The sequence below is a fragment of the Pogoniulus pusillus genome, chromosome Z, assembly GCF_015220805.1.
Source record: "Pogoniulus pusillus isolate bPogPus1 chromosome Z, bPogPus1.pri, whole genome shotgun sequence".
Classification (NCBI taxonomy): domain Eukaryota; kingdom Metazoa; phylum Chordata; class Aves; order Piciformes; family Lybiidae; genus Pogoniulus; species Pogoniulus pusillus.
In genome coordinates this window covers 41,076,139-41,138,676 of record NC_087309.1, presented here as the reverse complement: position 1 = coordinate 41,138,676, position 62,538 = coordinate 41,076,139, and the positions used below count along the sequence as shown (strand labels likewise).

The window sequence follows — 62,538 nt, the reverse complement described above, 5'->3', positions numbered from 1 at the left end:
CCTCAGCCTCATCAAAACATCTTTAGTTGCATAACAGCAGCTGGAGATGATCCAGCAGTGCCCAGGTGGCCAAGAAGGGCACCAGCATCCTGGCCTAGATCAGCAATGGTGTGGGCACTAGGAGCAGGGCAGGGATTGTGTCCCTGTGCTGGGCACTGCTGAAACCACTGCAGAATCTGGAAAGGCTTTCCTGAGCAAGACCATTCTGCGTCCCTGCCTCCTTGTTTCCCAGGCCAATTCCAGACACCAGTTCACTGATCTCTTCAAATCCATCCTCTGCCCAAACCTCCAGGGGCCTTTCCAGAAGCACATCTCATTTGATTCCTCATTGTTAGGTCTCCTCTGAAGGAGCAGGGCAGGGGAACCCTTCCAGCAGCAGCCAGCCCATCCCCTCCCAACAAATGGAGCCTTGTACCTGCCACCTGCCTGCTGCCCCCAGGCTCCAGCCATGTTAGACTCATCAAATCAACCAGGTTGGAAGAGACCTCCAAGATCATCCAGTCCAACCTAGCACCCAGCCCTAGCCAGTCAACCAGACCATGGCACTAAGTGCCTCATCCAGGCTTTGCTTGAACACCGCCAGGGACGGTGACTCCACCACCTCCCTGGGCAGCCCATTCCAATGCCAATCACTCTCTCTGGCAACAACTTCCTCCTAACATCCAGCCTAGACCTCCCCTGGCACAACTTGAGACTGTGTCCCCTTGTTCTATTGCTGGTTGCCTGGGAGAAGAGGCCACCCCCCACCTGGCTACCGGCTCCCTTCAGGTAGTTGTAGACAGCAATGAGGTCACCCCTGAGCCTCCTCTTCTCCAGGCTAAACACCCCCAGCTCCCTCAGCCTCTCCTCATAGGGTTTGTGTTCCAGGCCCTTCATCAGCTTTGTTGTCCTTCTCTGGACATGTTCCAGCACCTCAACATCTCTCTTGAATTGAGGGGCCCAGAACTGGACACAGCACTCAAGGTGTGGCCTGACCAGTGCTGAGTACAGGGGCAGAATAACCTCCCTTGTCCTACTGGCCACACTGTTCCTGATGCAGGCCAGGATGCCATTGGCTCTCTTGGCCACCTGGGCACACTGCTGGCTCATCTTCAGCTACTCTCTACCAGTACCCCCAGGTCCCTTTCTGCCTGGCTGCTCTCAGCCACTCAGTCCCAGCCTGTAGTGCTGCTTGGGGTTGTTGTGGCCAAAGTGTAGAACCCTGCACTTGGCCTTGTTAAATCTCATCCCATTGGCCTCTGCCCACCTATCCAGCCTGTTTAGGTACCTCTGCAGGGCTCTCCTACCCTAGTGGGCACACCACTAGTGACAGCTGCCAACTGGATGTGGCACCATTCACCACCACTCTCTGAGCTCTGCCATCCAGCCAGTGAATCTGTCCAAACCATGAGCTGCCAGCTTGGCTAGGAGCTTGTTGTGGCAGACAGTGTCAAAGGCTTTGCTGCAGTCCAGGTAGACTCCATCCACAGCCTGCCCCACATTCACCAGGCAGGTAACCTGATCATAAAAGGAGATCAGGTTGGTGAGGCAGGACCTGCCCTTCCTAAACCCATGCTGGCTGGGCCTGATCCCTTGGCCATCCTGTAGGTGCTTTGTGATGGCACCCAAGATGACCTGTTCCATCACCTTGCCTGGCACTGAGGTCAGGCTCACAGGTCTGTAGTTTTCTGGCTCCTCCTTAAGACTCTTCTTGTGAATGGGTATCACATTGGCCAGCTTCCAGTCTTCAGGGACCTCTCCAGTGAGCCAGGACTGTTGGTAAATGATGGAGAGTGGCTTGGTCAGCTCATCTGCCAGCTCTCTCAGCACCCTAGGATGGATCCCATCTGGTCCCATGGATTTGTGAGGATCCAAATGACGCAGCAGGTCCCTTACTGCTTCCTCATGGATTGGAGGGGGACTGTACTGGACCCTGACTCCATCCACCACTTCAGGAGTCCAGCTGTCCTGGAGACAACCTGTCCCACTATTGAAGATTGAGGCAAAGAAGGTGTTAAGCACCTCTGCCTTTTCCTCATCCTTTGTCACTATATTCCCCTCTCTATCTGATAAGGACTGGAGGTTGTCCTTGGCCCTTCTCTTGCCATTAATGTACTTACAGAAACATTTTTATTCTCCTTCACAGCAGTGGCAGCCTCAGCTCTAAATGGGCTTTTGCCTCTCATTTTTTTCCTACAAGACCTAGCAGCATCCTTGAACTCTTCCTGGGACACCTCCCCTCTTTTCCAAAGGTGATACACCATTGTTTTTTCCTTTAATCCCTTCAGAAGCTCCTTGCCCATCCAGTCTGGCTGCCTCCCTGCCTGTCCGGGACAACAGCAAAGCTGCTCCTATGCCTTCAGGACTTCTTTCTTGAAGTAGGTGGGAGAGGGGAGTGAGACTGGAGAGGAGAAGAAATCATTGAGAGTGAGGGTGGGGAGACACTGGCACAGGTTGCCCACAGGGAGCCTGCAGATTCCACATCTCTGGACCCATTCCAGGTCAGGCTGGATGTGTCCCTGGGCAGCCTGCTCTGGTTGAGAGTGTCCCTGCCCATGGCAGAGGGTTGGATCTTGATGACCTTTGGAGGGTCCGTCCCAATCAGCTGCATTATGTGGAAACCAGAAGGAAGAGGAAGCAATGGAGCTGGATTTGGCTGAAGCTGTGAGGACCTTCATTCCAAGCAGTGCCCAGGCACTTACATCTGCAGGTGGAGGTTTGGGGTTGGCTTGACCAGAGCCCAGCAGCAGTCAGTGAGACAAATTCCCAATGTTTTTGTGCATTCTTATAAACTTTATTGTTAGTGTGACAGGCTCTCAGCACAGGATACCAAGGGCAGTGCCAAGGCTCAATATCCCCATCTCAATTCCCTGGGCTCCATCCCTGCTCCATGATGCAGCCCCTTCTCCATGCTGTAGCCCCTGCTCAGAGGAGGCTGTGACACGGATGTGCTGCAGGCTGTGGAGGCAGGAGAGCACAGGGAGGCACTGGGCACAGCAGGTGGTGACAGCCCTGCCCTCAGCAGGCTCCTGTAAGGTGCCCACTCGTGCCTGCTCTGTTGCAGAGCAGGGAGGCAAGAAGCTGCCCCTGCCTGCCCAGGTTCTGGAGCATGGGGAGCAGAAGCAAGGACTAGCAACAGTGCGAAGTAAACCCCAAACCCAGGCCTGATGGCCTCTACTCAGGCACCTTCTGTGTCCTGCTCCGCCATGGCACTGCTGTCTCCCACACTGTGTTTGCCCTGTGCTCAGCCCAGGAGATGCCTGGCATCAGGAGAAAGCAGTGCAGACAGGATAGGAAATAGAAACCCAGCCCCAAAACCCCTGCAGGGCAGGGCTGGTTGTTCCACTACAGCTAAAGCAGCATACAAAACACCTCTTTTTTACCACTAGATCAAGCAGGTTTGTGGTTTTTTATCCCCAGTTTTTCACTCTTTAGCTGCCCACAGCCCACCTCTGGCTCCCTGCCAGCAACTGGTGAGGGAAACTCTGCTGGGTGGGGGCTGGGGGCAGCGAAAGTTGGTGGTAGTGGTATAGAGGTCAAAGGGTGCCAGCACATAGAGATCCCTCCGAGGCTGACAGGCACTACCTGGAGATGATGTGCAAAGGTTTGCAGTTTCCCTCTCTCTTTGGCATTGTTCTTTGTTTAGCAAAAGTATACTTCCTGGCAAATATAAAGCTTTCTGTCCTCTGAAAACTGAGTAAAGTGACCAAAAAGTCAGAGTTTATGAGTGGAATGAGGGCTGGGAGAAAGGAAAAAAAACACCCAACAAAACATCCTAAAGTCTGCTACAAGGAGGAGAGGAAGGAGGAAGGGAGTCCAGCAAGGGCCACTGTGCAGAAACCACTCAGAGCAACCACAGGGTTCGGGCATCAGCTTTGGTTCTTCAGTAGCAATTGTCCACCCACAGGAGAAGGCACTGGACCAAGACCCTAGGGAGGAAGAAGAGGGAAGCAAGTCAGGAGAGCTGGTCTGATGCAGCTGAGGAAGGCACAGAACCCACCTGGGAGGAGTCACCACAAGCCTAGGGCTGTGGGGACAGAAAGCATCAGACAAGGGTGGAATGGTTCTGCAGCCCAACCACTCCCTCACTCCAACAAGGCTGTGCCCATGGCCCTCAGCACCACATCTCTGCCTCCAGAAAATCCCTCCCTGGGCAGCCTGTGCCAGGCTTTGAGAACCTTTCCAGGGACAAGGTTTCTCCTGCTGCCCAACCTAAACCTCTCCTGGATTGAGGCCATTTCCTCTTTTCCAGAGTGCCACCAGAGATGGGGTGCTGCTGGGCACTGATGCTGCAGTGAAGGCAGCAGCCCACTGCAGAGAGGCAGCCACAACACATCTTTGTGCTGCCCATCTGAAGCCAGCTGGCAAATCCCAAAATCCAGCATGGTGGGGCTGGAAGGAACCTCTGGAGATCACCCAGTCCAACCCCCTGCTCCAGCAGGGCACCCACAGCAGCTTGCCCAAGAGCACAATGGCCAGTGAGGGGCTGGGAGCTCCGCAGACAAGGAGACTCGACTCCACAGCCTCTCTGGGCAGCCTGCTCCAGCCCTCCAGCACCCTCACAACGAACAAGTTGCTCCTCCTGCTCAGGTGGAACTTCCTGGGCTCCAGTTTGTGCCCCTTCTCCTGTCCCTGAGCACCACTGAGCAGAGCCTGGCCCCATCCTCCTGCTCCCCACAGCCCCTTTAGCTCCTGCTGAGCATTAATCAGTGTCCCAGGTTGGGAACTATAGGGCTGAAATTCCTCTAGGGACTAGAGAACTGTCATTCCATCCCATAATTCTGCTATCTCTATAAACTCAGGTGGAGGCCAGCTTGCTCTGCCTTCTCCTCCTCCAGCCCTGTGTCAGCTAGGAGCTGCTCTATCTGGACAAACATGTAAGGAGCAGGCCAGCAGTGTGCCCAGGTGGCCAAGAGAGCCAATGGCATCCTGGCCTGCACCAGGAACAGTGTGGCCAGTAGGACAAGGGAGGTTATTCTGCCCCTGTACTCAGCACTGGTCAGGCCACCCCTTGAGTGCTGTGTCCCATTCTGGGCTCCTCAATTCAAGAGAGATGTTGAGGTGCTGGAACATGTCCAGAGAAGGGTGACAAAGCTGGTGAGGGGCCTGGAGCACAAACCCTATGAGGAGAGGCTGAGGGAGCTGGGGGTGTTTAGCCTGGAGAAGAGGAGGCTCAGGGGTGACCTCATTGCTGTCTACAACTACCTGAAGGGAGGCTGTAGCCAGGTGGGGTTGGTCTCTTCTGCCAGGCAACCAGCAACAGAACAAGGGGACACAGTCTCAAGTTGTGCCAGGGGAGATCTAGAGTGGATGTTAGGAGGAAGTTGTTGCCAGAGAGAGTGATTGGCATTGGAATGGGCTGCCCAGGGAGGTGGTGGGGGCACCGTCCCTGGAGGTGTTCAAGAAAAGCCTGGATGAGGCACTTAGTGCCATGGTCTAGTTGATTGGATAGGGTTGGGTGCTAGGTTGGATTGGATGATCTTGGAGGTCTCTTCCAGCCTGGTTGATTCTATGATTCTTGGCCACCTGGGCACACTGCTGGCTCATGTTCAGCCACTATCCCCAATACCCCCACATTCGCCTGTTCCCTGTGCATATAAATTTTCAAATTGTGGCTTTTGAACCTTGTGATTAAGTTTCCTGGTGAGATTTAATGTTAATGAACAGTTCTCAGAGTTATTAACCACCTTTGCTTGGATATGGAAGTTAATGCAGATTATTACTTTTGCATAGTTCAGCACACCTGGACTCTGTCAAGTAATTTCCTATTTCTCTTGAGCTGGGGAGCCCAGAGCTGGATCACACAGCTGGATTCCTGCAGCTGATCCAAGACCAGAGCAGCTTCACACAGCAAAGCATGGAGCCACGAGTCCAGTGAGCTGCTGTCCCGCCCAGCAGGCCCCTCTGCACACCATGGAAGGACAGCAGATGGCTCAGTGTTTCTGATCTCCCCTTCCTGTTGGATCTTTGCATCAGATTGGGTTGGAAGGGACCTTTAGAGGTCACCTTACCTAACGTCCTCACCATAAGCAGGGACAGAGGGAGGGTGGAAGAGGGGCTTCAGGCTGCACCACCTTGCTTTCTTCTTTGCTTGGTGATAAAGCTAAGTGAGATCCATGCACTGCTGGCCAAGGAGGTGTCCACCCAATATAGAAGTGGTGCTGAGGGGCAGGGTCGAGTGCTGTGCTTGGCAGGCTTGGGTTGGGAGTTCACGGAATGGTTTGGGTTGGAAGGGACCTTACAGGGACACCTCTCAGTAGCCCAGGCTGCTAAAGGCCTCATCCAATCTGGCCTTGGTGGCCTGGGAGACCTTTCCCAAGTCAGCTTCCAATGCACCAGGAGACATCTCTCCCGTGTTGCTTCCCAGTGGTTTCTGAGTCATTCCCTGGACAAGGAGTATGAAAAACCAAAGCCTTTGGGACTGGAGCTCAAAGTCATCCCAAGTACTGCATCCCTCTGCACCCCCAACCATGCCTGGGTGCAGGCCAGAGCCGCTCAGCAGCATCCTGACCTGTCTTTGTGGTGGCTCAGAGAAGAGAGGAGAACTCACCCCATGGTGGTGTCAGTGCTTAGCTTTTTTTCTGCTTCTCAGGTTTGCTGCTGGAGGACTGTCCCCTGGCCTAGAGATGAAGAGAGGCAGGAGATGGTTAAAGAAAAAAGTTCATTCAACTCCAATCTGACATGAAGCAGGAAGAAGAACCCATCAGAAGTCAGGGTATGGACATGAAGAGCATCTGCACCTGGTACCTTCTGCTGCCCGTTTTGGTTTTCCACTGTCACTCACTTTGTTTTGGACAAGGGACAGCTCTCTATGGCCTGTTGTCACCAGGCTTGCACCTGGCACTGCTGGCCCAGCACATGAGAAAAGGCACCCCATGAAAAGGGATTACAAACCCTCCCCAGCTGTGCATGGGAAGGGTTAGAGAGCTGCAGGGGGTCCAGAAAGAGACTCTGGGAGTCCCCTGGCATCTCAGCTGTGCCTCTCAGGCCGGCAGAGGGAGGAGAGGCCTGTGGGGCATTCCTGTAAAAGACCTCACTCTGGAGCACTTCAGCCCATGGGCTATTTCCCAAGAGCTTTCCTCTCTCAACCTGCTTCTGAACACGGATCAAGTCCAGCCTGCTGATGTGAAGCTCTCACCAAAGTCTTCTCCACTTCGCATGAAACCAAACCCCCCTGGGCCACCCTGCAGGCTGGCAGGGCCTGGTGGCCACCACTGGCAGGTGGTGACAGGGCAGTCTGTACCTTTTTGGAATCTCTGGGCTTTTCCTTCTCCTTCGCCGTGGCCTTGGAGCTGGTGTCTTCTCTTCCACTGCTGTCCTACACTCCAGAGGAAGAAGGAGGATCACATTTACACAGCAGCAGAAGGGGTGGCTGCAGTGGCAGCTGCCATGGCATCTCACCTAGGGATGCTCATCTGGCAGGAGGTTCAAGGCAAGACACACACACAGGTGGCATTCACAGAGTCACACAGTGCATTGGGATCCTCCAAGAGCATCTTGTTCACCCTTCTGCAGGTAGCAGGGACACCTCCAGCCAGAACATGATGCACAGGGACACCTCCAGACTGACCTTCAATGTCTGCAGGAATGGAGCCTCCAACACCTTCCTGGCCAGCCTGTGCACAACTTCCTCCTGATGTCCAACCTAACTCTGCCCTGATCCACTTCCAAACCACTGCCCCTCAGCCTAGCCCCACAGGCCCTTCTCAGCAGTCCCTCCCCAGCCTGCCTGCAGCTCCCCTGCAGCTATTGAAATGCAGCTCTAAGCTCTCCCTGCAGCCTTCTCTTCTCCAGGCTGCACAGCCACAACTCTCCCAGCCTCTACCCACAGCAGAGGTTCTGCAGCCCTCTCAGCATCTCAATGGCCTCCTCCAGACCTGCTGTTGGTTACTTCAGAGCTGGCTCCAGCATTCCACGCTGCTGGGGCCTATCCCAGGGCAGGGTTGGCTCTGGCCTGGCAGCACTGGGTGCCTGCACTGCCAGGCGGTGCCACATAACTTAAGGTAGAGGTCTGACAGCTGCTTGCCAGATGTGTGTTAAGTGTGACAAAAACACCCTCTGGTCTGTTACTCCTTCATCTTTCTTCTCCCTGGCACCTCTAAGCCTCTTTTCTACCCTTACACTTCTTTCTGCAAAATCCTCCTGATCTCTTCACACAGTCACAGTGCCAGGTCAGAAGGGACCCCAGGTACCACCTGGTCCAACCTCCCCAGGTGCTGGTGCAGTGGAAATGAGCTGTCCCAGCACCCTGCCAAGCTGAGTCTTCACACTGCCCCATGGAGGGCACCCCACTGCTGCCCCTGGGAGGTGATTCCAGAGTCCTGCTGTGCTCACGGGGAACATTTTCTGCTGGACTCCAGTGGACAACTTGTCCTTACCACCCCCTGTCTGCTCCGTGGGACTCTTGTCAAAAGGGACTCTCCACCCTCCTGGTACCACCCATCCTGTCCTGGCCCATGCTGATAAGGCCTTCCCTGAGCCTTCTCCAGGCTGCACAACCCAGCTCTCTCAGCCTCTCCTCACATGGCAGAGGGCTTCCAGCTCTCTGAACATTCAGTGACCCTACCTTCTCCACAATCCCACTACTGGTGGGTACTGCATGCAAGCATGGAATTAAAATTCCTCTGCCCCTCCATGTGTCTTGGACACTCTGATCTGTGCAAAAAGTGTCATCACCACTGCTCTCTGCTCATCCTCCAAGCCTGTCCTGCCTCTCTAAAAATCTCTAAGTGCCACAAACAGAATAATGGAATTGTCTAGGTTGGAAAAGTTCTCTGAGATCATCAATCCAACCACCAACCCAACCCCACCATGGCCACTAAACCATGGTCCCAAGTGCCATACCCACACCTTTCTGGAGCACCTCCAGGCATGGGGACTCCACCACCTCCCTGGGCAGCCTGTGCCACCATCCTTCTTCCACATAGTTCCTACACAGCAAGACAGATTCAACTCCCACTGCAGCAGTAAGACCATCACAGATTCACAGAACCACAGGCTAGGTTGGGTTGGAAGGTACCTTCAGGGTCATGGAATCACAGAGTGGGGTGGGTTGGAAGGGACCTTCAAGACCACCCACTTCCAATCCCCTGCCATGGGCTGGGACTCCTCACTAGCCCAGGTTGCTCAAGGCCTCATCACTACACCTGGAGAGCACCTTCCAAAGAGGCTGAGCCACTGCAGGGTGAGGAACTCCACAGAGGTCTGAGGAAATGTTTGCAGGAGGAAATGTCCTACCTTTGAGGGCTGTGAGGTGGCAGCAGCCTCTGCACAGGTACCAAAGTCCCCTGCCAGGGTGTCGATTGCGGCATCAGCATCTGCAGCCTTCTGCAAGGTTGTTAGCTCCGAGTCACACCGGGTGCAGGGACCTCCCCTCACACACAGCCTGCAGCACTCTCTGCCCACCTCACTTAGCTGCTAGGCCACAGATGTCTTCCTGAGGTTTCATAGCATCTCAGCATGGCGATGGGGCTGGGACCTCTGGAGATCACCCAGTCCAATCCCATGCTCCAGCAGAGCAGCACCCACAGCAGCTTGCCCAGGAGCACAATGGCCAGAGGGATTTGGAAGCTCTCCAGACAAGGAGACACAATCTCTCTGGGCAGCCTGCTCCAGCCCTCCAGCACCCTCATACCAAACAAGTCATTCTCCCTGCTCAGCTGCAACCTCCTGGCCTCCAGCTTGTGCCCCTTGCCCCATCTCTGAGCACAACTGAGCAGAGCCTGGCCTCATCCTCTTGCCCCCTGCAGCCCCTTTAGCTCCTGCTGAGCACTGTTCAGATCCCCTCTGGGGCTGCTCTTCTCCAGGCTCTCAGCCCCAGGGCTCTCAGCCTTTGCTCTTCACAGAGCTCCTCCAGGACCCTCAGTAGCTTTGTGGCCTCCCCCAGACTCTCTCCAGCAGTTCCCTGGCTCTTTTGAACTGGGCAGCCCAGAGCTGGCTCCAGGACTCCAGCTGTGGCCTGACCAAGGCAGAGCAGTTACCTTTTTCCCTCTGCGCTTGCCACCTTCCTTTGCTGCTGGCTTTCCCGGCTTACCCTTGGAGAAGAAGAAAAGGCCACAAATTTCACATCCTCAGGTGCTCAGACAGGGTTTGAGACACATTCTAGGTACGACACTGGCTGCTTGCAGATCAGTTTCCTAGTGCTCAAAAGATCTTTCACAGCAGAATGAGGTTTTTAGGTGGATCACCAAGGTCTGTACCTGTTGTCCCCAGACCTGTATCAGGTTTGGGGACAACAGGTATAGACCTTGGTAATCTTGTAATGTGTGATTATTTGGCATCCTCTTACTGCCTTAATACACTAAGCCACTGCAACTACATCTCCAGGGTGCTTGAGTGCTGCTGGGTGACTTCAAGAGGTCTCTTCAGATTGCACAACTGAACAGAACTCCACAAACCCAAAGACCATTGTTACTTGCTTTTTGTTTACTTAGATGCATGCAAGGGTTCACAAAGTGCATTGGGCTGGAAGTCACTCCTCAAAGGCATCTTGTCCAAACCCCTGCAGGCAGCAGGGACACCTCCAGCCAGAGCAGGCTGCACAGGACACATCCAGCCTGACCTTCAATGTCTCCAGGGATGGAGCCTCCAACACCTCCCTGGGCAGCCTGGGCCAGGGTCTCCCCACTCTGCACAACTTCCTCCTGATGTCTAACCTAATTCTGCCCTGCTCCACTTCCCAACCACTGCTCCTTGGCCTATCCCACAGGCTCTTCTCAACAGTCCCTCCTCAGCCTGCCTGCAGGTCCTCTGCACCTACTGAAATGCAGCTCTAAGCTGCTTCCTTGCTGACCCTCATGAGGCTCTCCTGGGCCCAGAGCTGCCCCAAGCTCAGGATTTCTGCATGTTTACCTCTAATGCATTAATCTACTCAATTAATACATTACTCACTGTCATTACCTTACTCATTTAGCTGCCCAACTGCCCTCCTGGCTCTGAGAGGCCACCACAGGGCTGATCTGACTCAATTGCTGGTGTTGGGAGGTAAAAACTAACCAAAGAGTTTTCTTACCTGCTCACCTGGCCCCAGGAGTTTCCTGTAGTCAGGGGGCACAGTCTCTTCTCTTTCTCCAAGCTTCTCTTTCTGTTCAGATTTAGCCTTTTCCTGAAAATGTGTGATTTGGGGACAACTTTGTATCTCAGCAAATGCCAGCAAACAGTAAGCTAAGGGCTCATTAAACTATTTTTTTCCACTCCTCTACCTCAAGTACCCCAGCTTAGAGTCCACTGTTCCTGCTGCTGCCATGCAGAAATGAGCAGAGAGGTCTTTGTGGAATTACAAGAGGAAAGACTGGGTGAAGATAAAAGCAGAAGAAAAGAGCAGGGTGAGGAACGGATAGGATGGGATGGACAGGTCTGATGATGAGCTTGGCACTCTAGGGGTGAGAGAAGTCCAAGTTTGACAAAAGGAAGGACAGAAATTTTGGTTTAGAAACAGAGTCTGGAGAAGACAGCTGAAAAATTATTAAAACAGCAACAAAGGCCTTGAGGAACCTGCTCCAGTGGGAGGTGTCCCTGGCCATAGGTCTCTAAGGTGCTCTCCAACCTCAACTACTCTGTGACCAGAAGGCACTGAAATGAAATTACTGTAAATTTCCTGCAGCATTTCAACACTGGACTCTGAGGAGATGAAGTTCATTAACTAATTCGCTGGGTTTTGCCCCCAAAACCCCCCCAAACAATCCACCTGACTGAAGAGTGCTGGAGCTGCCTGCCTGTAGGATGAGACAAAATCATCTGTCTTTTGCTAATAACCCACTTCCAGACCTGGAGATCACCTGGCACACGCCCCTAGGAGCAAATCTAAAGCACTGCAGTACCCTGTGTAAAAAAAACTCCAACTCATCAGGGAAGTAAACATCTCAGATTTGAGTTGCTTTTTTGTCCTGTTCCAGCATGCAGATGTTTCTTACCTTAACTTTATCCACAACTGGTTTGCCCTCATCAGGGTCAGGTTCCCTCTGGCCCAAGGAGTCAGACAGCAGATCCAAGGCTTCATCCATCTCTTTTCCTCTCTGAGAAAGGATTAAACACCTCCATGAGAGCAGAGCTGCTGCAGGAGTCATTTAACTCGCCACACTAATTAAGAGCACCGACTAACCAACTGCCAGCTTCAGTCACCGATGAGCAATCAGCGCTCCCTTTGTTGATTAAGTTAGGATGTGGTGCAACAGCTGGGGGCGGGGAAGAAGGGAAGTTGAGAATATTTAGATCTATAGAGAGTAGGATTTTAAGAGAAAGTTATGAAATTTACTGCAATGGCTTCTTTTTTTAAGTTGTTTATTTTTGTTTTGGCGACTGCTATTTATTTTGCAACTGCTCTCAGTGCTGATGAGCATCAAGCTGAACTACAACCGACTGAGAGTTTAACCTTTGTAACTGATATTGCCATCTTCTCCTTCAAAACAGTTTTACTTAAACACCGGTTCAGGAAAACAAAAAAGCACTGAGAGCAGCTCAAACCCAGGTGGGAAGAGCTTTCACCGGGCAGGGAGCACTAGAGGGAGCTCCCTGTGCACAGATGGAGGTGCAGACAGCAGCCACCCAGCATCAGCAGTAAGGTTCTGGGCAAGCTGCAAAGCTCAGTGGGCACAAACTAAGTGAAGTTCAGCAAGGGTCCTGCATCTGGGGAAGAACCACACGGATCAGTGCAGGCTGGGAGCTGATACAGCTGGAGGACAGCTCTGGGGTAAATGATTTAGGGGTGCTGGGGTACCAGAAGTTCCAGACGAGCCAGCACTGTGTCCTTGTGGTCAAGAGGGCCAAAGGTCTCTTGGCGGGGCATGGAGAAGAGTGTGGCCAACGGGGCAAGGGAGGTTCTCCTGCCCCTCTGCTCTGCCCTGGAGAGGCCATTCATCAAGTCCTGGGCTGCCCAGTTCTAGAGGGACAGGGAACTGCTAGAGACCAGGGGAGGCTTTGAAGATGCTGAGGGTCCTGGAGCATCTCTGTGAGGAGCAAAGGCTGAGAGCCTGGAGAAGAGAAGGCCCAGGGGAGATCTGATCAATGCTCAGCAAGAGCTAAATAGTTTAGCAAGAGATAAATGGGCAGGAGAATAGGGCCAGGCTCTGTTCACTGGTGCCCAGTGACAGGACACGGGGCACAACTGAAGCATCAGCAGCTCCATCTGAACAGGAGGAGGAACTTCTGTAATGGAAGGGTGCTGGAGGTCTGGAGCAGGTTGCCCAGAGAGGTTATGGAGTCTCCTTGTCTGGAGAGCTTCTGATCCCAGCTGGGCTGTATTCCTGTGTGACCCTCTCCAGGTGACCCTTCCAGCCCCATCACCTTGTGACTTTGTTTAAGCACAAGGATGGGAAGCCTTCCTGGCACTAGAAGTTCCCCTGTTATTAAACACAGGTTATGGGGCTGCAGGTCCCTCTATTAACCTGGAGCTCCTCCTCTTGGAGGCTGAAGAGATGACTTTACAGTAGTGACTGAACTATTACTATTTTAAATGCTCTCATGACCTAACCAGGAAGAGAAAGATGTGACCCAAGCCACACAGAGTCACAGAAATAACCAGGCTGGAAAAGACCTCCAGGATCACTGAGTCCAACCTATCACCTAACCTTTCTAATTAACTAAACCATGGCACTAAGTTCCTCATCCAGCCTCCTTTTAAACACCTCCAGGGATGGGGACTCCACCACCTCCCCGGGCAGCCCATTCCAATGCAAATCACTCTTTCTGTGAAGAACTTCTTCCTCACGTCCAGTCTAAATCTGCCCTGACACAGTTTGATACTGTGTCCTCTTGTTCTGTCACTGGCTGCCTGGGAGAAGAGACCAACCCCCACCTGGCTACGACCTCCTTTCAGGTAGTTGTAGTGAGAATGAAGGTATCTGCAGAGGGATAACCATCTGCAGTGTCCCACAGCAAGGACATGATGCCATCCTCTGCCCTACTCAGCAGCTCTGCAGGATTCAGGATGGGACACTGCCACCTCCCAGCACAGCTCAGAGGGTTTCCAAGGTAGGCTGTCAGCAGCAGTGTGGCCAGCAGGAGCCAGGCAGGGACTGTGCCCCTGTGCCTGGCACTGGTGAGGCTGCACATGGAATCCTGGGTTCAGTTTTGGGCCACTCACTCCCAGGACATTAAGGGGCAGAAGCAGGTCCAGAGAAGGGCAACAAAGGTGGGGAAAGGTTTGGAGAAGAGGACTGGGGAGGAGCAGCTGAGGGTGTTTAGTGTGGAAAAGAGGAAGCTTAGGGGAGACTTCATTGCTCTCTGCAGCTCCCTGAGAAGAGGATGCAGTCAGGTGCGGATTGTGCTCTGCCTTCAGGTGATAGGAGAGGAAATGGCCTGAAACTGTGCTAGAGAAGGTCTAAGTTGGACATGAGGAACAATTTCTTTCCCCAGGAGAGTTCCCAAGGCCTGTCCCAGGCTGCCCGGGGCCTGGGAGGAGTCCCCATCCCTGGAGGGGTTTCCGAGCTGTGCAGCTGTGGTGCTGAGGACCGTGGTTTGGTGATGCCCTTGGCAGTGCTGGGCTAACAGCTGGACTCTGATCTTGGAGATCTTTCCCAAGCAGAGTACTCCTAGGATTCTATGAGCAGCCCTAGCAGCCAGCTGAGCATGAAGTGTCCATCAGCTCACAGCTTTCCTTCTTCTTCCCCATCAGCAGCACCACCAGTAACTGATCTCACCATGCACCACTCTGTACCAGTAGAATTGGGCAGACCATGGCCAGCTGGAGGCAAGCACTGAGAGAAGAGGCTGCTTACCGAGGTAGGAGCTGGAGGAGCTGCTGAGTGCACCGAAGGAGCTGCAGCAGCAGAGAGCACCTCCGAGGAACCCGCAGGCTTTGCTTCTCTCTTGGTTTTCTGCAAGAAGAGAGCAGTGTCAGGGACAGCTGCAAGACAGCAGCTACCGGCTTGGGCTCCTGGAAGCTCCAAGACTTCACCAGAGGCAGGCTCGGGGTGACCTCGGTGCAGTTAGCACCGCGCCAGCCCCACCCAAGCTCCCACAGGGCACTTGTAATTAGTTAGCACTTTAATTAATGCAAAGCAGTTCTGAGCAAGGGACTGCCACCAAGGAGGCAACTTCCCTATATGTCTGCTTGCATTAAAGCCTTCATTCATTCATTCATTCCTGGCTTATTATGTAGTGAAAGCATTAGTTCATCAGTATGTATCTTAATAAACTGAGCAGCAATGAATGTATCAATGAGTTAGCATTTCTCTTACATTAGTGAATACCTCTCTTCATAAACCATTCTTAAACCAGCATTCATCTTAATGAATTAATAAATCGATGTTAATATTGAGATCTGTATTAGTAAATGCTGATCTTAATACATCAATATTGATCTTAATACATACCTCAATAAATACATACCTTAATAAATTAATACATACCTTAACGGATTATTGTTTACCTTAAACATTTCATCTTAATGAAATATTTACCTCCAAAAATCAATCATTATTGATCAAAATAATACTTAATTGACTGATATTCATCTTAATAGATTTGTGTTTCTCTTAATATTCTCTTCAAGAAGTCGTTATTGATACTAAACCAGTCCTTATCTTAATTAATAAATTGATGTCTATCTTCATATTTATCACATATTTATCTTAATAAATCATTATTAATCTTAATAAACTAATACTGACCATCCATAATAAATAATAATTGATCTTAATAAACTAATCTTAATAAATCAATACTGATAGTTATCTTAATAAATGTATCTTAATGAATTAGTCAATTAGATGTTTATCTTCACACATATTCATATTAATATTTCTCTTCACATTTATCTTAATACAAGCATTTATATTTGTACACGATTACTGCTCTTAATAAAATAAAATGTATAGTCATAAATTAACACTGATGCTTCTCTGAATAAATTAGTAATTTAGAGTCACAGAATCAGTCAGGGTTGGAAGGGACTGCAAGGATCATCTAGTTCCAACCCCCCTGCCACAGGGAGGGACACCCTACCCTAAATCAGAGTAATAATACATATCTTATAATACACCCCACCTGGAGTACTGTGTACAGCTCTGGAGCCCCCAACACAAGAGGACATGGAACTGCTGAAGCCAGTCCAGAGAAGGGCCACGAAGATGATCAGAGGGCTGCAGCACCTCTGCTATGAGGACAGGCTACCAGAGTTGGGGCTCTTCAGTCTGGGGAAGAGAAGGCTTCAAGGAGATCTTATGATGGCCTTCCAGTACCTTAAAGAGGCCTACACTTAGGCTGAGGGAGGTGGGGTTGTTTAGCCTGGAGAAGAGGAGGCTCAGGGGTGATCTCATTGCTGTCTACGACTACCTGAAGGGAGGCTGTAGCCAGGTGGGGGTTGGTCTCTTCTCCCACACAACCAGCAACAGAACAAGGGGACACAGTCTCAAGTTGTGCTGGAGGAGGTCTAGGCTGGATGTTAGGTGGAAGCTGTTGGCAGAGAGAGTGATTGGCATTGGAATGGGCTGCCCAGGGAGGTGGTGGAGTCACCGTCCCTGGAGGTGTTCAAGAAAAGCCTGGATGAGGCACTTAGTGCCATGGTCTGGTTGACTGGATAGGGCTGGGTGCTAGGTTGGCCTGGATGATCCTGGAGGTCTCTTCCAGCCTGGTTAATTTTCTATGATTCTATTGACAAGGTCTTGTAATGACAGGACAAGGGGTAATGGGTTTAAACTGGCAGTGGGGAGATTCAAACTATGTGTTAGGAGGAAGTTCTTTACAGTGAGGGTGGTGAGACACTGGAATGGGTTGCCAAGAGAGGTTGTGGATGTTCCCTCCATGGAGGTGTTTAAGGCCAGGTTGGACGAGGCCTTGAGTCACCTGTTCTAATTGGAGGTGTCCCTGTCTATGGCAGGGGGTTGAAGCTGGATGATCCTTGAAGTCCCTTCCAACCTAGACCATTCTGTGATTCTTTATATTAATATGTATCTTAATATTCATCTTAATGAAGCATTACTTACATTAACAAGTTAAGACTTATGTAATAAACTGACAGATTAACATTTACCTTAAATTAATAATTGCCTTAAATTAATACTTACCTTAAGTTAATATTTACCTTAAGAATTTGGTGTTTATCTCAACAAATTAAGACTCAGTAAACTAAGAAGTAATAAATGGAGACCTTTAAGGCCTCCTAAACACTAAACAGAAGCTTCTTTGTCAAAAGGGTTTTGGTTTTCAGTTACTAAAAGCAATTTAAGGGAGGCAGAGGCCCATGGTGACAGAACTCAGCAGGTTTCCAGAGCTCACCTTTGGTGCAGGGGATGCTGCTGCAGGTGGAGAGCAGACAAATCCAGCTGTCAGGCCCTCCAGAAGATCATTTTCACTCAGGGGCTATCAGTAAAAACAAACAATAACAAACAAACAAACAAAATAAAGCTCTTCAGCTGCAGGCAGCTCCAGTTTGGAACTGCAGACTGGGGAAACCTTGATGACAGCAATAAGAAAATACAACTTTTAACTTAAATATTCACTTTTCTATTACCTGGGGCTTCTCTTCTGGCTTGGGCAAAAGAGGCTTTCCACCCTGATCCTGAAAAAGGAAAACCCACTAACATGAAACCAAGTAGCTGGAAGGGACCTCTGAATATCTTCTGGCAGGGTTTGGAAGGGACTCATCAAGTCTGACCCCCTGCTAACACAGCTGTGCTACAACAGGTCTCACAGGAAGGTATTCAGGTGAGTTCTGAAAGTTTGGCCTGGTGAGCCTGGAGAAGAAAAGACTGCAGAGAGATGTCATAGCAGTCTTATGGAGCCTGAAGGGGCTCCAGGAGACCTGGGGAGGGACTCTGGGCAAGGGCTGGGAGTGCCAGGATGAGGGACAATGGATTTGAGCTGGGAGAAAGGAGACTGAGACTGGAGAGGAGGAAGAAACCGTTGAGAGTGAGGGTGGGGAGACACTGGCACAGGTTGCCCAGGGAGGTTGTGGATGTCCCCTCCCTGGAGGTGTTGAAGGCCAGGCTGGATGAGGTCTTGAGAAACCTGAGATGGTGGGAGGTGTCCCTGCCCATGGCAGGGGAGGGGAACTGGATGATCTCTGAGGTCCCTTCTAACCCAACCCATTCCATCAATCCATGAATCTATGAACAGGGAAATGACCTAACACTGCTGCTACTCAAGCCTGAGCATAGCAAATTACTTACTTTTGCTGCTGTAAATCTGTACTCTGGAGGAATGGTTTCTTCATCTTCACCCAGTTTGCTGTGCTGCTCCTGTTTGGTTTTCTCCTGTGAAGGCACAAGTAAAAGCAGTGTTAAGAAAAGGAAGTAACAGAGAAGCATCCGAGTGTGCTGCCGAACTCTTCATTCCTCTGATTCCAATCAGTCTGCTTCAATCCAATCACCAGATAAAAAACCTGTGACAAAAGGAAGTTTTGTGCATCCCTCTCATTTAAGCAGCTCTGCATGCATCAGACCCTGTTTATGCTGCATCTGATCTGTCTGTTAGTCCTGCTTTGGGTCAGCAGCAGGACACCAACCAAAGGCAGCTCTCAGAAGCTGAGGGAAATCCTGCACTGAAATAGGCACTGCCTGTGTCGAAATGCTGCCAGAACTTCCCCAGCAGAAGACAGCTGTTGCCATAAGCACCTGGTGGCTTGCAGAACAGGGAGAATGTGATCTACAGGTTGTTTGTAAACTGAGAAAACCACAGATTCAGAGACTGGTTGGGTTGGAAGTGACCTCAAAGATCATCCAGTTCCAAGCCCCTGCATCTCCCACCAACCCAAGTTGCTCAAGGCCTCATCCAGCCTGGCCTTCAACATCTCCAGGGAGGGGACATTCACAATCTCCCTGGGCAACTTGTGCCAGTGTCTGCCCACCCTCACTCTCAACTATTTCTTCCTCATCTCCAGTCTCAAGCTCTCCTCTCTCATCTCAAAGCCATTGTCCCTTGTTCTGGCACTGCCAGCCCTTGTCCAAAGTCCCTCCCCAGCTCTCCTGAGGTACTGCAAGGCTGCTCTAAGCTCTCTCTGAAGCCTTCTCTTCTCCAGGCTGAAGCTCTCTCAGGCTGTCCCCACATGGGAAGTTCTCCAGCTCTCTCATCACTTTCATGGCCTCCTTTGGACTCTCTCCAGTAGCTCCAGGTCCTTCTTGGGCTAGGGGCCCCAGAACTGGAGGCAGTGCTGCAGGTGGGGTCTGAGCAGAGCAGAGGGGCAGAATCTCCTCCCTGTGCTGCTGCTCACAGTAACACTGAGGACAACTTCATTGGTAGTTTGGGGTTTTTTTGAGGACTGATTGTTCCTCTACCTTAACTTTGTCCACAACAGGTTTCTTTTCTTCAGGATCAGGCTCCCTCTTCCCCAGGCTGCTGGACAAGGCTTCCAGTGCTTCGTCTGCCATCTGACCAACCTGTAAGGGTAATGTCTTGGTTTGAGGGTTGTTTTTTACCCAGCTGGTGAAAACAGAGCCACATTTAGCAGTAAAAGCAGGAAAAAAACCCAATTTTTAATTGTCTTAGTCTGGAGCTCAGCTGCAGCAACATTTTCATGTACCACCACCTCCAACCACACATAACTGAGGTGAGAACTGAGCACAGATGTCAAAGACTCTCCCAATTCTCTTTTTCAGAGAGAGAGAGAGAGAGAGAGAGAGAGAGAGAGAGGTAACTCTGAGAGAGAATTCTCTCTCAAACTGCCTTCACATCTCTGCTGGGTCCAAGGCACAAGGGAACTCTGACTGAGGTTGCTCTGTGGACAGGTTTTCCCTCCCCAAGACTCACAGCTGCAGAGGGGTAGCTGGTTGGTTCAGCTTTTAACTAGACAGACCTCTTCTGGATGAATACCAGCTGTTAATGTGGCTTTGATGGCAGAACCATGATGTTTTTTTTTGGTAGAATTTGCCTTTTCCTGCTGTTCACAAACAGGATCCTCTTTGGAGCATTTAGGACCTGCCAGGACGAGTCCCTCTGTTGAGGTTTTTGCCTTCCCCATTCAGCTTGTGCTTGAGGATTTATTTTGCAAAACACCCCACAGGCTTTGTGGCTCACCTCTTAGGGAGCAAGAAGGCACAGAGCTGCAATCAGCACTTTGACAACATCCTGCAGCACTGCAGGTGCACAGCACTGAGCTCTGAAGCAGCTCCAGCCAAGGCTACTCACTGAAGACACAGCTGAGGGAGCTGAAGACTGCACGGTGCAAGCTGTGGCACGAGGAACTGCTGCATCCTCAGGGGGCTTTGCAGGCACAGCAGTTGAGGGCTTCTGCAATAGAACAAATCACAAAGTCACACAGTGCACTGGGTGGGAAGGGACCCACCAAGGACAACTTGTCCAACCTCTCTGCACTCAGAAGGGACACCTCCACTATAGGAGCTCGTTCAGAGCCTTGCCCAGCCTGACTTTGTCTCCTCCACCACCTCCCTGGGCAGCCTGGGCCAGGGTCTCTCCACCTAGTGTCTCACTGCACAACTTCCTCCTGATGTCCAACCTAACTCTGCCCTGTTCCACTTCCAAACCACTGCCCCTTGGCCTAGCCCCACAGGCTCTTCTCAACAGTCCCTCCCCAGCCTGCCTGCAGCTCCCCTGCAGCTATTGAAACGTAGCTCTAAGCTCTCCCTGCAGCCTTCTCCAGGATGCACAGCCCCATCTCTCCCAGGCTGTGCCCACAGCAGAGGTTCTGCAGCCTCTGACCATCTTGGTGGCCTTCTCTGGACCCTCCCCAGCAGCTCCAGGGCTCTCTTGTACTGGTGGCCTCACAGCTGGACACAGGCCTGCAGGTGAGGTCTCCCCAGAGCAGGATCCCCTCTCTCCATCTCTGGCCAGGCTGCTTTGGATGCAGCCCAGGCTGCCCTTGGCCTTCTGGGCTGCCAGTGCCCATTGCTGCCTCCTGTCCAGCTTCTCACCCCCAGCATCCCAAGTCCTTCTCTGCAGGGCTGCTCTCAGTGTCATCACCCCCAGCCGGATTGACATCCGGAGTTGGCCTAACCCAGCTGCAGGACCTTGCACTTGGCCTCACTGAATCTCATGAGGCTCTCCTCAGCCACCCCTGCAGCCTGCCCAGGTTTCTCTGGATGCCATCCTGTCCCTAAGCCACGTCAATCACACCACTCAGCTTGGTGTCACCTGCAGAGGGAGCCTCAGTCTTGATTCTGCAGCACTGCTGCCAGTGCAGACCCCTGAGAGACACCACTTGTGACACAGTTACACTGCAGGGCACCGAATCAGTTCAGAATCTCAAAATTAACCTGTTAAATGCCTTTTTTTTTTTATACAGCACAAAGCAAGAAGGGGCTAAATTAACAGGCAGAAGCCTCTCAGTCCAGGATTAAGTGCCTATACTGCATGTTCCACTCGATGAACAGGTTAAAAAAGGCAGGAACAGGAAGACTCTTCTTGAAAGGGCAGCAGCACCATTATCATTCTTATCACAATTACCAGTGCCAAGACATTCACAGGACTGAGAGAGACATACCTTGGATGTGCTGTTGGGCTTTGCTGGTCTGGTCTGTGCTGCAGGCTGTGCAGAGCAGGAGAAGTCCTTGGAAAATGCATCCACAAGATCAGATTCACTGACAGGCTGCAAAACAACAACACAAAACAGATAAAATGTGGCACAGGTGACTGATGGCCTGGTTCTGATTTGTTTCACCAAGTATTTCTGTTCCACCCTCTCAGAAAGGAGAACTTTGGCAGCCTAGACTGAAACAACCTTTCCCGTTTGTGTGCAACACAGCAGCACGGACCTGCAGCACACAGCACCAAAGAAGTCACTTTTCAGCATGAGTCAGGTGCTTTGTCACCAGAATTCACTGTCACACAGAGAGAACAGGGTGTGCAGAGCTGTTTACAGTGCTGGTGGGAAGGAAAGCACAGCCTGCTAACAAGAACTCATTAGAAATCACCTCCTAATTGGATGTCACCTCCTCATTAGAAAACAAAGAATGCCAACATTGCCTAGGTAACATTTACTACAACAGCATCATGCTGTCAGAATGCCTCAAGCACTGGAAAGCAGCAGATTCTGATTCTCCACTTGGAATTTTTCTCTTTCAGGCTTGGAGCCTCCACAGCTTCTCTGGGCAATCTGTTCTAGTGTCTCACCAACATCATGGGGAAGAATTTATTCCTCATGTCTCAGTCCAGTCCAGCTTCTTCCACTTTGAAGCCATCAGCCTTTGTCCTGTCACTCCAACCACAGAGTCACAGCATCTCTCCTCAGGCATTCCAGTCCCTTCATCATCCACAGAGCCTCCCCTTGACTCTCTCCGGCAGTTCCCTGTCCCTCTTGAACTGAGGAGCCCGTAACTGAATCCAGGAGTCCAGATGTGGTCTCACCAGGGCAGAGAAGAGTGGGAGAAGAACCTCACTTGACCTGCCTGCCACACTCTTCTTCATGCACCCCAGGAGACCACTGGGCCCTTCCTGTCCTCAAGGGCACAGTGCTGCCTCCTGGTTACCTTCACTCATATTTCCTAGAACCACAGACAGGTTTTGGTAGGAACGGACCTCAAAGATCACCCAATTCCAACACCCTGTCATGCACAGGGACACCTCTCACTAGCCCAGATTGCTCAAGGCCTCATCCAACATGGCCTGAACACCTCCAGGGAGGTGGCATCCACAGCCTCCCTGGGCAACCTGTGCCAGTATCTCCCCACCCTCACTATCAAAAACTTCTTCCTTCTCTCCAGTCTCACTCTCCCCTCTTCCAGCTTAAGCCATTGTCCAAAGTCCTTCCCCAGCTCTCCTGGAGCCCCTTCAGCTACTGGAAGGCTGCTCTGAGGTCTCCCTGTCAAAATTCCTCTCTATTGTCTCACATCTCCTGCAGGCTTCCTACAATTCAAAATGACTGAGGCAAGAGCAGATTTTCTGACAGGAGTGATGTCACTGGATGTGGTCAGGGGCACGCAGGGTGCAGAAGCCCTGGCTGAAACCACAAACATGAATCTGGAATTCATCAGGGATGAAGGAAGAACTGTGCAGTGTCTGAAGATTCTTCAGCTATTGGTGTGACTCTTGTTCATTTTGCTGGGTTTGGTCTCTCAGATCTGAGTTCCTGCTGACATCACCGAGATGCTGGAGAGCACATCTCATTCAAGATCACCTCCTTCCGAGGATAAGCACTGAGGAGGTGCTGAGGGCACAGAACTCTGATGCCCCTCCTGTGGTTCACTGTCAGGGTAACCATACTTAATAACCAGGTGACTGACAGGGTAACCAGATGCTTGAGTGAGAGAGGTGGAGGAGCATCTTCTGAAAACCACTTAATGCTTTTGGCATCAGACCTCACAATTCCAAGCTCAAGAGAGTCAGAGCTTCATAGACTTGTCTGGGTTGGAAGAGCCCTCTGAGACCATCCAGTGCAGCACCAACCCAACCCCACTATGGCCATCGAACCACAGGCCCAAGTGCCACAGCCACATCTTTCTGGAACACCTCAAGGGATGTGGACTCCAACAGCCTCTTCCAACCCCTCAGCGCTCTTGCACCACAGAAATTGTTCCTCATGGCCAACCTCAACCTCCCCTGGCACTATTTCAGGTAATTTCCTCTCCATCACCCGAGACTAGGCAGAAGAGCCCAACTCCCACCTGGCTGCAGCCTCCTCTCAGGAAGCTGTGGAGAGCAACGAGGTCTCCCTTCAGCCTCTTCTGAGGCTGAACACCTCCAAGTCCCTCAGCTGCTCCTTACACAGTCTGTTTTCAGGCAGTTTCAGAGGCCTCCTTTCTGTGCTGTCACCTCTGTCTTTGCTCTAGGCTTTAGCCAAACTCTGAGTCAAGCTCCCTTAGCTCCTGTCTCACTGCTCCTCAGGAGCTGCAAACTTTCCCTTGTGCTGTCAGCTCCTTCATGCTCCCTGTGGCACAGGAAGGTTTGCCTCCTGGTCTCCCACCATGACTGCCTGGCTCACAGCTGCTCTCCCTTCCTTTCCTTGTGACATGCTCAGCAGGCAAGGAAGTGACACCCCTTCCACTGCCATCTCCAGAGGCCTGCCTGAGACCTTACACACCAATTTTCAGAGGCATTAGGGGTTCTTCATCACTGCCTTTGTGCTGCTCCCTCTTCCAGGCTTGAGTTAACACAAATGGCTTCACATTTCTGCTAAAAAGTGCCATTCTCACTCGGAATGGCCCTGACCTTCACGCTCCAACAGGGCTTTCCTCTGCTTTTCCAGCTCACAGCACTTGGAAAGTGAAGCTCTCAGATTCCTCAGTGCCCAGTTTGTTGCTTTGCTGAATTTTGGCTTCTTCATGTGCGTTTTAAGTTAACAGTGGGAATTCACTCTTCCCATCTTTTCATTCCATCTTGCACATTCTAGGTTGCAATGGATACTTCATGCAAAGTCCAAGTTGTTCCTTGTGATGAGGATTATGTCCACAGAGAATTGTCCACAGAGTCACAGAGCACAAGGGACTCTCCAAGGTCTTCCACAGAATCCTTTACACTGACTCCCCAAACAACTTTTCCTGGTGCCAGCTCTCCTTTCTGCCACTCTCTCCTATCTGAGGAATCACAACTTGGCTCAGCTGGGAAGGGAACTCAGAGCTCATCTGCTCCAATCTCATAGAATCATAGAATCAACCAGGTTGGAAGAGACCTCCAAGATCACCGAGTCCAACCTATCACCCAGCCCCAGCCAGTCAACTAGACCATGGCACTAGTGGCCATATGCAGGGACATCTCTCAGCTAGACTCAGCTGCTCAAGGCCTCAACCAGCCTGGCCTTGAACACGCTCAGGCAGGAGGCATCCACAGCCTCTCTGGACAGCCTATTCCAGAGTCTCGCCATTCTCACACTGCAGAACTTCTTCCTCAGCTCCAGTCTGACCCTGCTCTGCCTCAGCTTCAAACCATTCCCCCTTGGCCTGTCTTGAGACACGCTCAGGAGAAGTCCCTCTGTAGCCTTCCTGCAGGATCCCTTCAGGCACTGGAAGGTAGTTCTGAGGTTCCTCTGGAGCCTTCTCTTCTTCAGGCTGAACATCCCCAGCTCTCTCAGCCTGTCCTCACAGCAGAGCCCTCTCTGTGGCCTCCTCCAGACTCTCTCCAGCAGCTCTGTGTCCTTCTTCTGCTGGGTGCACCAGCACTGGAGGCAAGATTGGAGGTGAGGTCTCAGCAGAGCAGAGACAAAGGGCAGAATCCTCCTTCTTGCCCTGCTGCCCACACTCCTCTGGGTGCAGTCCAGCATGCTGCTGCCTGCTGGGTTGCATGAGGGCACTGCTGGCTCATGGGGAGCTCCTCAGACACCAACACCCTCAGGTCTCTTTGTTCAGGGTTGCTCTGAACCAATCCTAACATTTCTCTTATTATGAGCTCTTCACAGCCAGTGAATTTCAACCAAACCTCTTTTCAGCTGACACCAGCTCAGCAGGTTTTGTACATGAAAGCAAACACAGCAGCAAATGAGAGACATATATAAGGGCACAGAGAGAGGTGATGACAGAGCAGGGGAGAACAGCGTTGGCTATACACACTCCTAGCACAGTCAGTTTCCTAACCTTAGGCTTTTCTTCAGGCTTTGGCAGTATTGGTTTCCCATCTTTATCCTAGAAGCAATAGAAGCGTTATTGACATTTTCCCACCAACACTGCAGCATCACAGTCAAATATCATGAAATAAATCACATGCACAAGACCAAAACAGTGACTCAGTGAGAGGAACTCCTCTCACAGAGTGAACTCTTACAGGGGTGGATTTAAAAAAGCACAGTGGAAGTGGTCCAGGAGACCAAGCACTGCTGACAGGGGGTTGCACTCGAAGATCTCCAGAGGTCCCTTCTGACACCTAACATCCTGTGATCCTGATTCCTATCAGGAATTAACTGAATGGGAAAACAGCAGGAATCCATCCAGGGGTAAAAACAAGGTGTGAGGGCTTAAATCCCAGGTCTGCAGTCAGGTAGCCTGTGCTAGTTTGAAGCAAGCTGGAATGTTTTGGTAACAGAACTAGATAACGGGCAGTGAAATGAAAACAATTGATGTCAACTTCTCTCACAGTCTCGCTGAGAACTCTGGGAAGAATAAAGACTTTTTCTCCATTTTGTTACTCTCTCTTGCTTTTGCCTTAGACCTGGTCACATCTCATTAACCCTGCTCCTACTAACCTTGCTCCCTAACCTCTTGGCTGCACCTCTTTAGCCTTCTTAAAAACTACATGAAGCAAGAAATAACCAATTTGATCTTTGATCCAGTTGTACACAAAAAACCAGAAAACAGGCCACACAGCAATCCCCACCAAGTACAATAGCTGCTTGATTAATATTTACAATATATACAGTTATATACAATTATATACAGAAATATACAAAGGATAAACAATACAAAAGCACAACTCCCCTCCCAGAAACCTGAGTCCCCAGGAGGGGCTCTCAAACCACCCCAACACCTCCCCTTGCCCTCTCAACCTTACCCCAGTTCTCAGGAAGAAAAGAGGTGCAGCCAAGAGGTTAGGGAGCAAGGTTAGTAGGAGCAGGGTTAATGAGATGTGACCAGGTCTAAGGCAAAAGCAAGAGTGAGTAACAAAATGGAGAAAAAGTCTTTCTTCTTCCCAGAGCTCTCAGCGAGACTGTGAGAGAAGTTGACATCAACTGTTTTCATTTCACTGCCTGTTATCTAGTTCTGTTACCAAAACATTCCAGCTTGCTTCAAACTAGCACATAGCCTTGACATCTCCAGAGAGGGCTGAAGCTGCTCCCTGCTGGACCGACATTCAGCTCCAGCAAGGCCAGCCTAAGGACCAGCCCTTCATGGGTGCTGTGCAGCACCAGGGACACCGGTGATTGCTGCAGGGGCTGCCATGCCTGAGCTGCAGAGCAAGCACAGATCAGCTTTAGTGTGGTGCTGCTGAACCTCGAGCAGTGGCAGCATGCTGAAATGGGTGCAGTTTTCGTCCCTGTTCCACAGGAGCGCTCTAAGGTTACATTAGGTTTGATCTCCATGAGCAGCCCTTCACAGGAATGGATCTCACAGCACTAAGTTTTCCCTGTTCTGGAGCAGGAATGTGTGACCTTGGAAGATCAGGTCTTTGCTTAGGACGCCTGAAAAACTCAGCCATGCCCACAAAGGGAGGGAAGAGATGGGGAAATCACCAGGAGGAGAAACACAGAATGGTCTGGTTTAGAAGGGACCTCCAAAGGTCATCCAGTCCTACCCTCACTGCAGTCAGTAGGGACATCCTCCACTACATCAGGTTGCTTAGAGCCCTGCCAGCCTCACCTTGAGCATCTCCAGGGGTGGGGCCTCAATCAACCCCCTGGGCAACCTGTTGCAGTGCTTCAGCACCCTCACAGTGCAGAACTTGTTCCTCACATCCAATCTCAGTCTGCTTTGCTCTAGTTTGAAGCCACAGCCCCTCAGCCTGTCCCTGCAGACCTTTAGGAACATTCCCTCTGCAGCCTGCTATTAGGTCTCCCTGGAGCCTTCTCTTCTCCAGGCTGAAAAAGCTAAGGTCCCTCAAGCCTGTCCTTGTAGCAGAGGTGCCCCAACCCCCTGATCATTTTCATGGCCCTCCTCTGGACCTGCTCCATCAGGTTCATGTCCTCGCTATATTGAGGGCTGCACACCTGGGCACAGTACTCCAGGTGAGGCCTCACCAGAGCAATGCGAAGTGACAGAATCTCTGGATCTGCTGGCAATGCTGCTTTGGATGCAGCCCAGGACATGATTTGCTTTCTGGGAGTAAGTGACTGCTGTTGACTCATGTCCACCTTCTCACTCACCAGCACCCTCAAGTCCTTTTCCTCAGGGATGCTTTCTATCACCTCCTCCCCCAGTCTGTATTGATAGCTCCAAGTGCTGGGTGCTGCACTTAGGCCACAACAACCCCATGCAGAGATACAGGCTGGGGTGGGAGTGGCTGGAGAGCAGCCAGACAGAGAGGGATCTGGGGGTGCTGATTGATACCTGCCTGAACATGAGCCAGCAGTGTGCCCAGGTGGCCAAGAGAGCCAGTGGCATCCTGGCCTGCATCAGGAATGGTGTGGTCAGCAGGAGCAGGGAGGTCATTCTGCCCCTGTACTCTGCACTGGTTAGACCACACCTTGAGTACTGTGTTCAGTTCTGGGCCCCCCAGTTTAGGAGGGACATTGAGATGCTTGAGCGTGTCCAGAGAAGGGCAACGAGGCTGGGGAGAGGCCTTGAGCACAGCCCTACGAGGAGAGGCTGAGGGAGCTGGGATTGTTTAGCCTGGGGAAGAGGAGGCTCAGGGGTGACCTTATTGCTGTCTACAACTACCTGAGGGGTGGTTGTGGCCAGGAGGAGGTTGCTCTCTTCTCTCAGGTGGCCAGCACCAGAACGAGAGGACACAGCCTCAGACTGTGCCAGGGGAGATTTAGGCTGGAGGTGAGGAGAAAGTTCTTCACTGAGAGAGTCATTGGACACTGGAATGGGCTGCCCGGGGAGGTGGTGGAGTCGCCGTCCCTGGAGCTGTTCAAGGCAGGATTGGACGTGGCACTTGGTGCCATGGTCTAGCCTTGAGCTCTGTGGTAAGGGTTGGACTTGATGATCAGTGAGGTCTCTTCCAAGCTTGGTGATACTGTGATAGTGAGGACTGCTCCGGCCCAGGTACAGAACCCTGCACTTGCCCTTGCTGAACCTTGTGAGGTAGTGGTGGTTATATCCTGCTTTTGCTTGCTGTCTTCACGTCCCTCCCCTCTGCATAAGCAAAGAGTCAGGCACAGCACCCAACAGACACAGCAATGAAGGGGTGCAAACTCACCAGCTCTGGCTTTAACCGGTGCTCTGGAGGAATGGTATCATCACGTTCCCCAAGCTTCTCCTCTTTCTTCTCTTTGGCTTTTGCCTACGAAAAATAACACCCTCAAATGAGAAATGTGAAGACCCAACGCAGGCTCAACTTCACTACTAAGACCCCTCTGTCTGAAAAGCATCAGATAAAATAATGCCACTCGGTGAGATGCTAAAATCCATCACTTTATTCCCATCAAAATTCTGAGGTAAAATCCTGATGGTTTGGGAATTGATGAGGAACAATCAATATGTGAAGCAATTTATCCCCATAGCTATCTACAAGCCCAGACTGACTATCTGGGCTGTTTTTTCAGTCAGCATTGATCCCCAGCATCAACTCTCAGCAATTAATCATTGTCTGCTTTTTCCTCCATACCTGAGCTGTAAGGGAAAAGGAGAAGGAGGGAATCCTGAGATGAGTGGGGTCTGCAAAGTTAAAAAGCCAAAGTTCAACCTGCAGACACAGGCCTGTTGCTCAGATCTACCCAGTGAAGAGAAATCAAACTCTTAGAAAACACAGCAAGACCTGAATGGGAAGGTTAATGGGATCTGATGGCCAAAAGGAGCACACGCAGCAAACCCCAAGAAGGTTAACTAAAAATCAAACAGCAAAGATGTGCAAAAGCTTGCTAGCAACTGTGCCCAGTTCTTGGGGCAAACACAGAGCAGCTACAGCTGACACAGGGGAAGGTGTGAGGATGGCCAAATAAAATGCTTAGCATTTCCAAGGCCATCTCACTGTGTCCTCCTCCACCTGTGTCCACATGAGATTGACTGTTTTTGTTGACCAGGTGAGACTCAGGCACTGCTCAGTCACTGTGTTGTTACTTTACACACCAGCAGAGTGCCTTTAACAGAGGGCACTTGGGACTGCACAGGAGAGACTGGAAGCTGACTGCAGAAAGGAGTAAGAGTGTACCTCTGACACCTCCACAACAGGGGTGAGATCTTGCTTGGGTTCAGGTTCAGGTCCACCAAGAGTATCAAGAAGAGCTTCCATTGCATTCTCTTTAACCTCCTGTATTGAAGGAGATAAGTCATAACTCAGTGACTTCTGTCACAGCCACAGGCTTCACCTCACTGACTTCTTACACCGTGTATGAAGCAAGCAGCCAGCCCCAGACTGCTCAGGGCCAGGGAGGTGGTTGGGACCCCATCCCTGGAGATACTCAAAATGAGGCTTGACAGGGCTCTGGGCAACCTGATCTAGTGGAGGATGTCCCTGCTGACTGCAGTGAGGTTGGAGTGGGTGACTTCTGGACGTCCTTTCCCACCCAAACCACTCTGTGATTCTATTTCTGTTTGCTTTACCTGACTTGTGTAGACACAGCAAAATAGGTGGTTAAGATTAGCACATTCCAACCACGACAAATCACCTCTTAAACAGAGGGGAAAAGGGAGAAAACCCCCAGAAAGCAAAACCAGAAAAGCAGAGTATCACAGACACAGCTGCCATGTGCTGTGACATGGCAAACTCAGCACGGTCAGATCACAGAGGAGACACAAGAGGATTGCAAAGCCTGAGGAAATGGCCTCAGCTGAGTGTGACTAGGAATCAGCTAGTTAAGGAGTGACTGTGCCTACCTCTTCTGCTTCTGCTGTCTTCTCCTTGGGAGGAGCTGAGGTCTTGACTGAAGGCGCGGCTTGTGCCTGCAGGATTTCTCCCTCCTTGCCTGGCTTCTATGAGAGATGCAGAGATTACAGGGAAATGAGCAAGAAGAAGGAAAATTGTCAAGATCAGTTTCAAGTGGAACTTTAAAACAATGCTGGCAATGCCTGGTTGCAGTAAAAGGCAGAGAATCACAGAACAGTTTGGGCTGTAATGGACCATCCAGTTCCAACACCCTGCCATGGGCAGGGACACCTCCCACCATTCCAGGTTGCTCGAGGCCTCATCCAACCTGGCCTTCAACACCTCCAGGGAGGGAGCATCTACAGCCTCCCTGGCACCCTCACTCACAACAATTTCTGCATCCTCTCCACTCTCCATCTCCCCTCTTCCACCTCAAAACCACTGTCTCTTGTCCTGGCACTCCCAGCCTTTGTCCAAAGTCCCTTCCCAGCTCTCCTGGTGCCCTTTCTGGTACTGGAAGGTTGCTCTAAGGTGTCCCTGAAGCCTTCTCTTCTCCAGGCTGAAGCTCTCACAGCCTGTCCCCGCAGCAGAGGTTCTCCTCTGATCCTCTTGGTGGTCTCCTCTGGACTCTCTGCTGCAGCTCCAAGTCTTTCTTGTGCTAGAAGGTCCAAAAGTGGAGGCAGTGCTGCAGGTGGAATCTGAGCCTCTGCAGAGCAGAGGCAGAATCCTGGTGGTCCTTTCCAACCATAGCGATTCGTAGTGATGAGATGTTGTGCTGAGGGATTTGTTTTAGTCAAGGACTTGTCAGTGTGAAACTAATGATTGGACTCAAACATCTTGAAGGTCTCTTCCAATCTAAGAAATTCTGTGATGCTGTGATTCCCTCCCTATGCTGCTGCTCTTCCTGCTCTGGCTGCAGCCAGCACACAGCTGCCTGCTGGGCTGCCAGTGACCATTGCTGGCTCCTGGGGAGTTTGTCATCAGCTGACACCCTCAAGGCCTTCCCCTCCAGGCTGCTCTCCAGCCACTGCTCACCCTGGGATCTGTGCTGGGATTGCCCTAATTTAGCTGCAGTTACCTTGCCCTTTGCCTTGTTGAACTTCATGAGGTTGGCTTGGGCCCAGCTTTGCAGCCTATCCAGGTGCCTCTGGATGGATCCCTTCCCTCCAGCCTGTTAGCCACACCAGAACGGCACAAAAGCTACCCAATACCTGTGTCAGAGCTGCCTCATTTCCTCCAGCAGAAGCAGCACTGCAGACGAAGCCAGACGACAGGGCCTCTGCAAGCTCATCCTCTGTCATGGGTTTCTGATCAAGAAATGGTTGTGATGGTTAGAAGCTCAAATGTCCATACTGCCAAACTGGGTCTAAGCTCTAGGCTCAACCTCACCATGCCCTCACCAGCTGCTGGCATGGGAAGAGCCAGAACAAGCTGTTTTACCCTCAGTGCTGAATTGCTCTTCAGACAAGCTCTTGATTCTGCATGTTATAAAGTGACACATCACAGAACTGAGAGGGCTCACAGAACTCCCTTGCCAAGCAACTCAAGTAGCCTTTGCTGAAGGCTTCCTGGAGGCACTTCTGCAAGCACAGCTACCTCTGCCCTGTGACATGCTGACACACAGAGGCTTCAAGAGCAGTCATTTGTCTTCTATCAGCTTCAGTGTCCTTGAAGTCCTCACTTCTTTATTAAAGAAGCTCTGTGTAGTGTTATCTAGGTTTTCTGGCAACCCACAACCCTCTCCCACCTCCTGAATTACAGCAGCACTTCTTTCCCTAGGAATTCAAGGGCAACTGGACTATTTCCACCTCCCAAGAGATACAGAGACAAAAAGCACAGGACTTACTTCATCTTGCTCATCTGCTTTTGGTGGGACTCCACCTTTGCCGTCCCCTTTGCTCTAGAAGAATAATTGTTTTTGTAGTGAATGGGAAGCATAAAAAAGGAGAAGAAGGATGAGGAGGTTTTGGATCCCACTCACCTTCAGCAGCCTCAGATAGTCTGGGGGCAGGCTGCCTTCCCGTTTGCCCAGCTCCTCCAAGTACCTTGAAGACACGTCCTCCTGTGAGGAGAATGCACAGAAGGGTGTCTGAGTCCCTCTGCTTTGTGCAAACCAATCTCTAGCAAAGAGCTGCCCACAGTGATTCCTCTGCAAGGACCATGTGAGGGCTGCCTGGGACAGGAGCTAATCCTGAAGGATCCTTCATAACCTAGTATCAAGCAGTTGCTTGTTGCCTGCCTTCACATGGTCTAGCACAGCTCTGCTCAGAACCATGGAACTGATTAGGTTGGAAGAGCCCTCCAAGCTCATTCAGTCCAACCATCAACCCAGCCCCACCATGGCCATGAAACCATGTCCCCAAGTGCCATGGCCACACCTTACTGAAACACCTCCAGGCATGGGGACTCCACCACCTCCCTGAGCAGCCTCTTCCAATCCCTGACCACTCTGGCAGCACAGAATTTCTTTCTCATGGCCAACCCCAACCTTTCCTGGCACAGCTCCTCTCCTATTGTCTGAGACTTGACAGCAGAGCCCAACATCTGCCTGGCTGCAGCTTCCTCTCAGGGAGCTGCAGAGAGCAATAAGGTCTCCCTCAGCCTTCTGTTCTCCACACTAACCGCTCCCAGCTCCCTCAGCTCTCTTCCCAGACCTCTTCTACAGACCTTTGTTGCCCTTCTCTGGACCTGCTCCAGCCTCTCAATGTCTTTCTGGGAGGGGCCCAGAACTGAACCCAGCACTCAAGCTGTGGCCTCAGCAGTGCCCAGCACAGGGGCTCAATCTCTGCCTTGCTCCTGCTGCTCACACCATTGCTGATGCAGCCTAGGATGCAGGTGCCCTTCTTGGCCACCTGGGCACTGCTGGCTCATCTCCAGCTGCTTTCACCCAGCACCCCCACGGCCTTTTCTGCTGGGCACTTTCCAGACACTCTGCCCCAGCCTAGAGCCTCCATGGGGTTGTTGTGACCCAAGGGCAGGACTTAGCACTTGGCCTTCTTCAACCTTCTCATCCCACTGACCTCAGCCCATGGATGCAGCCTGGCCAGGTCCCTCTGCAGAGCCTCTCTACCCTCCAACAGATCGACACTGACACCCAATTTGGTGCCATCTGCACTGGATCTCCACTGCCACACTCCTCCTGCAGTCAAAGCAGGCAGTTCAGTGTCTCAGAGCAGAGTGCTCTGTGCTGTGTCCACACTGGATGTTAAACACCTGCACATCCCAGTGTCCTTACCACAGCTGAGAGCTGCCCTTTAGCCACTGGGCTTAACCCTCCTTATGTCCTTCCCAGTCTCACCCAGGAAAGTTTGCATTCCCCACAGGCTCTCTGCTTTGCTCAAATAGAAATGCAATCTCCAAGGCTGTTGATGTTCTCTTCCACTTCCATCAATGAGTTATAGAGATGTACTGGAGGTCATGCTTGGAAGTCACTCCAGAAAGCACCTAACAGCAGTCCACAGCTCTGCCACTTCTGCATTGCTGAAGGCAGCTGTGCAGACTCTACTTTACCACTCAGCATATCAATGGGGCAGGTACTGGATCAATGGTTCAGAGAGCAATTGTAGAGATCAATAAACAGTAAAACAGTGAAGTACCAGAACTTGTGGGCCAGTGTAAACAGGACTAGCAGGCACATCTTCCTCAGGTCCAGACAAGGTGTCTATGAGGCTGTCCAGGGCTGACTCGTCCATCCCAGGCTGCAAAGCAAGCAGAGAATCAGAGATGTGACCACACTGTACAAAGCAAGAAGGGTTCTGTTCATCATCTGCTGAGTCTGCACAAAGCTGCTGCTAACCAACCCAAAACCTTCTTGCAGCAGGTCCTGCACTGACCAAGTCTGATGGAGGGAACTGCTCTTCAGCTCTTTCCTCACTGTCACTAGCAAGATCACAGAGCCACAGAGCACACTGGGTTGGAAGGGACCCCCAAAGGGCATTGTTCAGTCTCCCTGCAGAGACACAGGATCACAGGATGCTAGGTGTTGAAAGGGATCTCCAGAAATCATTAAGTCCAAAATCCCTGACAGAGCAGGGTCATAACCCATGCAGGTCACCTTCAGGTAGAGCAGACTGCACAGGGACACATTCAGACTGACCTTCAATATCTCCAGGGATGGAGCCTCCAACACCTCCCTGGCCAGCCTGAGCCAGGATCTCCCCACCCTCACTGCACAACTTCCTCTTGATGTCCAACCTAACTCTGCCCTGCTCCACTTCCAAACCACTGCCCCTCAGCCTAGCCCCACAGGCCCTTCTCAACAGTCCCTCCCCAGCCTGCCTGCAGCTCCCCTGCAGCTATTGAAATGCAGCTCTAAGCTCTCCCTGCAGCCTTCTCTTCTCCAGGCTGCACAGCCCCAACTCTCCCAGCCTGTGCCCACAGCAGAGGTTCTGCAGCCCTCTGAGCATCCTGGCCGCCTCCTCTGGACCCTTTCCAGGTCTCTCTTGTGCTAGTGGCCCCACATCTGGACACAGCCCTGCAGGTGATGTCTCCCCAAAGTGGAGGGGTGTTTGTATTTAAACAGCAGCATCACACAGCCACTCAGAGATGTAGAGGAGCCGCAATTCTGTGCTGGGTGAGCTAAAAGTGACTCTAGGTCAGTCCTATCTGACAAAAGACCAATGCCACACCACTGGTTTGGTCACTTTGCCTCAAGTAATCTTCACCATCATGACCAATCAGTTTCAGCAGTTACCATTTCCCTTTTTCTGATATCTTCCAGAGACATCTCTCCATGGGCAGCATTTGTTTGTGACTGTTTACCCACCTCGGCACTTGGCTTATCAGCTGCAGCAACCACATTGGAACTGGCTGTGCCTGCATCATCTGCTCTACCAGCTGTGGAGAGTTTTTCAGGCTTAGGCTGGAGAAAGAAGAGAAAAATCAAGGTCAAACAATAAATCCAACCCTTCCAAGAGGGGTTTGGGAGGTTAGAAATATTATGAAGATGATCAGAAGGCTGAAAGGTCCCAACTCTCCCAGCCTGTCGCCCATGGGGTTAGAATGGCAGAGTTGGGGCTGTTGAGCCTGGAGAAGAGAAGGCTCCAGGGAGACCTCAGAGTGATCTTCCAGTAGCAGAAGGGGCTCCAGGGGAGCTGGGGAAGGATTTTGGACAAGGGCTGGGAGTGCCAGGATGAGGGACAATGGTTCTGAGGCGGAAGAGGGGAGACTGAGAGTGGAGAGGATGCAGAAATTGTTGAGAGTGAGGGTGGGCAGACACTGACACAGGTTGCCCAGGGACGTTGTGGATGTCCCCTCTCTGGAGGTGTTGGAAGGCCAGGCTGGATGAGGCCATGAGCAACCTGGGCTGGTGGGAGGTTGGTCTGGATGGTCTTTGAGGTCACTTCCAACCCAACCCATTCTGTGATCCTACGCTTCCATGAATCCAGCCCTGAGGTCACAGATACTCTTCTCACCTGCAAGGTACCCAGCTGCTGGGGTAGGGGCAGCAACTACTCACTTGCAATGCTGTGCAGAGATGATGCTGCTGCCTGCACTGGGATTCTGATGTGCAAGACAAACTACTGTAAGTGTTCCACAGTGCAGAGACAGTGGGCCCCTTCCAAGCCTCCCTGGAAAGCTTTCATCCAGAACCACAGCACAGAAACACAGGATGGTCTCTGTTGGAAGGGATCTGTTGGAACTCATCCAGCCCAACACCCTGCAGCCAGCAGGGACATCTCCAGCCACAGCAGGTTGCTCACAGCCACAAACAACCTGACCTGCAATGGTGCCAGCCATGGGGAAGCTCCCACCTCTCTGGGCACTCTGGGCCAGGCTCTCCCCACTTCCAGTACCAAACCTTTCTCCCTTCTCTCCACTCTCAATCTCTCTCTTTGAGTCCAAACCATCCTCCCTTGGCCTGTCACAATAGGCCCCGCTCAGAAGTCTGTCCCCAGCTTTCTGCTGAGCCTCTTCAGGCACTGCAAGGCCACCAGAAAGTGTCCCTGGAGCCTTCTCCTCTTCAGGCTGAACACCCCCAACTCTCCCAGCCTGGCCTCACAGCAGAGGGCTTCCAGCCCTGCCAACACTGCTGTGGTCTTCTCTGGCCCTGCTCCAACAGGTTCCTGTCTGTGCTGAGGACTCCAGAGCTGCCCCAGCACTGCAGGGGAGGTCTCAGCAGAGCCCAGCTGAGGAGGAGAATCTCCTCCCTGCCCCTCCTGCCCATGCTGCTGGGGATCAGCCTAGGCCAGGGCTGGCTCTGGGCTAGCAGCGCTCACCACTGGCTCATCTCCACCTTTGTACTGCCTCAAATCCTTCTCAGGGCTGCTCTCCAGCCCTGCATCTCAATCTGGATTGATACCAGGGGCTGCCCAACCCAGGTGCAGGACCTGGTATGGACCTTGCTGAATCTCAGGGGCTTCTCCTGGGCCCACTTCTACAGGTTGCCTGGGTCTGCTGTTCCCGGCAGGCAGCTGCCACTGCAGCACTAACACCACAGTGAATGCTGCTCAGCTGGGTAAGGTGAAAACTGCTACAGGGAGATGAGCAGGATGGCAGCACCAACACCAAACATAGAACTCTGCACTCCTGGTGTCCTTCTCTACTGCCAAAAACTGGGGTGTAGGAGAGCTGCAGGAGTCCTGCACTGTACTCTGGCCTTTCACACACACGCCTGCAGCCCAGATCTATATCCTGACTCTACCACTTTGCTTCTGCTCACCACTTGCCCTTCTGAACTGACTGCCTCTCAGCCTCTCTCATCCTACTCTCTGCAGCACTGCAGGCTGCCTTCCTGGAAGCCTCCTGCATTTGGAGATGCTACAAAAGGGCCTGAAAGCACACAGGTGAAGGAGCTCCATGCTGGCAGTGCCCATTTCAGCAGAGCATTTGCCTGACTGACCAAGCAGTCCCCTCTGTTCCTCTTCTGCAGTAACGGGGCAAAGGAATCACAGACTGGGAGGGGTTGTAAAGGACCTCCAGAGATCATTGAGTCCAACCCCTGGCCAAAGCAGGATCACCCAGGGCAGGTCACAGAGAAACACATCAAGGTGGGTTTGGAAAGTCTGCAGAGGAGACCACTTCTGGGCAGCCTGCTCCAGCCCTCCAGCACCCTTATAACAAACAACTTTCTCCTCCTGCTCAGATGGAACCTCCTGGGTTCCCTCTATGCCCATTGTCCTGCTCCTGGGCACCACTGAGCAGAGCCTGGCCCCATCCTCTTGCCCCCCACAGCCCCTTTAACTCTTGCTGAGCATTGATCCGATCCTCTCTGGGGCTGCTCTTCTCCAGGCTCCACAGCCCCACCCAGGGCTCTCAGTCTTTCCTCATAGCAGAGATGTTCCAATTCCTTCATGATTCTCATGGCCTTCACTGGACTCTCTCCAGTAGTTCCCTGTTCCTCCTGAACTGGGGAGCCCAGAAATGGACTCAGGACACCAGAAGTGGCCTCACCAGGCCAGTGGGGAGGAGACTGATGAAGAAGGTTACACCCAGGTAGCAGCAAGGAGCTTGTACAAAGCTTCCATGAATGAAAGAGATGCTTCAAAGAGGCCACACAACTGTGATCATCTTCATGTCCCTTGCTTGGCAAACAGTCAGAGTGTGTGGGACAATAACAGATGGACAAAGAACACCACCAAAGGTGGGTGCAGATGAGGATGACCACACAACCAGCACAAACTACTCTCTGTCAGGGCAGCTGCCTGCAGCTGATGCTCATCAGGGGTCTCTGGCAGTGCTGGCACTTTAAGGATGCTGCTGAAGTAAGGCTGGAATTTCTGAGTGTCAGGCTTCAGAGCAGCACAAGCAGCTTTGCCACACTGCCCTTTGAACGCTGAGCCTTTCCACGTGGGGATTTTGTGGGCTCAGTCTCACCCGACAGTGTTCAGCACAAGAACCCGCCCTGACCTGGATGTCTGAGCCCCACAGGAAGAGAAGTCACAGAAACTGGGATGCTGTGTCACACCTGTGCTGTCCCTGTGGAGGTTGCTGGTGGAGGCAGCCCAGCTCCAGTTGTTGTCACTTCTCCTGCACTCTTGGGGTCAGAAGCTGCTGTCACGGGAGGGGAGCTTTGGCTTTTCTCATGTGTAGAGAAAAATTCATTGTGAGACAGGAAAATGATCCTGGGCTGCCTGTGCTGGGGATGGGATCCTGCTTTGCTTTTAATGTAAACAGGGGAGGGAAGGGGAGAGGAGAGTTAAGGGAAAAGGGAAGACAGAAAAGCAGGAAGGGGAAAGGGCAAAGGACAAAGAGGAAAGAGAAGGGAAAAGTAAAAGGAAGAAGAGAGAAAAGGAAAAACACAATGACAAGGAAAAGCAGGATAAGGACAAGGAAAGAGACAAGGTCAAGAACAAGGGAAAAAGAAAGTGAAAGGAAAAGCAGGATGACAAGGAAAAGGAGAAGGAAAAGGACAAGGGAAAGCCATAAAAATCCCACCTGTAATTTAAAAAACAGAGAGAAAATACCCAACTTACAGCAGTGGGTTCCTTCCTCCCCTCTTCAGACAGCTGCTTCTTCTGAGAGTCCTTTGGCTGCAGCACAACAGAGATGGAGAGGATTTAGCCAGGCCACCACCCAGCACAACCTGCTCTGGCTCCAGCAAGCACCAAGCAGGCTCAGGGACACTTCTCATGATGCTGTGACAGCTTCTCATGCTCCCTGACAGCTCCTCCCAGGCCCTGCACCCCTACAGGTGCCAGTTGCCTGTTCCCTGGCACACTGCTGTGTGCCCCAGCACAGCTCCCTGAGGCAGCTCTTTGCAGCAGCCAGGAGTTTCACCTCTTCTTTCTGAGGCAGCCCAAGTGCAAGGTCCAAGCTCTAGCAGCAAGTGACAGATCGGCATTTACCTTGGTGAGCTCTGTGTTCTTTCCAGGCTCCATCTGGGGTGCTGCTGCTGTGGGCTGAAATGTAAGTGAGATGTTTTCAGTCAGAGATGAAGGGGTGAGGGTCTGCAGAGAACACTGTCAGACAGGTTCACACCTAGATTCACAGAATCATGGAACTCCTTGGAGGGCTTTTCCAACCCATAATCACTCAATAGCCAACCCAATCCCACCATGGCCACCAAATCAAGGCCCCCAATGTCATGGCCTAACATTTCTGGAACACTGCCAGACACAGTAATTCCATGGCTCCAGGGCAGCCTGTGCCAATCCCTGACCACTCTGGCAGCACAGAAATTGTTCTTCGTGGCCAACCTACACCTCCTCTGGCACAACTTCAGGCCAGTTCCTCTTCTTCTGTCATTTGTTTCTTGGCAGAAGAACCCAACCTCCACCTGGCTGCAGCCTCCTCTTCTCCACACTAAACACTCCCAGCTCCCTCAGCTGCTCCTCCCCAGCCCTCTTCTCCAGACCCTTCCCCAACTTTGTTGCCCTTCTCTGGACCTGCTCCTGCCCCTCAAGGTCCTTCTGGGAGGGAGGCGCCCAGAACCGAACCCAGCACTCAAGCAGTGCCCAGCACAAGGGCACAATCCCTGCCCTGCTCCTGCTGCCCACACCATTGCTGATCCAGCCCAGGATGCTGGTGCCCTTCTTGGCCACCTGGGCACTGCTGGATCATTTCCAGCTGCTGTCATGCAGCACCCCCTGGGCCTTTTCTGCTGGGCACTTTCCAGACACTCCTCCCCAACCCTACTAGTAAACTGAAGAACAAGCACTCACAAACTACAGAACAGTTTTATCTGTTGAGAAGGAAGAAAAAAGGAAAAATCCAGGCTCCTCAGTTATTTTCTTACTATTTTTCCTTGCTCTTGTTGCCTCAGCTTTGCTGTGATTAGCACAGAATGGTCCAATGGTGTAAATTTTTAAAAAATGGGCTTTTTTTTTTCCCTGAGGCCTATTAAAATTCAGTGAAAGACCCAAAAAACAACCCCAGCCAAGCCCCAAAGTCCCATCAGGTGCTAATTTCAACATTTCCAGTGCTTTGTGATGTTTCAATTTCATCTGCCAAACACTAATTACCAGAGCAGAGAGCAGAGTACCACACAGGAGGAAGCCTCAACAGGTAAAATACTGATAGAGAGGGAGGGCAAACAGCTCCCAAACCCCAAACTCAAAGCAAACCAACAGAGATATTATTACAAAAAAAAAAAATCACTTAAGCTCTCAGAGCCTCCCTTTTGGATTGTCTCTGGATTCCTACCTTGACTAAACCACAATCTCAGACTCAGGCAGCTTTCAAGCACTCCCCTCCTTGGCACAGGACCACCACAGAGTTCACCCAAAGGCACCTACAACCATTTCTGCAGCTCTGCACCAAATCATCCTCTTTCTGGAGAAGATTATTCCCAGACTTTTACAGTCCTTAAGCTAAAAAGCATTGGATGAGCTTCAGTGGCCTATAGAGCAAAGGGTCAATCACAGAACCACAGCATGGTGGGGTTGCAAGGGACCTCTAGAGATCATCCAGTCCAAACTCCTGCCAGAGCAGGTTCACACAGGGGCAAGTCACATCCAGGTCTGGAATCTCTCCAGGGAAGGAGACTCCACAACCTCTCTGGAAAGCCTGCTTCAGCCCTCCAGCACCTCAACAACAAACAACTTTCACTTCCTGTTCAGCTGGAACCTCCTGGGTTCCAGTTTGTGCCCCTTGCCCCTTGTCCTATCCCTGGGCACCACTGAGCAGAGCCTGGCCCCATCCTCTTGCCCCCACAGCCCCTTTAGCTCCTGCTGAGCATTCATCAGATCCCCTCTGGGTCAGCTCCTCTCCAGGCTCTCAGCCTTTCTTCCTCACACAGATGTTCCAATCCCTTCATTATCCTTACACACACCACTGACACTCCCCACTATTTCCCTGTCCCTCTGGAACTGGGGAGCCAGAACAGGACATAGTGCTCCAGCTGTGCTCTCATCAGGGCAGAGTAAAGAGGGAAGAGAACCTCCCTTGTCCTGCTGCCCACACTCCTCTGCATGCCTCCCAGGATGGCATTGGCCTTCCTGGCCACAGGACACACTGCTGTCCCAGTTAGAACTTGCTGTCAACAGAATTCCAATTGGAGTTAACTCCACTCTGGAGTTGTCCATTGAGTTGCAGTGTACCCAAGGAAGAGCAGGTGGTCACACATGGAAACAGGTCTGTTCAGATCCACTTCCAGCACTAGCAAAATTCAAACCAAACAAAAAACTTTTATTTCCAGACAGGCCAGACCAAGCATACCAGCAGGAGGCCACACACCCAGCACAAAGGGCAAAAGCCTGCTCTCCAGCTTGGTCCTCCAACCCTCCACCCCAGCTCCAGGGCTCCATCTACACAACAAGAAGTTCCACATTCCTTCCTCTGCTGCAGGGACTGGAAGAGCCATGGAGTCACAGACTGGTTTCGCTTGGAAGGGAGCTCAAAGATCATACAGTTCCAGCCCCCTGCCATGGGCAGGGACACCTCCTACCAGCCCAGGTTGCTCAAGGCACTCATGGAATGAATTGGGTTGAAACAGACCTTGAAGATCATCCAGTTCCAAGCACCCTGCCATGGGCAAAGCCATGGGGTTGGAACTGGATGAGCTTCAACCTTTCACTATCCCAGGTTGCTCAAGGCCTCATCCAGCCTGGCCTTGAAGGTTAGTTTGAGAAAAAGCATTCACAGCCACAGCTCTTGAGAGCTAGAGAGGGGTCCATGACAGGCTGAAGAGCAGTGGTACAGCAGAGAGGCTCTGAGAAGGACAAGGCAGAGGTGGTTACAGCAGGCAGTTGCACAAGAGTTGTTAATGTGCAAGGCTGGAGATGAAGGTGACTCAGGGACTTCATCTCCACTGTCCAGATGCAGGTGAGTTGCCCAATGCAGCAGCAAGGAACCATTAACAAGAAACCATTAATTACCTCACCCAGGCACAGGCAGGGCTTTGTTTCCAAGGGATTTGTGCCCAGTAGCCTTACAGGGCTGGACTCTGCCTCTGCTCCTCTATTTCTGTCTGCTCATGCTCTGCACTTGCAAGCAGCTGATCAGAAGCTGGTGACATTCACCATATTCCTTTGAAAGCTGTTTCAACAATTCATGCAGGACCAAAGGACCATCACTATTTTTTAATATCCATCCAGGTTCAGCCACCTGGAGAACATTATCCTGACACAAATCAGCTTGCTCTCAAGTGCAATAGCAAGATGGAGCTGGGCCCTTGCAGGCGACTTCATTTATGAGGAATGGCCACCAAGAGGAGAAGGTTTAGCTATTGTCCAGCTCTCTGATACCACTGTGAGTCATCAAACCACTGAACCATGGAATGGTTTGGAAAAGGTCTTGAAGTTCATCCAGTCCAACATCAATCCAACTCCACCATGGCCCCTAAACCATGGCCCCAGGTGCCATGGCCACACCTTTCTGGAACACCTTCAGGCAAGGGGACTCCAACACCTCTCTGGGAACCTGTGCCACTCGCACAGCAGAGAAATTGTTCCTCATAGTCAACCTCAGCCTCCCCTGGCACCGTTTCAGGCCATTTCCTCTCCTTCTATCACCTGAGACTAGGCAGCAGGGCCCAACCCCCACCTGGCTGCAGCCTCCTCTCATGAAACTGCAGAGAGCAATGAAGTCTCCCTCAGCCTCCTCTCTGCCACACTAAATGCCCCCAACTCCTTCAGCTGCTCCTCCCCCAGTCCTTTTCTCCAGACCCTTCCCCACCTTTGTTGCCCTTCTCTGGACTTGCCCCAGACCTTCAATGCACTTCTGGGAAGGAGGGTCCCAGAACTGAACTCAGCACTCAAGCTGTGGCCTCAGCAGTGACCAGCACAGGGGCACAATCCCTGCCCAGCTCCTGCTGCCCACACCATTGCTGATCCAGGGCAGAGGTGTGCAAGGGTAGAAAGGTTTCTAGTGTGTGGGAGGTGTGTAAATGCTGACTTCAACACAGAGCAGACGGAGCTGGGCTGCCTGCAGAGACAAGTGGTAGCAAAGGACTCTCTGTTTCCAAAGAAGGAGAAAGATTATCACGATGAAGGTAATTATAGACAAGACCTGGACACCCAGAGACACCCTGCAATCCACATCTGGAAGTACTCCAAGCTTGTCCAGCCTGATCCACTTGCAGATCTGGATCTGCACGGACAGGGGACCTGCAGAGAGCTCTGCTGACCTCACCACTGTCAGTGCCAACATAACCACGCAGAATCAATGGAAGTTAGAGGAGAAGAGATGGAGACTGGAGAGGATGCAGAAATTCCTGGCAGTGAGGTTGGGGAGACACTGGCACAGGTTGCTCAGGGAGGCTGTGAATGTTCCATCCCTGGAGGTATTCAAGGCCAGGTTTGATGAGGCCTTGAGCAACATGGGCTGATGGGAAGTATCCCTGCCCATGGCAAGGGGTTGGAGCTGGATGGTCTTTGAGGTCTCTTCCAACATAGGAGCACATCTGAGCGGGTTTTGAATGTCTCCAGAGGAGACTGCACAACCTCTCTTGGCAGCCTGCTCCAGCCCTCCAGCACCCTCACAACAAACTTTTTTCCCCTGCTCAGGTGGAACCACCTGGGCTCCAGTTTGTGCCCCTTGCCCCTTGTCCTGTCCCTGGGCACCACTGAGCAGATCCTGACCCCATCCTCTTGCTCCCTACAGCGCCTCTTTAGCTCTTGCTGAGCATTGATCAGATCTCCTCTAGGGCTGCTCTTCTCCAGGCACTCAGCCCCAGGGCTCTCAGCCTTTGCTCCTTACAGAGATGCTCCAGGACCCTCAGCAAGTCTGAGGCCTTTGTGTCCCTTCCCTGCCACAAGCTGCACAAGTCCCTGATGTTCTCATTTGATGTTTCTGTTGGTTTCATTGTTGGGCTTGTGGAAAATGGAGGAGGGAGAGGAACATTAATCATTGTTCAAACAAGACGGGTGCATTCCTGAGGCAGCAGAGGCTTGAGGCAGGAGGATGACTCCTTGCTAACAAGAGCAGGGCATGACTGATGACACAGCTACCAACTACAGCAGCTCTGCTCATCAAACAAGACAGAACACGCATAAAGGACAAAGGCAAGGAAGCTGTCAGGCAGGCAAGAGGATGAGATTGATGCAACTGCACCAACACTAAAAGCTGAAACTTGTCCCAGATTCCTCGAGCAAGTGGAAGTTTGTCCTTAGGTAAACACAAAACCCTGTGATTGCACTGGGGGGAGCTGTGAGCCTGTCACAGAGTGTGGCTGAGATCAAAGCCACCATTTTAATTAACTCTCCTGGCTTATGACGCCAGAAAACACTCCCAGAGCTCTGTACAGCACTGGGACAGATCACACACACTCCTGGAGTCCTGGGGACAGCTCTGGACTCTCCAGTTCAAGAGAGACAGGGAACTGCTGGAGAGAGGCCATGGGAGGTCACAAAGCTGCTGAGGGGCCTGGAGCATCTCTGTGAGGAGCAAAGGCTGAGAGCCCTGGGGCTGAGAGCCTGGAGAACAGCAGCCCCAGAGGGGATCTGATCAATGCTCAGCATGAACTAAAGGGGCTGTAGGGGCAACAGGATAGGGCCAGACTCTGCTCAGTGGTGCCCAGGGACAGGACAAGGGGCAAGGGGCACAAACTGGAACCCAGAAGGTTCAAGCTGAACAGGAAGAGCAACTTGTTTGGTGTGAGGGTGTTTGAGTCTCCTTCTCTGGAGAGATTCCAAACCCCCTGACCACTGTGCTCCTGGGTAAGCTGCTGTGGGTGCCCCTGTTTTGGCAGGGGGTTGGACTGGGTGATCTCCAGAGGTGCCTTGCAACCCCTCCATGCTGGATTCTGGGATTTTCTAAGTTTTTCCAAGAGGAAACTAAACTGCAGACAGTAAATAAGCCAAATTAAGTTACTCGTTGTCAAAGTGTTAGAAAGGAGATTCTTTTGCAGCAGATTTTAGTGTCTGACTGCAAGCAGGAGGGCTTGGGGAATTCATACCTTTGTCTCAGATGGCTTCACCACCTGTGGTTTTAAAGCACTCTCAGAGGGGGACTGCTTCTATGGAGACAAAAAACAAACAGAACAAATTAATTACCTTTACCTTTCTCATCCACACTGCCAACAAGCAAGCAATAAGAAGCCTGAATCGTTTTAGGCACCCAGCTAAAAATTAAGCATTGTTACTAAAAGCAGGAGTTGGAATGCTGAGTTTCCAAGTGAAAACTGTCGCTTTGGATGGACTGGCTTGTCACAGAAATCATTTAACACTGAATTAGCAAACAAAAATAAGCTTGAGATAGAAAGGACTCATTAACCTTTCTGTTACCACACCAACAGAGGCTCTCAGAGAAGCTGGAAACATCAATGGCTGTCCTGCAGCCCCCAGTGATGATCACCTGAGAAGGGCAGGGTTTAGCTCTGCTGTCTCAAACCTCTCAGCCCAGTGATGCTCCAGTTTCCTCATCAATATTTTACACAGATGCAACCCAGCACCTCCTTCATCCTCCTCTGCTTCAAGCTGTGGCTCCCCCCTGGATCACAACCGCACAGAACAGTTCAACACTGACGTGAGCACCACAAATTGCTGATTTTCCTGGACTGTACCTGCACGTTTGCCACGGCACTGCCTGGACCAAGACACTGCACTGCCAGGACCACAGAAGCACTGAATGCCGCAGGCTGGAGGGCACCTCAGAGCTCATCTGCTCCAATCTGCCCACCATGGGCAGGGACACCTCTCAGTTAGACCCAGCTGCTCAAAGCCTTGAACACCCCCGCACAGGAGGCATCCACAGCCTCCCTGGGTAGCCTGTTCCAGTCTCACCACCCTCCTACTGAAGAACTTCTTCCTCAGCTCTAGTCTAACCCTGCCCTGCTTCATCTTCAAACCATTCTCCCTTGGTCTGTCTCTAGATACCCTCAGGAAAACTCCCTATGCAGCCTTCCTGCAGGATCCCTTCAGGCACTGGAAGGCAGCTCTAAGGTCCCCTTCACTTCTCCAGGCTGAACACACCCAGGTCCCTCAGCCTGTCCTCACAGCAGAGCTGCTCCAGCCCTTGCATCACCTTTGTGGCCTCCTCTGAACTCTCTCCAGCAGCTCTGTGTTCTTCTGCTGGGGACACCAGAACTGGAGGCAGGATTGGAGGTGAGGTCTCAGCAGAGCCCCCTCTCTTGCCCTGCTGCCCACCCTCCTCTGGGTGCAGCTCAGCACACAGCTGCCTGCTGGGCTACAGGAGGGCACTGCTGGCTCATGGGGAGCTCCTCAGACATCAACTTCCCCAGGTCTCTTTACCTTGACTGGAAAGGACCTTCCAGATCCTCCATCCCAACCATTCTCCTACTCTGACTATGCTGGGCTTAAGCCATATCCCTCACAGCACACCTCTGCCTCCTGGAAACCCCTCCAGGGATGGGCATTCAGGCACCTCTCCAGGTTGCCTGGTCCAGGTTCTGAGAAGCCTTTTGGTGATTAAGTTTCTTTTGCTGCCCAACCTACACCTCCCCTGGGCTGAGGTCATTTGCTCCACCACTTGTTACTAGGGAGAAGGGACCAACACCCACAAATTAAGATGATGACTTCAACATTCCTTGACCCACATGCAAGACAACTTTGTTCTTATCTTTTATGCTTCTCCCTATCACCATCAACTTTCTAAATTAATCACCATTTTCTCTTTCTGAGAACTCTGGGTGAGCAGTGTCTGGAGAGCAGCCTGAAGGAAAAGGCCGTGGGGGTGTCAGGTGGTGACAAACTCCCCAGGAGCCAGCAATGGTCACTGGCAGCCCAGCAGGCAGCTGTGTGCTGGCTGCAGCCAGAGCAGGGAGAGCAGCAGCACAGGGAAGGGATTCTGCCCCTCTGTTCTGACCCCACCTGCAGCACTGCCTCCAGTTCTGGGGCTTCCAGCACAAGGACCTGGAGCTGCTGCAGAGGGTCCAGAGGAGGCCACTCAGAGGGCTGGAAAACATACAATGTGTGGACAGGCTGGGAGAGCTTCAGGCTGGAGAGGAGAAGGCTGCAGGGAAGACCTTAAAATAGCCTTGCAGCAAACGAGGGGGCTCCAGGAGTGCTGAGGAGGAACTTTGGACAAGGGCTGGGAATGACAGAATGGGAGACAATGGCCTTGAGATGCAAGAGGGGAGACTGAAAGTGGAGAGAATGTATAAATTTTTGAGAATGAGGGTAGGGAGACCCTGGCACAGGTTGCCCAGGGACGGTGTGGATGTCTCCTCCCTGGAGGTGTTGGAAGGCCAGGCTGGGTGAGGCCTTCAGCAACCTGGGCTGGTGGGAGGCTGAAGACCATTTAGTTCTAAGCTTGGAACAGGATGATCTTCAGTGTCCCTTCCATCCCAAATTATTCTGAGTGCCTTGAGCAACCTGGGCTAGTGGGAGGTGTCCCTGCCCACGGCAGTGGGATGGAACTGAATGATCTTTGAGGTCACTTTCAACCCAAATTATTCCATGACACAGACTGCTGTACAGATTGACCATTCTTCAGAGGTGGAGATGCACGCAGGACTGCACAGAGCCTGGCGTGCCTGGGCAGGGGACAGGAGCTTTTAAGCTCCATGTGCCCACCAGCAGCAGCAGCAGGCACTCTGCAGACAGGGCTGTGTCTTTGAATGTTTTTTTTTCCCTTCCTCTTCTTTCTTCTCTATGAAATCATCTTGAATTCCTCCTGCATGACTAACAGGTAGGCATCTCTCCTACACCTTGTTATTAGTCACCTCAGTCCCTGTCCTTCTCACACAAACACATTCCTGAGCCCTTTCCTCACCCTCAGAAAGCCAATGCACTGAAGAAGCATCTTCTGATCAGCAGCACAGCAGCAGCACCACAACCAGCAGAGATCACTGAAAGCCTGCCAAAGAACCCAGCTCCTGCTTCCTTCTGCACTGCCCAGCTGCAGGGCAGCAACCAGTGGGGACTGAAAGCTGTGGAGCTGTTCAGATGCTTTTGGAGGAAAGAGCTGGGGACAGAGAACAGTCTGAGTGGTGGATGAAAGGCCTGGAACACAAACCCTATGAGGAGAGGCTGAGGGAGCTGGGAGTGTTTAGCCTGGAGAAGAGGAGGCTCAGGGGTGACCTCATTGCTGTCTACAACTACCTGAAGGGAGGCTGTAGACAGGTGGGGGTTGGTCTCTTCTGCCAGGCATCCAGCAACAGAAGAAGGGGACACAGTCTCAAGTTGTGCCAGGGGAGGTCTAGGCTGGATGTTAGGAGGAAGTTGTTGGCAGAGAGAGTGATTGGCATTGGAATGGGTTGCCCAGGGAGGTGGTGGAGTCACTGTGCTTGGAGGTGTTGAATAAAAGCCTGGATGAGGCACTTAGTGCCATGGTCTAGTTGATTGGATAGGGCTGGGTGCTAGGTTGGACTGGATGCTCTTGGAGGTCTCTTCCAACCTGGTCGATTCTATGATTCTATGATCAGCAGCTGTTGGGAACACCAAAGTGTTCTCCCTGCAGATACTCAAGGCTGATTCAGAGAAACAAAGCCCAGCCTTGGGGAGCTGGGGGGCAGGGTATGGGAAGGGTGCCACAGAGACACCTTCCATATTCCACTTCTGTGTGCCCAAGCAGTGCTCCACCATCATCACCTGGGGCATGCTGTGCCTCTCTTCATTTGCAGCACTTCTTGCCTGAACTCTACAGTATTTTCTCTTGTCAGTGGTGCCCAGGGACAGGACGAGGGGCAAGAGGCGCAAACTGGAGCCCAGGAAGTGTCACCTGAAAAGGAGAAGCTTCTTTGGTGTGAGGGTGCCACAGGGCTGCAGCAGGTTCTCCAGAAAGGTTGTGAAGTCTCCTTCTCTGGAGACATTCCAAATCCATCTGGCTGTGTTCCTGTGTGACCTGCCCTGGGTGACCCTGCTATGGCAGGGAGGTTGGACTGAATGATCTCCAGGGGCTCCCATCCAACATCTACCATTCTGTGACTCCATGGCTGGACTGTGTGATCTTGGAAGCCTTTTCCATCCAAAACAATTCTGTTGTTCCCTGATCAGACAATGCTTTGCACTGGAAGGGACCTCAAGACCTGTGATTTTTCACTCTCTCCCCAGCAGACCCACAGAAAGGGGGGGATCCTTGTCCCTCCAATCCCCTTCACACGTGGAGTCTGCAACCACACTGACTGACAGTGCAAAGGAGCCGCTCAGCTCCATGCCTTCCTTGGCAGCCACCACACCTCCTGTCAACAGCAGTGCGGCCTCCTGGGCCGTGCTGGTTCTCCTCTGCTGTCACTCAGCTGTGTGGCTGTGGCTGGCAGCTGGGCTGCAGCCTGCAGTCAATATTGAAGAGCTGCCTGGCAACAGCTGTGGTGTGACACGGCGTCGGCACGCCCTGTGGCATCCAGGGGTGCCAAACCCACACCCCCACCAAAAGGGCAGCCTGGAAAGCAGCCATCAGAGGAGGAGGAGTAAGAGGCTGGGGCTCCCAGACAGCAGGGCTGTGTTGAACTGCCACGGGTGCCCCACGGGGCAGAGACAGCAGTGGGTGGGCATGGAGCATCCTGAGGTCACCCCCTGCTCCAGCAGCTGCATCCCCAGTGCCAGGGCCACTGCAAGGCACTGCCAGCCTCAGCTATCACTGAGGGCTCTGGGCTGCCCATGCTGGACATGGGGCTTCTCAGACAGCACCTCTGAGAGCTGAGACAGGAGGCAAGCTCAGGGCATAGCACCCAGGAGTACACTGCAGGAAAGACACTGAGGAGCTGAAGCAGGTCCTGAGAAGGGCAGCAAAGGTGGGGAAGGGTCTGGAGAAGAGGCCTGGGGAGGAGCAGCTGAGGGAGCTGGGGGTGTTTAGTGTGGAGAAGAGGAAGCTGAGGGAGATCTCATTGCTCCCTGCATCTCCCCAGGAGGAGGCTGCAGCAAGGTGGGGGTTGGGCTCTGCTCCCTAATCTCAGATGACAGAAGGAGAGGAACTGTCCTGAAATGGTGCCAGAGGAGGTTGAAGTTGGCCATGAGGAACAATTTCTGCGCTGCAAGAGTGGTCAGGGATTGGCACAGGCTGCTCAGGGAGGTGGTGGAGTCTCCAAGACTGGAGGTGTTCCAGAAAGGTGTGGCCATGGCACTTGGGCCATGGTTTAGTGGCCATGGTGGGGCTGGGTTGATGATGCACTGGATGATCTTGGAGGCCTTTTCCAACCCAGAAAATTCATATAAATGGTAGGGGTTGGAAGGGACCTTCACAGATCATCAAAGCATTGTCAACAAGGGCAGGTCACACTGGAACACATCCAGACAGGTCCTACAGGAGATTCCACAACCTCTCTGGACAGCCTGCTCCAGGCCTTCAGCACCCTCACACCAATGAAGTTCCTCCTTCTTTAGGTGGTGGAACCTCCTTGGGTCCAGTTTATGTCCATCGACCCTTGTCCTGTCCCTGGCCCCTTCCCCTTGCCCCCCATACTTCAGATATTTGTGAACATAAGCAGGATCTGGTGTCAAGCTGCCCTTATCCAGGATAAACCAGGCTCCATGGTTCTATCAAGCACATGGGAGATGTTCCAGGAAGAGGAACCCACTGAGAGCAGCAGAGCCCCCAGAGCCATTGTGAAAGCAGGTACAGAAACACCAGAGCAGGGGCTAGAGGCTAACACTCATTAAGTGAAAACTGGAGCCCATTAATTACCTGTGCCTGCTATCAAGGCTGAGGGGTGACTGGCAGGGTGACAGCTGTGGGGTCACAGCCTGTGCTGTCACCAGCCCAGCTGGCAGACACAGAGGAGCACATGGCTTCACATGCTCTTGGCCATAGGTTAGAGGATGGCTTTCCAGGAAGGGCTGATGGAAGAACTGTGGATGGAGCTTAGTAACACCCTCACAATCTCTTCTGACATACAAGCAGGACAGTCCTCGTGCTGCTACAAAATGGGAACAGGCACAGAAACCCAGGAGTGGGTCAGGAAAACAAAACAACCCCAAAAAGCCTAAAGAAGATAGTCTGCAGTCTCACTGTCAGTCCCTCAGAGCTCTGGGAGTGAAGAAAAGGGCAACAGGAGAAGAAAAAAAGAAAGAAAAGGAGACTAAGTGGCTTCTGGAAAAAAGCAGATGGGGAAATAGAAGGGAGCTCTGGGTTGGAAAAGCCGGAAAGGACCAAACCCACTCTGGGATGCAGTGAGAGATGTCCCCAGCTGATACTGTGGAGCTTGGAAGTTCATGGAGAAGGGTCAGTGACACAGTGAGGATGAGGAGGCCCTGGTACATGCTGCCCAAGGAGGTGGTGGAGGCTCTCTCCCTGGAGACATTCAAGGTCAGGCTGGATTTGTCCCTGGGCAGCCTGTTTTGGCTGGAGGTGTCCTTGCTGAGTATCGAGGGGTGAAAAAGATGCCCTGGAGAGTCCCTTCAAGCCCCATGCCATCTGTGAAGCTCCAACAGACTGAGGAAGGTCACTGCCCACCCTGAGAGAGGAAAGACCACAGCAGACCACTGCAGAAGGTCACTGCCCATCCTTGGAAAGGAGCTTCCTTCCACAGTGCTGGAGGTGACACTCTCTGTGTTTCAAGCTTGCTTCCAGCCAGCTTCTAGCCTGGACAACTCAGGGAGCTGCTGAAGGGGCTGAAGGAGATAAGATGCAACAAGAAGAAAACCCAGGAGCTGGACAAGCAGCAATGCTAACCCAAGCATGCAGGGTCATGGTGCCACAGGCTGAGATGCTCTTGCCAAAAACAACCAGGGGAAGAGGAGATAAATCTCTGTTACCATGAGGACACAAACACAAATATGAATCATTTCCCAGCTTCAGCTTTCCTAGGTCAAGAGTTAAGACAGTTCTGGCCACCACACCACAGTGCAGATCTGATTTAGCATAAAAACCCCCAAATGAATGAGGAGAAAGTCTGTGTGAGGGACGTGGCGACAGGAGGAGCAACTCAGCATCTGGTGCTGTGCCTGCTGGTCAGAAGGCCATGCAAACTCCAGAACTAACCTCTTCTGCAACACAGGAACTCTCCAGCCAGAGCTCAAAGACCTTCCTCCCTGGGACAGGACCTGCTGTGTGGCAGAGACTACCTGGAGGAACTTTCTGCCCTGGCAGGCTTCAGGCCAGCTTCTATAAACACTCACCAAGTGACCTGGCTGCAGTTAGTCAATGACAGGACTTGAGGGTCACCTGAGAGCTCTTCAGGGCTCACTCACTTCCCACATGAATGCCCTGGGACTGCTTCACAGGCTTAGAATGACACCAACACTGAACCATTTGGGGACCTCAAAGTTCATCCAGTCCAGACACCAACCCAGTATCACGATGGCCACTAAACCATGTCCCCAAGTACCATGGTTTCTGGAACACTTCCAGGGATGGGGACTCCACCACCTCTCTGTGCAGCCTGTTCCAATCCCTAACCACTCTGGTAGCACAGAAATTGCTCCTCACGGCCAACCTACACCAGGTCCCTCAGCTGCTCCTCCCCAGACCTCTTCTACAGACCCTTCCCCACCTTTGTTGCCCTTCTCTGGACCTGCTCTCAGTGTCCTTCTGGGAACTGAACCCTGCATTCAAGCTGTGGCCTCACCAGTGCCCAGCACAGAGGCACAATACCTGCCCTGCTCCTGCTGCCCACACCATTGCTAATCCAGGCCAGGATGCTGGTGCTCTTCTTGGCCACCTGGGCACTGCTGGCTCACCTCCAGCTGCTGTCACCCAGCACCCCTCCAGGGCCTTTTCTGCTGGGAATTTTCCAGACACTCTGCCCCAGCCTGGAGCCTCCATGGGGTTGTTGTGAACCAAGGGCAGGACCTAGCACTTGGCCTTGTTCAACCTCATCCCATTGGCCTCAGCTCACGGATGCAGCCTGGCCAGGTCCCTCTGCAGAGCCTTCCTACCCTCCAGCAGATCACCACTGCCACTCAGTTTGCTGTCCTCTGATAACTGCCTGAGAGAGCCTCAATGCCCTCACCCAGATCAGTGTTAAAAGACATTAAAGAGACCTGTCCCAGCACTGAGCCCTGGGGGACACCGCTGGTGCCCGGCCCTCAGCTGCAGTTAAGTCACAACCATCTCTGCTGTTCCCACATCACTGAGGTAGGGCTCACGTCACTGCAGCAGCAGGGCAAAACCTCCCCTCTGGAAATCACAGGAAGAGACCTCCTAAGCTCATCCAGTCCAACCCCCTCCAGCCATCAGGGATGTCTCCAACCACAGCAGGTTGTTCACAGCCCCAGACAACCTGACCTGCAATGGTGTCAACCAGGGGGCAGCTCCCACCTCTCCAGGCACCTTGGGCCAGACAGTGCCAGACCTTAGCCTTCAGTGCCAAATATTTCTCCCTTCTCTCCACTCTCAATCTCCCTCTTCAAGTCCAATCTCCCTTGGCCTGTCACAACAGGCCCTGCTCAGAAGTCTGTCCCCAGATTTCTGCTGGGCTCCTTTAGGCACTGCAAGGCCACCAGGTGCTCCTGGAGTCTTCTCCTCTCCAAGCTCAACATCTCCCAACTCTCTCAGCCTGGCCTCACAGCAGAGGGCTTCCAGCAGGCTGCCCAGAGAGGTTGTGGGCACTGCTGTGGCCTCCCCTGGCCCTGCTCCAACAAGTCCCTCTCTGTGCTGTGCTGAGGACTCCAGAGCTGCCCCAGCAATGCAGAGGGGGTCTCAGCAAAGCTCAGCAGAGGGGTAGAATCCCTTCCCTGCTTCTGCTGCCCACACTGCTGGTGATCAGCCCAGGGCATGGCTGGCTCTGGGCTGGCAGCACTCAGTGTTGGCTCATCTCCAGCTCTGCACTCCCCAGCACCTCAAATTCTTCTTTCCAGCCCCAGCTTGGACTGACACCAGGGGCTGCCCCAACCCAGATGCAAGACCATGCCCTTTGCCTTGTTGAATCTCACGAGGTTCACAGAGACTTGTTTCTGCAGCTTGCCCAGGCCATCCTGGATGTATCCCACCCCTTAGTTTGGTGCCACCTGCAAGGTGTCTGTGGTACACTCAGTCCCGCTATCCATGTCATGGAGAAGGATATCAAACAGCACTGGTCCTGGTCCCTGAGGGACACTATTTGTCATTTGTTATAACCTGGACACTCCATAGTGTCCTATCATTTTGTGGTGATTGTTCTGAAGCTGTTAAGCAGAACAGACAGCTAAAACTACCCTGCTCAACCAGGACAACAACACTTCCTTTGCTCCAAAACTTTTGGCTCTAAGTTAATTTCCTGGAGATTTAATATTGAAAGGTTAATAAATCCTAGAATCAGAGAGCTCTTTGGGTTGGAGAAGCCCTCTGAGATCATCCAGTCTAGATATCAACCCAGCCCCACCAAGACCACTAAACCATGGCCCCAAGTGCCATGGCCACACCTTTCTGGAACATCTCCAGGGACAGGAACTCCACCACCTCCCTGGGCAGCCTCTGCCAATCTCTGACCACTCCTCCAGCAGACAAATTGTTTCTCATGTCCAACCCAACCCTCCCCTAGTGCAATTCCAGGCAATATTCCTGCTGTCTTTGCCACAGTGCTGTGCTCTGGTGACAAGGTTCTCTGCCAAGCCATCATCAGGACTTCTCTTCCAAGCAATATAGCATTTTTTCACAGCATGCTCTGCCACAGGTGGCTGCAGCCTGCCCCTTTCATTCCCAAATCCTATTATCTTTGATGAAATTCCCCCAAAACTGCACTTTATAAATGAATCCTGCTGCCTGTGACAGCCACTCAGGGGGGAAGAGATAAAACACCCTGGGAGGACAATTACCTTTGCTGTGCTAAATCCTAATTCAAACCAAAATCCTTTGTTAATGATGCTGCTGTGTTCCAAGCCAGCAAAGCCCCTCCCTGCTCTGCAAACCCACACAAAGACGATTTGATGCCTAAGCCTGGAGACTTGCTGAGGTTCTGCTTTCATGGTTCAATTCCTCACTGTACATGGCCTTAAATCTCCATCTTATAAACACTCAAAAAACCCAACCCCTCCAAGCTGCTTCTTCTGCTTTCCATAGCATGCTGGGGCTGGAAGGTATCTCTAGAGATCACCCAGTCCAACCCCCCTGCTCCAGCAGAGCAGCCACAGCAGCTTGCCCAGGAGCACTATGGCCAGGGGGCATAGGAAGCTCTGCACATAAGGACACTCCACAACCTCTCTGGACAGCCTGCTCCAGCCCTCCAAGCACCTTCACAACAAACAACTTGCTCCTCCTGATCAGATGGAACCTCAAGACCTCTAGTGTGTGCCTTGCCCTTTGTACTGTCCCTGGGCACCACTGAGTGGAGCCTGGCCCCACCACCTTGCCCCCTACCTGTGGACATTGATCAGCATTGATCAGATCCCTTCTCAGTCTGCTCTTCCAGCTGCACCATAAGGAGGCCTTATCAGCACGTCCATGTCTGCAGTGTAAGCTTAGAGGCGCTCCAGGAGCAGAGTTGACCTCTGACAACCTCCAATCTCCACACACTTTCCTAAAGCTAGTAACAGTAGGAGTAGATCAGAGACTCCCTAGATCCATCAGACACGAAACCTCAGGACGCCACCAGCACAGGACAAGCAGAAGGAGCAGATTAGAGACTCCCAAATCCATCAAGGGACAAAACCCAGCAACTCCACTAGCCCAGCACCATGCCTGCCTCTCTGCAAAACTGAATCCCAGAGACGATTCAGGTTACAGTGATGGAGAAGATGAACTCTGAAATCTGATTATTCTGCAATCTCCTTACAACAAAGAGTAAGTGTTTGCAACAAGTATTAACCTACACACCCAGGAGACAGATGAACCACTACTTAAAGATGCTGAAAGAGCATGGAGAAAACAAAAACATTTTCTCATGATACTATATATAAAAAAAAACAAAACCAGAGAGAGGTTTGTTGGTTTGGTTTTGGGTTTTTTTTTTCTCAGAGGCTGATTTGAACCAAGAAATAGAAAAGCTGATGAGCTCATGAAACATTTTTACTGCCTCAAGTGCTGCTAAAATTACTGACAGAAGACTGAGCCAGACAACTTCCCCAGCACAGGCTCACTCACTCTGGTTGTTTCATTCTGTTTTGATTGCTAAAATAAGTTTTCTGCCACTCTGGCACAGTAAAAAAAACAACAAAAGAAAACAAAACAAAAAACCCCAAACCAACAACAACAGAAATAAAAACTAAAACCAGAAGATACTTGGTTGGAATTTTTATGCATCAGCTAAAGCTGATGAGCCCTGCAACTGCAAATGGAAGTAAATAGGGTTTAAAGCAGTGCTGTCTGAGACTAAACCTCCTTGCATGGTAGCAAGGGCACAGTCTGCAAGTCAGAGCAGTGGTGCACAGACCACGGAGTACAACCAGGTTTCCACACCACCTAGAAACCAAACCACCTCTGGAGATCATCTGCCTAGTTTCAGGTTTGCCACACTTCAGCAACTCTTCTCAAATCCAAAACTTTGTCATGGAATGGGATTTGTGCTGTGAGCGAAGAAGGAAACCACAGGAAGCACACAGCGAAGCTTGGACTGAAAATGCAAACACTGAACAACCCAGAGGCTGCTTCAGAAGGCTTCATGGAATCACAGAATGGTTTGGATGGAAGGAATCTGAAAGACCATCCACTTCCAACCACCTGCCATGGGCAGGGACACCTCCCACTAGCCCAGAGTTCTCAAGGCCTCATCCAGCCTGGCCTTCAACACCTCCGGGGAGGGGACATCCACCACCTCCTTGTGCTAGTTTGAAGCTAGCTAGAATGTTTTGGTGAGAGGAGCTAGGTTACAGGCTGTGAAAAGGAAAACAGAATGATGTCTACTTCACTCACAGGCTTGCTGAGAGATACAAGAACAAGACTCCAAATGTAGATAAGGCACTTCTGCTGGGGAGCTCAGAGCTGCATTTCTTTCTCTCTAGCCTCTCTGCCGTCTCTCTGATTAATCCACTTTGCCTCCTAACCCCCTGGCTGAACCTCCATTCTTCCTTGGGACTAGGGTAAGGTTGAGAGCAGGGGGGAGAAGGTGGAAGGGCAGTTGGGAGCCCCTCCTGGGGACTCAGGTTTCTGGGAGGGGAGTTGTGTTCCTTTATTACCTTTTACCTTGTATATTTCTGTATATATCTGTATATACTGTAAATATCTGCTTGTATATTCTGCTAAGCTGTACACATAAAGCTTCACTTAGATTTCCAGAGTTGGCTGAGTCTAGTTTGGGTGATTTCCAAAGTGTGTGTGTGTGGGGGCAGGTAACACCCAAACCATCACACTGTGCCAGCGCCTCCCCACCCTCACTCTCAACAATTTCTGCACCCTCTCCACCCTCAATCTCCCCTCTCCCACCTTAAGGCCATTGTCCCTCATCCTGGCACTCCCAGCCCTTGTCTGAAGTCCCTCCACAGCTCTCCTGGAGCCACTTCAGATACTGCAAGGCTGCTCTAAGGTCTCCCTGCAGCCTTTTCTCCAAGCTGAACAGTCCCAACTCTCCCAGCCTGTCTCCTGTTCAGCCCTCTGATCATCTTCATAATATTTCTATCTTTCCAAACCCCTCTTGGAAGGGTTTCAGTTTGTAATTCAATTCAACTCTCCCAGCCAAGATACTGGTCAATACTGATGATTGCTCTTATTTATTTTAAGAACTATCAAGTCACTATTAAGACTCTGAATCAGCTTTATGCTTCAGGAAAGTAAACAACTAATGGGAGGTTTAGGCTGGAAAATAGAAGAAATTTCTACCCTGAAAGTGTTCTCAAACATCCCCCACCCCAGGTGGTCTTTCCAAGAGACAGAGATGTAGCCAAGAGACAAAGGAAGGTTCAGGTTGAACACAAGGAACAATTTCTGCACAGCAAGAGTTGTCAGCCCAAGCTGCACAGGCAGGTGGTGGAGTCCCCATCCCTGGAAGTGTTTCAAAGCCCCCTAGATGTGGTGCTGAGGAACATGGTTCAGTGGCAGTGGCTCAGCAGCAGGGGTGGGATTGGGCTCTGGACTGGATGATCTCCAAGGCCTCCTCCAGCCTCAGTTCCGTGGTGCTATGGTTTAGCAGAAGTCTTGGCAGAACTAGGCAGTGGTGGGACCAATGATCTGAAAGGTCCTTTTCACACAAAACAATTTCATCACTCTAAGTAGAGACTTGGTTTCACTACAGAAAGTTTTCTGCCCATGGCACCAGGCAATGTATTGGCTTTTAAAAGCATTTTGTGGTTCAAACTTATTTTCCTGGCCAGAGATGTTCATTTTATTGACATTTTGGTGAAGAGTGATCTCAGTATTTACACTCAACCACAGAGTGAGTTCCTAGACTGAAACTACATTTCAGTTGAGATGTCCCCAGAGAAGCCACAGGCTGAGCAGCAGGCAGCACTCCTCCGTGGGCAGATGGAATGGTGATGAAAGCAGTTCTGAGATCAAGGCTTTGCTCAAACCTCCACGTCCTTCTTCCTCTCTAAAATGTGCTCCCTGATTTCCTTCTTTTGGAACCTTCCTGCTTCCATCACCTTGGTCTTTACTGCTAGGGGCAGCCCTCTGGAGCCCCAGAGAACACAAAGGCAGGAGAAAGATCTGGCCCTAGTGGAAGAGGATGGGCTGGAGAACAGCTAGGTAAACTGGATACCCACCAATCCGTGGGTAAGGTAGGAGGTACCTGCCAGTGCAGAGCAAGCTGGGCCACTCTCCGTCATCTCTGAAAAGCCCTGGAGGACAGGAGAGGGAGCTGAGGACTGCAGGAAAGACAACATCATCCCCATCTTGAAAACAGGCAGGGGAAAACACATGGGAGGAACCAGAGGCCTGCCAGCCTGCAGAGGTGATGGAGCAGTCTGCTCTTGGTGCTGGCTCAAAGCACAGAGGAAGAGAGGCTTACCAGGAATAATCAGCATGGATTCACCAAGGGACAATAAGGGATGGGCAGATGAAGAGAGAGCAGTGGACTTTTCTACCTTGACTTCAGCAGGGCTCTTCACACCACCTGCTACAGCACCCTCACAGCCAAGCTCGATAAATGTGGCTTGGGTGACTGAGGACTTCGGCACCGCCTGAAGCTCAGGAAGCTGTGGGCAGTGGGGCAGCCGAGCGGGAAGCTCACCGCTAGCGGAGCCCCCTAGGCACCAGTACTGGGCCCAGGCTTGTTTAGTGGCCTGGGTGAAGGGACAGAGTTTGGGCCTGACGGTACCAAACCAGGAGAAGTGGCTGACACCCCTTAGGCTTTGCTGTCATCCAGCGTCACACAGATAGGCTGGAGATCTGGCAGAGAGAAACCTCATGAAGTTCAACCAGGACAAGTGTAGGGTCCTGCACCTGGGGAGGTGCAGGAGGTGCACCTCCTGCAGCAGTACAGGTGAGGGGGGACCTGCTGAGAAGCAGCTCCATAGAGAAGGACCTGGGAGTGCTGGGAAACAACGAGTTGCCCATGAGCCAGTAAAGTGGCCCTGTGGGCCCAAGAAGAGTGTAGGCAGCCGGGTGGGGGAAGTTCTCACCCTCTACCCTGCCCTAGTCAGGCCGTAACTGGAGTACTGAATCCAGTTCTGGACTCCCCAGTTCAAGAGAGACAGAATTGCTGAGTAGAGTCCAGGGGAGGCTCTGAAGATGCTCAGGAGCCCAGAGCAGCTCTGGGAGGAGCAGAGGCTGAGAGGCCCTTTGGCTGAGAGCCTGGAGAAGAGCAGTCCCAGAGGGGATCTGATCAATACTCAGCAGGAGCTAAAGGAGCTGTGGGGGAAAAGTGGCTGGGCCCAGGCTGTGCTCAGTGTTGCCCAGGGACAGGACAAGAGGCAAGGAGGTTGCAGCTGAGCAGAAGGAGCAACTTGCTCATTGTGAGGGTGCTGGAGGGCTGGAGCAGGCTGCCCAGGGAGGTTGTGGAGTCTCTTTCTCTGCAGAGCTTCTAACTCCCCCTGGCCATTGCTCCCCTGGACAAGCTGCTGTGGGTGCCCTGCTGGAGCAGAGGGTTGGACTGGATGATCTCCAGAGGTCCCTTCCAGCCCCACCACACTGGGATTCTGAGATCACAATAAACTCTGCTTGATCCCCACACTGACATTTCCTTCTCAGACACACAAAAGGAGAAGCTGCTGCCTGGGGCACTTTCCCTGCTCTATAGCAGGCTCCAAACCCCTTGTTCCAGTTTGATGATGTGCAGAAAGTTGGTGCTGAGCTGCAGCAGACACAGCCAACAGCTTGCACTGCTGTGTGGTCTGCAAGGCCAGAAGGTTCCACAGCTCTCTGCAGCTGGGGAGAGAGCAACAGGAGAGCTCAGGGCTGGGTGCCAGCCACACAAAGCCACAGAGAGCTGCTGAGCTCAGCCAGGGTTTGTCCCACTGCTCTACACTGTCACCCAAGGACAGCACAAGAGAGAGCTCCTTTTAGCAGAGCTGAGGGAAAACAAAAGTGGGGAATTACAAACAGAAACCCTTCCAGGAGGAGTTTGGGAAGATAAAAATATCAGGAAAATGATCAGAGGGCTGAATAGTCCCAACTTTCCCAACCTGTTTCCTGTTCAGACTGAAGAAAAGAAGGCTGCAGGGAAACCTCAGAGCAGCCTTCCAGTACCTGAAGGGGCTCCAGGAGAGCTGGGGAGGGACTTCAGACAAGGGCTGTGAGTGCCAGGATGAAGGACAATGGCTCTGAGGTAGAAGAAGGGAGAGTCAGACTGGAGAGGAGGGAGAAATTGTTGAGTGAGGGTGGAGGGACACTGGAATATGTTGCCCAGGGAGGCTGTGGGTGTCCCCTCCCTGGAGGTGTTCAAGGCCAGGCTGGATGAGGTCCTGAGCACCCCAGGCTAGTGGGAGGTGTCACTGCCCATGGTAGGTGGGAGGAATTCAGTACTCTTTAAGCTAACCTTCCAACCCAAACCATTCTGTGATTCTGTGTCTTTTATCAGTAAGAAGCCCAGCAGTGAGATAAGCAGCATTCAAGATAAGGTGGTGACGGTTGAAGAACTCAGCAGAGATGTCTGCAGTGCTCAAGAGCTCAGCTCAGCTACTTTCACTTCCTCCAGGGGAGAAGAGAGCAGCAGTTAAGCACAGCAGCAGAAACGGCGAAGTGTGGCACAACCTCTGCAGCATCTCCCTTCCAGTGCCACAAAAAGAGCAATAACTCACCGTTCCCACGTGTTTGTTGTTCACCATCTCTTAGGAAACGAGCATTACAACTATCACTGTCAACGCACTGATAGCGCAGCACCCTGCAGATCTGGAGAGCTTACAGCTCCCCACACCCCCGACTCTGCAGCCTCCTGTCTGTGCCACGAAGAAATTACAGGGGTTTGTGAAGCAAGAGCAGCGAGGGCTGAGACTAATGGCAAGAGAGCTCAGCACACAACACAGCTGAGAACAAAATACAAATGCAGGGCGACTCTAAGTCGCAGGCTGGGTTGGAAGAGATCTCAAAGATCATCCTGCTCCAACTCCCTCGCCATAGGCAGGGGCACTTCTCACCAGCCCAGGCTGCTCAAGGCACTCATACAATGAGTTGGGGTGGAAGGGACCTTGAATATCATCCAGATCCAAGCCCTTGACATCAGCAAATCCGTGGGCTTGGAACTGGATGGTCTTCAACCTTCCACTAGCTCAGTTCTCAAGGCCTCACCCAGCCTGGCCTTCAACACCTCCAGGGAGGGGACATCACAGCCTCCCCGGGCAACCTGTGCCAGTGTCTCCACACCCCCACGCTGAACGCCTTCTGCCTCCTCTCCAGACCCAGTCTCTCCTCTCCCACCTCAAATCCATTGTCCCTCATCCTGGCACTCCCAGCCCTTGTCCAAAGTCCCTTCCCAGCTCTCCTGGAGCCCCTTCAGGTACTGCAAGGCTGCTCTAAGCTCTCCCTGCAGCCTTCTCTTCTCCAGGCTGCAGAGCCCCAACTCTGCCAGCCTGTCCCCACAGCAGAGGTTCTCCAGCCCTCTGAGTGGCCTCCTCTGGACCCTCTGCAGCAGCTCCAGGTCCTCCTTGTGCTGGAAACCCCAGACCTGGAGGCAGTGCTGCAGGTGGGGTCTGAGCAGAGGGGCAGAATCCCCTCCCTCTGCCCCTGGTCACCTCTGCCCTTCCTCTCTTGCTCAAGCCTCCCGTGTCACCTCAGCCCCTGGTTGTGCAAGCTGTGAAGCATGCACTGCGGCACACGGCCCCCAGGCGCTGCCTGCCGTCGTGCAGGGCAGTTTTTAAAGCCAATTCATTACACACAGACACCTTCGGAGCAGCTCAAGCCTGCTGATGGCAGGGTTGTGCGGGGAGCCCTGCAAGTCAGCAGCTTGTGTCGCTCTCGCTCAAAAAACACCCGGAAGAGAAGGCAGAAGCAAAGGAAAAGCGCAGAGCCATGCACACAGGAGCCGGCCGCAGACGCGGCGGCGGCAGGGCAGCGGCGGGAAGGCAGCGGCGGGAAGGCAGCGGCAGCAGGGGGGCAGCACTTACGCGGAGCAGGCCCCCGGCGGCCCCGAGCAGGCTGTCGCCGGTGTCGGTTTGCAGGAGGGGCCAGGCCAGGCCCTGCTGAGCGCAGCGGAAGGCTGCTCCCCGCCCAGCAGGCTCGGCCGCCCCACCCCTGGCACAGCCTGCCCGGGGAGGGCACCCAGAGCAGCGGGCCGGGCCTGCGGACGCTGAGCCCGCCCGGGCAGTGCCCTCCGGGAAGCGGCGTGAGAGAGGGGAGCAGCCCTGCGGAGCAGCACTCGGGGTGCTGGGGCTGAGAAGCTGCACGGGAGGCAGCAATGGGCAC

The 62,538-nt window shown here is 52.2% G+C and overlaps 1 protein-coding gene across 1 annotated transcript; it reads right to left on the bottom strand.

Annotated features, from left to right (window-relative positions):
* Nucleotides 1–2,751: 2,751 nt before the first annotated feature.
* LOC135192933 (calpastatin-like) lies at nt 2,752–38,788 on the bottom strand. Its single transcript, XM_064176324.1, has 25 exons — nt 38,720–38,788; nt 38,610–38,666; nt 34,961–35,056; nt 33,792–33,893; nt 32,177–32,257; nt 32,042–32,095; nt 31,407–31,502; nt 30,207–30,302; nt 29,542–29,640; nt 28,591–28,674; nt 25,374–25,421; nt 21,353–21,457; nt 20,041–20,142; nt 19,191–19,292; nt 18,087–18,170; nt 17,429–17,476; nt 17,194–17,277; nt 14,694–14,792; nt 11,892–11,993; nt 10,991–11,083; nt 9,960–10,013; nt 9,217–9,306; nt 7,223–7,297; nt 6,530–6,599; nt 2,752–3,908 (listed from the first exon to the last, which is right to left on the bottom strand). Exons 1-24 carry the CDS (start codon nt 38,786–38,788, stop codon nt 6,549–6,551), a joined length of 1,971 nt encoding a protein of 656 aa, XP_064032394.1. The 3' UTR covers nt 2,752–3,908; nt 6,530–6,548.
* Between the last annotated feature and the right edge of the window lie 23,750 nt (nt 38,789–62,538).

Excerpts from the sequence above, each read along its gene's own strand:
- LOC135192933 (XM_064176324.1), bottom strand. The coding sequence starts at position 38,788 with ATGAGAAGCTGTCACAGCATCATGAGAAGTGTCCCTGAGCCTGCTTGG. Across the intron at positions 32,096-32,176 it reads ACTATCTGAGGCTGCTGAAG|AGCAAAGGGGACGGCAAAGG; the intron begins GTGAGTGGGATC and ends TTATTCTTCTAG. Across the intron at positions 11,084-11,891 it reads CAGTTGTGGATAAAGTTAAG|GAAAAGGCTAAATCTGAACA; the intron begins GTAAGAAACATC and ends ACACATTTTCAG.